General features: G+C 41.4%; 9 protein-coding genes across 17 annotated transcripts in view; 6 read left to right on the forward strand and 3 right to left on the reverse strand.

Moving 5' to 3' along the window:
• Positions 1-916, forward strand: part of LOC115726820 (ankyrin-1-like) — a 1,117-nt gene extending 201 nt beyond the window's left edge. The window contains exons 1-3 of the mRNA XM_048281609.1: positions 1-198; positions 281-702; positions 784-916. The exon at positions 1-198 is cut by the window's left edge and continues 201 nt beyond it. Coding sequence (XP_048137566.1) covers positions 1-198; positions 281-702; positions 784-826 — 663 coding nt within the window. The 3' untranslated portion in view covers positions 827-916. The remainder of the gene's footprint in view (positions 199-280; positions 703-783) is intronic.
• Positions 917-7,126: 6,210 nt separating this feature from the next.
• LOC115726812 (probable ribonuclease P/MRP protein subunit POP5) lies at positions 7,127-21,680 on the reverse strand. 7 transcript variants are annotated; one of them, XM_030656861.2, is made up of 13 exons: positions 21,441-21,680; positions 20,613-20,714; positions 20,104-20,206; positions 19,710-19,759; positions 18,825-19,080; positions 18,622-18,683; positions 18,486-18,539; positions 17,899-18,016; positions 17,495-17,541; positions 17,289-17,315; positions 16,975-17,050; positions 16,742-16,881; positions 16,191-16,656 (listed from the first exon to the last, which is right to left on the reverse strand). In XM_030656861.2, the coding sequence occupies exons 2-13, from the start codon at positions 20,658-20,660 to the stop codon at positions 16,552-16,554; spliced, it is 1,086 nt and encodes a 361-aa protein (XP_030512721.2). In that variant the 5' UTR covers positions 20,661-20,714; positions 21,441-21,680; the 3' UTR covers positions 16,191-16,551. The 7 variants fall into 7 exon arrangements, 6 of the variants coding, with proteins under 6 accessions (XP_048137563.1, XP_048137564.1, XP_048137562.1 ...); XM_048281604.1 differs by having other exon boundaries at positions 19,930-20,206; positions 20,613-20,697; positions 21,441-21,673; XM_030656858.2 differs by having other exon boundaries at positions 19,930-20,206; positions 21,441-21,670.
• Positions 10,718-13,685, forward strand: LOC115726814. Its single transcript, XM_030656867.2, has 2 exons — positions 10,718-10,813; positions 11,644-13,685. The coding sequence occupies exon 2, from the start codon at positions 11,716-11,718 to the stop codon at positions 12,151-12,153; it is 438 nt and encodes a 145-aa protein (XP_030512727.1). The 5' UTR covers positions 10,718-10,813; positions 11,644-11,715; the 3' UTR covers positions 12,154-13,685.
• On the forward strand, positions 14,754-16,163 carry LOC115726813 (pathogenesis-related thaumatin-like protein 3.5). 2 transcript variants are annotated; one of them, XM_048281608.1, is made up of 3 exons: positions 14,754-15,423; positions 15,502-15,769; positions 15,872-16,163. In XM_048281608.1, the coding sequence occupies exons 1-3, from the start codon at positions 14,934-14,936 to the stop codon at positions 16,041-16,043; spliced, it is 930 nt and encodes a 309-aa protein (XP_048137565.1). In that variant the 5' UTR covers positions 14,754-14,933; the 3' UTR covers positions 16,044-16,163. The 2 variants fall into 2 exon arrangements, with proteins under 2 accessions (XP_048137565.1, XP_030512726.1); XM_030656866.2 differs by having other exon boundaries at positions 14,758-15,423; positions 15,850-16,037.
• Positions 21,681-23,219: 1,539 nt separating the features above from the next.
• On the forward strand, positions 23,220-26,785 carry LOC115726830 (chloroplastic import inner membrane translocase subunit HP30-2-like). Its single transcript, XM_030656896.2, has 6 exons — positions 23,220-23,698; positions 24,216-24,331; positions 25,245-25,371; positions 25,656-25,804; positions 25,943-26,005; positions 26,086-26,785. Exons 1-6 carry the CDS (start codon positions 23,270-23,272, stop codon positions 26,117-26,119), a joined length of 918 nt encoding a protein of 305 aa, XP_030512756.1. The 5' UTR covers positions 23,220-23,269; the 3' UTR covers positions 26,120-26,785.
• A 2,740-nt stretch (positions 26,786-29,525) lies between these two features.
• LOC115726829 (protein RESPONSE TO LOW SULFUR 3-like) lies at positions 29,526-30,222 on the reverse strand. The gene has a single exon (XM_030656894.2). The coding sequence runs from the start codon at positions 30,154-30,156 to the stop codon at positions 29,827-29,829; it is 330 nt and encodes a 109-aa protein (XP_030512754.1). The 5' UTR covers positions 30,157-30,222; the 3' UTR covers positions 29,526-29,826.
• Positions 30,223-33,069: 2,847 nt separating this feature from the next.
• Positions 33,070-38,821, reverse strand: LOC115726832 (ABC transporter B family member 19-like). Its single transcript, XM_048281977.1, has 10 exons — positions 38,209-38,821; positions 37,996-38,050; positions 37,281-37,456; positions 36,992-37,192; positions 36,640-36,899; positions 36,124-36,437; positions 35,799-36,022; positions 35,356-35,701; positions 34,818-35,288; positions 33,070-34,657 (listed from the first exon to the last, which is right to left on the reverse strand). Exons 1-10 carry the CDS (start codon positions 38,491-38,493, stop codon positions 33,183-33,185), a joined length of 3,807 nt encoding a protein of 1,268 aa, XP_048137934.1. The 5' UTR covers positions 38,494-38,821; the 3' UTR covers positions 33,070-33,182.
• Positions 38,822-52,795: 13,974 nt separating this feature from the next.
• LOC125315873 (rust resistance kinase Lr10-like) lies at positions 52,796-59,814 on the forward strand. 2 transcript variants are annotated; one of them, XM_048281968.1, is made up of 3 exons: positions 52,796-52,826; positions 52,901-54,081; positions 59,702-59,814. In XM_048281968.1, the coding sequence occupies exons 1-2, from the start codon at positions 52,805-52,807 to the stop codon at positions 54,073-54,075; spliced, it is 1,197 nt and encodes a 398-aa protein (XP_048137925.1). In that variant the 5' UTR covers positions 52,796-52,804; the 3' UTR covers positions 54,076-54,081; positions 59,702-59,814. The 2 variants fall into 2 exon arrangements, with proteins under 2 accessions (XP_048137925.1, XP_048137924.1); XM_048281967.1 differs by lacking the exon at positions 59,702-59,814 and having other exon boundaries at positions 52,901-54,309.
• Positions 58,571-59,605, forward strand: LOC125315843 (rust resistance kinase Lr10-like). Its single transcript, XM_048281834.1, has 2 exons — positions 58,571-58,838; positions 58,956-59,605. Exons 1-2 carry the CDS (start codon positions 58,571-58,573, stop codon positions 59,603-59,605), a joined length of 918 nt encoding a protein of 305 aa, XP_048137791.1.
• Positions 59,815-61,501: the final 1,687 nt, after the last annotated feature.

Below are 61,501 nucleotides of genomic sequence, written 5' to 3' on the forward strand. Positions count from 1 at the left end.
GACCCAGGCCAGCGACAGCACGATCCCGCAGAATCGGACAAGATTATGGATCCCCGGCTATTCTCGATCGCAAAGGAAGGGGACATTGATAAGTTCATCAAAGCCCTGGAGGATCATTGTGCCAAGGAAAGAGTGTCATTGCCCGTCCTTCTCGGGCTACGCAGCCCCTCCAAGAATACACTGCTTCACGCTGCGGCAAGTATGCTAAAAAGGGTGTGACCATGCATTTCAAAGTTCTATATCTTTGGCAGTCAAATTAATCTGACATGAATGGAAAACTGAGAGTGATGATATTGTCAGAGCAGTCATCGAGTTTGTCCCTCGGCACTTGATCTCCTGTCAGAACTCCAGAGGAGAGACGCCGCTGCACATTGCGGTCAGAGCCGGGAAAACCGGTGCGGTGGAGCTTCTACTTCCCCGGGGGAACCCAACATGCACTGACCACAGCGGCAACTCCCCTCTGCACGATGCCGTGAGGAATCGCCGTTATGACGTGATCCATCAGCTCCTGAGTGAAGACCCCAATCCGCTGTATCGTCACGATAAGGGAAGCAAGTCCCCATGGTGCCTAGCGGTCGAAACCGGGGACTTGGAGGTTCTCAGGATCTTGTTGGAAGGGCCAAACGAGGACGAAGACCAGAGGAGATCAGAGAGTGGAAGTGTCTTCGGCATGTCGCCGGTTCATTATGTACCAGAAAATGGATAAACCGTACCCTACTGTCGTGCTCTCTCGCTTGCTCTTTCGTTCATCCCCATATGACTAAATTCTTGCCTTGGATTTAGATATGCTGACCATGATGTGGGCAAAGAAGCCGTGGCTATTTGAATTGAAAGATGCAGGAGGCGGCACTCCCCTCCACTACGCAGCGTTCACGAATTATTTCGATGGAGTCACGTTCTTGAAAGAGAAATTGCCAACAAGCGCCATGGAGCAAGACCGCAAGGACGGCTATCTTCCTATCCACGTCGCTTGCATGATGAATCGTGTCAAGATCGTCGACGAGCTACTTGGGCAATGGCTGGACCCCGCAAAGTTTCTAACTAAGCTGGGACAATAGGGGTGAGCGGTTCCGGGTTCCTTATAGGTTCCATCTGGAACCTGGAACTTACTGCCCTGAACAGGTTCCTCATTTTTTGGAACCTGGAACCTGGAACCTGGAACCTACTCGTCATACCTTGGAACCTAGAACCTACCCCGTCACGGGTTCTAGGGTTGGTTCCAGGATACCCGAGAACCTATCAATTTCTTTTATTTTTTCATTTTTAGTTAAGCAAAATGAGAGTGAACGCTACAACATTTAAGAGAAAGTAGAAGTGAGTGATTTTAGGTTACATACAGGCTACATTTAGAACATGAAACTAATCCACCGCAACACGTTTATCATTTTTTGGAGCCTGAAACCTAAAAAATTGTTTGGCTCCAAATTATACACTCATCATCGGATACCATAGAACATTGTATGATCATGCAAAAATATATACCAAGAAAAATATAAAAATTTATTTCGGAATCTATGGTCCAGGTTCCGGGTAGTGGAACATGGAACCTATCTGTTGGAATAGGTTCCTTAATTTTTGGAACTTGGAACCTACCTTGTATATCTTGGAACCTGGAACCGGAGCGAATCCTACGGGTTTCGGTTCCGGGTTCTCGGTTCTACCCTGGAACCATGCTCACCCCTATGGGACAAAACATTCTTCACGTCTCGGCGCAGTGCGGATGCCTTGGAACCGTCGGATACATATTGAATAGACCCGATTCTGATCACGGGCTTTTTATCAAAATAGGATTAAAAAAATAAATTTATTAAAATAGGTTTTAATTTTTTTTTTACCACTTTGAGTGTGGCTCAACGCCTAAGCCTTTGTTTTGTTTTTTTTTGTATTTTGTATTTTTTTACGTTTTTATAACATTCATTTTATTTATAATTTTTTTTCTTTTGAAGCTTATTTTTATAACATAATTATCAATAATTAATTAAGATATATAATTAATAAATAATTTTATATTTATATAATTAATTAAAAATATTCATAAAATAAAAGTGGTAAGATATATAAAAAAATATGAGATTGTCATAATAGATAACAATCGTTTACCTCAAACTACCGAGGGAGAGCACGTACTAAATGAGGAGTTCAAACTGTCGAGAGAAAGCACCGAATAAGGAGGCCGACTTTGCTTTTATCTCAAATTCTACAATATAAAAAATTCAGAAATTAATTTAAACATTACGAAAATATTAACAATAAAATAAAAACATAGTACTAACAACCTACAATAGCATCAATTTACATAAAAATGTAATACTTAATTGAAAAATTATTTATTACCCATAAAGGCGCCCGAGGTGAGGGGGATCTCCTTTAATGAGCAATTGAGGCTGATGAAAAAAAAGTATCGAGTTGGAAAAATGAATGACAGCAACGAAAGGGCTCTACTTTTAAGGCGAAGGAAAGTGCGAGGGAGAGTGCATGGCGAGGAAGAGGGTTTTTGAGTGAGGCGAGGGAGAGCCTTTGGGGAGGAGCTTCTGAGGCAAGGGAGAGTGCGAGGCGAGGGAGAGAGTTTCTGCCGAAAAGCTTCTGAGGCGAAGAGTGTGGGAGACAGAGCTGAAGAGCTTCTTAGGGGTGAGCATGGGCCGGGTCCAAATCTAGACCCCGAAACGGACCTCGTTATAATCGGTTCCCAGTTTTTAGAACCGACCATGTTTGTCTTAGAACTTGTTTTAGAACCGATCCTATTTTTCGGTCCAAGTCCAGGTCTATCCGAAAACTTGTTTTTATTTTTTTTAATCAAAATAATATGAGTATCGATGAAATAAACAATAAAAATTACAATTCACCAAAAGCAACAGTCCAAAATATAATAGATAATACGACAAGATGGGAAGAAACAGAGGATCGAGAGGAGGTGAGGGACGTGAGGCAACCAAAGGACAAACGATGATGGACTAGACACTAAGGTTTTTTTTAAAAAAAAAAAAACTAAAAACCAGTTCTAAAATCGGTCCAAGTGGGTCTTCACCTAGAACAGGAAATCGCACCAATTTCAACCGGTTCTCAAAAATTAGAACCGATTCCCGGACCGGTTTAAGCAGGAACCGATTCCCGGACCGGTTTAAGCGAGAACCGATTCCCGTTCCAGTTTTTCGGGTGGGCCGATCCGGGTTTCGGGTAAACCCGGTCTAGTTGCACACCCCTAGAGCTTCTGACTGGGGTAAAAATGAGGGAAGCAGAGCCTTATGCTCTGTAGCGCCTGTGAAGGCACTGCAGCACCTTTAATCGGGTGTTGTAGCACCTTTGCAGCGCCTTTAATTGGGCGCTGTAGCGCCCGTGGGCGAGCGAGGGGACCCCCTCGCTCGGCAGGTTTACTGCCGAGTTGGCCCCGCTCAACACTCTAACTACCGAGCCACACCCAAAGTAATAAATTTTTTTTAACCTATTTTGGTAAGTTTATTTTTTTTTTGTCCTATTTTGGAAAAAAGCCCTCCGATCACCTTATAAATGCAAGAGATGTAGAAGGGAGTACGCCTCTGCACTTGGCCGCGTTGCGTTGCCAACCTACCGTCGTGGATCTTGCAAGAGACGGAAGAGTTGATCTTGGGCTGCTTGATGATGATAACATGACGGCTCTCGACCTGGTAGAGCTGGACATGAAAAATTGAAAACATTTGATAATTTACTCTGCAAGGTACAGCCTTTTACACTTTTCTCACTGGTGATCATGCATCGCAAATTGTTATACCAATCAGAGACGGAAATAGATTATATAATTAGTGGCCAAAATCATAATGTTTTGATTTCTTCTTCTATTATTTGACTCATTGCTGGCAGGAGTTAATGTGGTTGATTTTGTTTTATGTTGGAACACCGAGAAGTAGAGAATTAGCTATCTGTGAGTCAACCGGTCGGAGCTCACGGAAACGATTGGAACCACCGAAACTGGACGTGTTCAAGGACCATGTGAGTACTCTCCCGGTCGTGGCAGCGCTCATTGCTTCCGTCACTTTTGCTGCGGGAGGATATAATGGTTCTGGCCCAGATGCCAGAAGCTCCATATTGCTCCACAAAGCCATGTGCACCGTCTTTGTGATTGGCAACTCCATAGCTACGTATAGCTCGATCACGGCGATCGCGATGCTCTTCTGGACACTATATAATGACCCTCACGTGACGGTGTTTGCCATTTACGGAGCAACGATCCTATCGTGGGTAGCTCTTGTCGCAATGCCTTTCGTATTCATGGCAGGCGTCTCCATGACCGTAACCAAATTCAGATGGCTTTCGAGTTTTGTCCTGGTCTCTGGATCCTTCGTCCTCTGCATTTCCCTGAGTCTCGTCGTGGTGTCTTCTTTCCGGGCTGCGCGGGGACTTCCTCCCTTTAATTTGTACCGGGTAGCAATTGCTCCTGGGCCTTCAGGGATAGCGAGGAGGCGGAGGGCAAGGATTGGGACTGTGGGACGTTAAGCTACCTCCCTCCGGGGCACTCGTGACGATAAACCTCCGCCCCCCTCTTGAATAGATCATTTAGCGTACAGCTTCCGGAAAGATGGCGTCTGATCCGTCCTCGAATCTATTATCTTCTCATTAATTATGTACGGATGTGTGTACTTTTAGTACCTTTTTCTATTTGTTTCGTGGAAAAGGAATGCTGTGAAAGTTATTTTTCTAAAAATGATTACTTGTATCAATTAAAATAATTAGCCAATGTGAAATATTGTCATTATCAAAATTAATTTATATTTAGATGTGCATGGATGATGAAAATTTTATTCATTTATTCATTTTCAAGCGATGTAGGCGATTGTTTTTAAGAGAATATTTTTCAAGTCTTTCATATTTTGCCGGACAAATGCACTCGGTTATATTAGTTGCTGCTGTTTCGATTTGGCTAGGCTACATGTTTGAGGTCAGAATTAGTGGTCTGCAATTTAGTGATCCAAAACCCTTTGGCTGCGTTTGGTTGTCCGTATAAAACTCGGGATATGATATGTTTTATCCTATCCCATGTTTGGTAGGTGTCCCGGATAGTATAATGTTGGATATAGAGGGGATATAACCCGGATAAAAAAATTCGAGGGGAGGGGGTAGGATAAGGTCGGATTGGATTTCTCTTATCCGTCATATAAAAGTTAACTTTTAAAATGATGACAACTTTCTTGTCTCATTTGTTTCTATTTTCATTTTATTATTTTTTTTTTGCAAAGAGGTTTGAAAATCTAATAAAATGTATATATTTTCAAGTTTTTTTTGTGTATGAGAACGTTATTTTTATAGTAATAAGATCGGAATATTTCATGAGCATCACGTAGGGGCATATATGTCATTTACATTGATATACGGTTTCTACCAAATGTAGGATATGATAGGATATGAAAATATCCGACTTTAAATCCGCAGTTTACCAAACAATGGATAGGATATGGCCAAATCCCTAGATTTCTTATCTCATCCTATCCAATCTTATCTTAACCAGAAATCCCGACGACCAAACGCAGCCTTTGTGATTAGCTACCGCAATGATATCTATAGATAATAGCAAAGGTTGGCAGAGTGGAGTTTTGAAATTGAGTCACACCATCAAAAAGTTGCATTCCCTTTCACTTTCCTTAACATTAGTTAGACACATAAGCTTAAATCAATTAGAAAAGAAAATGATTCATCTCATCCAATCTAATATAATGTGTCTAGGAGAATATATCGGTATCAATTTGCCTTACATATTAATTTGGATGTTATATGATATTCGTCAATAAATCTACACTCACCAATTAAAATTTTTATTTGTTTCTCTTTTACATTATTGACTTATAATGTTTCTAGTTATAATAAAATAAGGATTGTGTAGGGTAACATCTACTTATTTGTCAGATTATCAACTTACCTATTTTGGCGACCCTCTCGAGGGAGGACCCTTGAGGGTTCATCTCGTTAAGGTATTTTCCCATGAGTGTGAACATTAGCCAAATCAAGAAAACAACCTTAAAGATTGTTAAGAGGATTTGAAGGGCTCGACTCCTCAAGAGCAATGGCTCTCCCAAAGCCCCATACCTTATGGCAATGGTCAGGGATATTTCGTTTTCAAAATTTTATATTTTCATTAGTTTGGAATCGTCGCTAATCTTTTTTGGGAGTTGGTTAGAAACCCGATTAAGATGAGGAGCAATCAAAGTTCCAAGTATAGGGACTTGAATTGGTTGTTTTTTTCCTACAAGTGTTCCCACATTTTTTTTGTTTTGGGTCGAGTGTTCACACATGTTTGGTTAGTTGGTTTTTATCCTAAAGTTCGGTGGAGCCATCTCTAAGTGGTCATACATTTCTTTTTGTAATCCATTTTCATGCAATTCTACAGTGAACCCTTTTTTATCTAGAAAAAGAAATTAACAAACAATCACGTTAAAATCACAATGCGATAAGTAAAACATGCAAAGCAGTGAAAGCACGAATTATTCTAAGTGCAATGAGAGAACCCGCAGCTCTATCAGGTATGATGGAAAGGAAAAACCCGATACAAGGTCGGGCAAAAAAAAAAAAGTACTACATGGCCTTGTTGACGAGTCTCGAGACATGAGCCCACGGTAGCTTATCACTAGAGACTTGCAATCTTAGGCAAGGAAAGGGAACCCGCTATTCAAGGCTACAAGAAATCCTAAGTTTTCAATTATCCAAAATCGGGCGTCATCACATCCAATTAGTGGATAAAGTGCGTCATTAATCCTTTTCAAGTAGTCTCAAGGTCACTCATGGTTCAAATTCCCTTATTCATTTAAGGTTGTGAAACTTGAACTAAGCTAACGACTACGTTGATTTTATTTGGTTTTGTGTGGTATTTCTAACTAGAAATGTTTTTTAGTTAAGGCTATTTAGAAAATATCCTTATGAATATTTTGATTCTAACAAAATTGTATCATATTTTATAGAATCTGGTAAGTACTCTAAGTGTTTTATCATATTGGCCAATAAATCTAAACTCACCACTTAATGATTTCCCCATGAACTGTAAGGGCGTATGAAAATGACGTTGACCCTTGATGTCTCGTATAGCTTTATAGTTCGGATGTAAGCACAGTAAAAAAAAAACATCTCAAGGACACCAGCATTATAACATGCCACAATCTCGAGATGCATTGAATCATTGTAAATGTACTAAATGAGAATATTCGCATAAAGCAAATCCGATCTGACTATCATCAGCTCATATCTGATTGTGAATGACTTGACTCATGAGAATACCCCAAAAATGTCCCACAGAGTAGACTCAAGTCAAGACCGGTGCATACTGCCTGCAAAGCACATCACCAGTACCAACAATCCTTTTGTATCCACGTTCGAACAACACTCTTTCGAGTTCACTCGTGTAGCAAATGCTTTATGTTCCACACTGCATCTTGAACCTCAGTGGAATCTGGCTGTGGGATCCGCTGCTTTCAGCAATGGCAATTTTATCCACGGACAAGATGAGGCAAGGCATTTATTTCATGTCAGTATTAGCCATAAAGTTCACCTGGGGTGCCTGATGTACGGTATGTGAACTTATGCGAGAAGAGGTCTGAGGGGGCTTGGGAAAGAAAAGGACAGTTATGATCATTAAGCTCAACATCGAAAAGGGTTTATCACTTGCCCTCCTTCAAATTAAACCTGCAAAGATACTAACGTCAAGATCGAATTAGACACAGAGCCTAGAAGATATAGTCAAATCAACAGGCAAATGATGCACAGAAAACTCTGAATAATTTATGAGATAATACATTACCCATACGGATACATTGCCCTTGGATCAGCAGATTGTGTAAGAAGTGGGAAAATCAAATTGAACTGCTTTTCAAAGCTCAGTCACCATAGTTTAATTTTGGAATGTCAAAAGCTCGTGCTGTCCAGCAAAAATTCATCACATTCATAGATACTCCAAAGAAACAAGGACAGAATTCTTGCCAACAATCCAATAGATACACCAATTAAAGATTCAGCTCAGGGGCTTAAATTACATGCTACTGCATTGACACTTAAATGATCGTAGAAAAGGAGAAAAACAAAAACAAAAATGGCACGAGATCATACCAGTCAAAGGTATGTATAGTGTACAGATGCAGCGCTCCTAGTGCTCCAAAATTTTAATCTTTTCTTGGCAGTTGTGCATCTGCTGAATCACCTCAGGTGAGAGACGAGAACCAGAGACAAGCTTGTACTGCTCAAATTTCAACTCATCACACTTCAAGGCAGCTTTTTTACAGGCCTTGATACTTCCTGGCACCAATAGAGATCGCACTCAATTAGCTTCAAGGAAAAGATCCTGCTCTTTCCAGCGAATTATGCATGCCATGATCAGAAGAAAAGAAACGCCAGCTAATAACCTCACATGAAATTTCCCAATCTGCAAGCAAATCATGCTGGTATCACAATAACAGCACTGGAAATTCAGGGCCATCGTGCTTTCAAAGTTTAAGCTTCTGTTAATGCAACTCGTGTAAAAAAACACAGTTTACTAATCCAGGTACTCTACAAAGATAATAGTGAGAAAATTTTGCGCCTCCTATATTTGTCTAAGCTCAACCACAACAAAAGTTGATCCCGCTAACCTTACCTATTTACAATCACTAGTAGCAGAATGCAGCAAAAATTTCGTGATTCGATTCGACAAGTAAAGGACGAATTTTGTGCTATGCAAGATCCTGCTTGACCCACTTGTTTGACTCACCGCTCAAGTCAAGTAAATTAAACAGCACCGGGCAATTTCCCACGGTTGTGACCAAGGTGATTGCAGCCCAAACTTTCTGGTGCTCCTCCCTAGAAGCTCTGATAATGCAAAGCTTCGTGATGGGATTCACATACTTGACTGCGCGAAGATCACATGGTCGACAATGAATGAGTCACAGTGCTTCGTGGCAAATAACAGAGAATTAACCTCCAAACACCCAATAATTCAGGATCGGACGGATCCATTGGAAACGATGAGTACCTTGAAAGGATCCAAGAGACGAAGCGAGACCGCACTCCCCGAAGTTCACGAGAATGCTGTCTCTTATCGCTTTGGATACATTAAATTGAGTCAGTATGATGGGGTCATCAACCCCAAGCTCTCGATTCGGATCCAAGAAAACCTCCATTACCATGTACCGGTTTTTGAATCCCACCATGATCTGCGGTCCACTACGACGATGGCCTGCGCTGTTTCAGAACCAACACAGAAGAGATGACCTAGATAAAGGTAGGAAATCACTTGGGAAGATCAAGGCGAAAACGTCGGAGAAGAAGGAGGGGTTTTAGGCTTTTAGCTGCCGGCGCTCCACGGTTCCTTCCATACAAACAGGGTGACCGGTTCCTGGGAGGGCCGGTTCTCAACTTAGAACCGGAAATCGGACCGGACTGGGCCCGTTTCCGGCTGGTGGAACAGGTACCCACTCCAACCCGGGACCGGTTCCCATATTGGACCGGGACCGGCAGCCCTAATTTCCAGAGTAGAGTTGCAAAATGCACAGATCACAGCATGAAAAGTGCACTTTCCCTCTTTTTGCCTGCTATCAACCAGCAAAACCTCAAAGTTCAGACTTATCCAGATCCGGAACACCACAATCGGCCTCACGTCTCACCAAAACATAAGGGAAAAATGAACAAAATAAAAATCAAGAAATTTACCTCGTTTTTGTGTGCAAAGAGCAGGGGCTTCCTTGCGTGACGACGGCAACCAGCGAGGGAGACGATTGCCGGGACCGAGCGTCGACCGCGAGAGAGGGAGGTGAGACTGAGCGGCGAGCGAGCGCGAGAGGGAAGACTGAGCGTGCGGCCAGCGGCGATAGCGAGAGAGAGCGTAGCGAGTCGAGCACTTGCTGAGCTGAGATTGATGAAGACGATGAGGGAAATCAGAAGGGAAATATCAGCCTAGAAGAGAGAGACATCGCCACCGGTTCTCCTGGTCCGGTTCCGCTCATGAAATCGGAACCGGATTGGTCTCGGCAGAAATCGGCTGGAACCGGGCGACCGGTTCGATTGAGACCCGTCCGATTTTTGGGTTGGATGGGGATGCATAGGGCGATTGGGCCTGTACAAAAAAATGCCCAATTAGGTCAACCTATTTGGGCCTGATGGGCCTGACTTTCCCGAGCGGCTCTCGAAGGCCCACCGATCATCTGGGTGCCATTCAATAGGCCCAGTTGACCGAGCGCACTTTTTTCTCCGTCCATGACGCGGAAGGAGACACGTGGAGAGCGAGGATAGGCCGAGATCCTTCAAAAGTCTACCCCACCTCCCTTCATTTTCTCCCAATCAGGAAGCAAAACAAAAAGAAAGAAAAAAAAAACAAACACGTTTGAATAAAGATGAGAGAGAGAGAGAGAGAGAGAGAAAGACGTTAGACACGTGACAGTGAACGCTGGTTGATATCTCCGCTTTATAATATTATCCACTTTTTTTTTTCCTTACTTCTTTTTATTTTTGTTTTATTCGGAAATTAAATTAGCCCCCTCGAAAGGTATTCGATCTGACAAATTTACCCTTCATTTCGCACGAATTTCACCCGCATTTCATTTCTATCTACTTCTCTCCTACTCATTTGTTGCATATTATTATCTCTCTTTCCCACTTCCTCGTCAACGTCACGAGAAGAAAGAGAGGGACAAGCCCCGTGCGCACCACCCCACCCCCCTTCTCCTCTCCCCGCGTCTCTCTCCCCTCCCCATTCTCTATAAATGCTACGCTCACTCCCCCTCCCTCGTGGCTTTGCTTTCAGGATAGAGAGAGAAAGAGGTTAGAGAGAGAGAGTGAGTGTGGAGAGACGGGGAGAGGAAGGGCCGGAGGCGTTCCGTGGCTCGACGAGCTGGTGAGTGGCTTTGTTCTGGGTTCGATCAGCTTTTTTCATGTGATTTATGGGCTTTTTGCTGGTCATGGTGATGTCGTTCGGCTGTAGAATTTGTTGGTTCTTCTTCTTGCCTTGTTGGTCTGAAGAGGGTCTTCATTTTTGTCGTGTATGTTGTCCGTGCGATGCCTTTTGGGCATCGTTTGCCGGGGAATGATTCTGATCTGCCAGTTGCATGCTCGCGTGGTGTAGATCTGGTGGAGAAATAGCTAGTGTTCCTAATTCTGGGTTGGTGATAGAGGAGGATTATATGCTTTATGAGACCGGGTCTGCGAGAATTAACCATTGAATTGGAGCTGCGATTGTGGTTTGAGGACGACTGACCCATCTTCTTTTTACCCTCTCTGAGTCTCTCTCCATGGAGAAATTAAGATTTTGACCGAATGTCAGTGTGGTCAGCTTACAGCGACTCTCTCTCTCTCTCTCTCTCTCTCTCTCTCAAAATCAATGGTCTCCAGTATGAACATACAGAGCAGCTGGGACCTGTATTTGACTTTTTTGGCCTTTGAATAATTCTGTTTTTCTCCGGCTATTGCTCATAATCTGCGATCCTTTGAGCTTGCCCTGCTTATTCTCCCACCCTCTCTGTCTCTTTTCCGTTACCTCCTTTATTGCCCATATTATATTTTGATAGATGAACAAAGCACTGAGATGCCTTGAGGTTGTGGAAGGCGATGATGATGCAAGTGGTGAAAGATAAAACGATAATACCTGAAGAATTTGACAGCTTTCTACACCATTTACCCTTTTGTAGAAAGTTTGATCATTTTTTCGTGATTTGTTGGGCTCTGCAGAACATTCCTGGGGAAGGTGGTAGCGTTTGGAATATAGTCTTGGAGTTGAGAAGTTACTAGTCGAAGGAAGCAATGGAGGTATGTGGCAAATCCGTCGTAGCAGGGGCTGGAAATATTATTTATCTGTCAACTATTTTAGGCCGAGATGGGCCTATTCCAGTCCACAAATGCGATCGGAAATGCCAAAACGAACATGTGTGTGGAAACATGTACCTTTGTAAACTGACAGGACTGACCCACATCTGTGACAAGAATTGTAACCAGAGGATTTTGTATGATAACCATAGTTCACTTTGCCTAGCAAGCGGCAAGATTTTCCCTCTTACACCAACTGAGGAACAGGCTGTGAGAGGCGTCCGTAGGAAGCTCGATGCTGAAAGTTCTTCCTCTGAAAGCTGTGCTTTTAAGCGCAGGCGTGATGCACAGTTTCATCCTTCTCCATTTGAGAGATCCTTCTCTGCTGTCAGTCCTATCTGCAGCCAAGTCGGAGAGGGGATGGACATGAGCTAGATTATTAATAATTGTCCTTTATGCTATGTTCCTTCTGGAACATTTTCTCCTTTACTTGAACTTATGTCAAAGAACTTCATGCGGATACTTAAAAATGGCAGGCTTGATATATCCTGCCTTTTGTAGGAGGACCTTATTTCTATTATTGTTTAATGCAATCTTGCCTAACAATTTCTAGATAAATTCTCTCTCGAGTCTGACGTTGATCCCAATATTGTAGTTGAACTCTGTAACTTATTGTACTACAGTTTCTGAACTGTACCTATCACATGGTGCTTCTGGTCAATGCGGCCATTGTTGTAGCATCTTTAATAGTTATCTGTTCTTTTCCTTCACTCCCTCCTCTTCTTTTCTTGATGGCATTTCCCTTTCTTTTCCAGATTGAGTGGGGACAGGGAGGAAGGTTATCTGTAATGTAAAAGGTGTAGAAGAGATTATTGACTGATGCCTCTTAGCTCTTCTTTTAATATTGTCTGTCAGATATGTGTGATGGTTATGATCCATTGGTTTGTCAAATTTGACCACTGTTGACCCATGCAGGGATGCTTTTCCGAGTTCCCAGATCGAGGACAATATAGAATTGGTGTATGGCTGAAACTTGGCTTCATTACTTAATGCATATTATGTGTACTTACGAGTGTGGAGAGAGAGAGAGAGAGAGAGAGAGAGGGCGAGCAATAATTTATCTCTTAAGTCTTTTCCTTTTTGTTGCATTATGTTTATCCTTGGCTGTTTTTTCTTGGGTGTTGATGTTCTACATGGTAATTTTGCAGGGTTGAAGCATGTGCACTTTCAGGAGAGTCTTACTTATCTGTTGAATATTGATGAATGATCTATTTTCATCCAAAATTTTCTGAAGTTGAAAGATCTGGAGCTTTTAGTTTATTTGTGTTCTTTTCTCGTGTGTAGGAAAATTGGTTCCCCAGTGGCAGTCATGCAGAATTATCACTCAGGAAGATGATGAGAACAGTGCTGATCGTGGTGTCCTGATAGCCAAATACCAGGTGGACTTGGTGGAGATGAACGGAAATATGCATGATCTATCTCTTGGTGGCTTCAAAAGCTTTGAATCATGTGTAGCAACTGAGAATTGCTGGGAATTGTTCTCGAGCTTGTCTTCTTCGGCACAAAGAATTCCAAATGTTTGAGGAGGGAAAACTTCATGGTTCCTACTTGGCTCCTTTTGGATGTATCTGTTTGCATCGCAAAAACATTATCTCTGGTGGACTATTGGCAGTTTGGTGAAGGTCGGTGCCCCATCTTGGGAAGCCAGAGAAGTGTCTGTCCCAAGAAGGCCAGTGGAGAGTTTGGTTACTTTCTAACAGCAAAGCTACTGGAAGCCAAGCATCTGTATATGCACATAAAGAATCACTTTTGCCTCCATTTGTGTTTGAGAACCTGCTGAATTTTTGCGGGTTCCTTGCTCTGCTGACTTGTAGTAAATCTGCAACAGCTTGGTTTGCGCTGGGGTATTGCTCAACTAAGCTTCTGCAGATCCTGGGAAATGAAATGGGAAAGTCAACCTAGTGCAATCTGTTCTATGTCATCCCCCCCTAGCAAAATCTTGCCTCACTTTTATGTTCAATCTGTATTTATTCTTAAAACTATCTGGTCTGATGTATACACGCCCAAGATGGGATTGCTCTCTGCAGTTTTTCTGGCTTTTCAATTTATGGAATACGAAGAGCTTTATCCTGTCTCTGGTGCTATGTGATGTCAGGTGGCTCAGGCATCTTGTTTTGAAAGATCGGTTGAACAGGTGCATTGTTGTGGGTGGTTAGCGTTTTAATCGTTAGGGATGACTAAATTTTCTGGCAGTGATGTCTGGTCTGTGACAGGAAAACTAGTCACTGTATAACTGCAGCTAGGCTCAGATAGAAGTAGTTCTTTTTCTGATGTGTGCTAATCGAATGATAGTTGGTTTGTCCTTCTTTTTATTTTTTATTTTTGTGGGGGGGGGGTCAAAGAATGGTAATTAGTTGAACAGCCCAGTGAGATGGGATTTTTGTAATCCCAGAATCTGTAACATTTTGGGAACTTCTGTGATACTGCCTTTGATTTAGACAGTTTCTGGGTTTGCAACTTAACATTCAGGGTCATTTATAGTGTTCTAGCATCCTGTAAAATCCGATCGAGTGGCTAATGCTTTTGATTGCTTATCAGCCGTTGAGTGCTTATCAGGCCGGACTCAAAGCCCATGGACTGTAAAGGTTATTTTTAAGACTGCAAGGCGTTGTTGGCTCAGCTCAAAGGAGTCTCAGTTTCTTAAGATCCAAGTTTACAAACTCTTATTCAGCTCAAATACATCTTTCCTAAAGGCAAAATTCACTTTAGTATAGAACAATGTTTTCTGCTGAGAAAGAATATGGAATCGTCTTTTTTTAAACGAAATCTTACTTACAGTAGCATCTAATCAAGCCATTTGATTCGTTACTAAGATTTGAAGATGATTCCAAAGGAGGGAGAGAATGTTTCATAACATACAATCCCCCATCCATCCTATACAAACAAGGGAATTGCTTCTTCATGGGGCCTATCAGGCTAAAAAGGAAAACGCTATACCCTAGGCTAAAAAGGAAAATGCTAAACCCCAAAGGATCACATTGCGGCTGAGAAATCCATCCAAGCAACGTAAAACTATGCACACAATTTTCCTCACTACTTCCAAGAATCTTACGAATTGCCATATGTAGGGGGCTTACTATAGCCTCATCAACCTATCTGTCAAACCCACCCTTTCAAGAAAAATCTCCTTGAAAGTTAAGAACTTTGCAAGTACAATGCAAACAAAGTCATCCGACCTCTTGAAAGGTCTCTTCCTTGTCTTCTTCTGTTTCCTCTTTTCTTGCTCCCACTCTTGCACGTTCACCGTGACAAACAACTGCCCCCATCCCATATGGCCTGGGACTCTCGCCGGATCCGGGACGCCGCAGCTTCCGACGACTGGGTTCAGGCTAGACCCCGGCCAGAGCATCCAGATCCCGTCTGTTCCAGGATGGTCCGGGAGGTTATGGGCGAGGACTGGTTGTACGTTCGACGAGTTGGGCACGGGGACATGCCAAACCGGAGATTGCGGGGGACGATTGCAGTGTGACGGTAGCGGCGCAGCCCCTCCAGCTTCTCTATTCGAGATCACCCTTGGTTTAGGCAATGACAAGGACTACTACGACGTAAGCATAGTCGACGGCTATAATTTGCCCCTTGTTGCGGTGCCACAAGGAGTATATGGCTCATGTAATGCCACAGGTTGCGTTTCAGATATAAACATGGGTAAGTTAATCTATGATGGTGCGTTTCGTTTGGCTAGAACTACGAGTTTTTGGTCTAAAAGTTTGGCATTGTTAACAGGTTGTCCGAAGGAGCTCCAAGTAGTCGGCGGTGAGGGAGGGGACGGAGGAGTTATCGCATGCAAGAGTGCATGCGGGGCATTTGGGCTAGATGAGTATTGCTGCAGCGGGGAATTCGCTAACCCGACGACCTGCCGCCCCTCCTTCTATTCCACCATCTTCAAGAGAGCTTGCCCGAGGGCTTATAGCTACGCTTTCGACGACGGCACGAGTACCTTCACCTGCAAGGCTTATAACTACGCGATCATTTTCTGCCCCAATTCCAATGGGTATGGTTCTCTGTAAAACCTCTTCTCTCATTTCGCAATTTCGCCTTCAAAGTCTTTACTCAAGTTCTGCCTGACAACAGATCCTCGACGTGGACGCTGCAGGGCAAAGAGACCTGATAGCACATCGACGCCCCGAGCAGTACAAAGCACTATAAGTGGCAAGACTGGGGCAATGACTGCCAGCTCTAGCATCCTCCTGCCACTTGCAATATCGATTTTCTTCCCAATCCTCGTTCTACTTCATCTGAATCTACCTGATCAGAGTATAGTCTAGATAACCATAGCATACCCGCTGAGAACTTCTATAGTGCCTGAGCAGCGACAGTACCCGGACGGTGAATCATTTAGAAAAATAAATTGGGACTGCAGAAGAAAGTCTTTACTGCAGGGACCAGTATAGTCTATTCTATAGGCAGAAAAGAAGAAAAGGAGGATTCCGTAGTCCATTATTTATAAAGCATATTGCCATATGCCCCCGCGCCAGTTCTTCACTATTACAGCTTCTAATTGGAACACAGAAGTTTAGACGAGCTATGTAAAGCTTCTTGTGGAGTATTTGGCATTTATATTGCAAAAACAAGTCTACGTGTTTTAAATGACAAGCTACGTAAAGCTTCTAACATTTCTGGTACAAAGGCTCTTGCTGTTCTGCAATGCAACCTGTTTTACATAATTCAATCAATGCCTCCTAGTTTGGGTCACTATGATAAACTACGTGTCCAAGATTTTCAGTTGTTAATTAATCTATCAAGGCGCACAAATGTTTCAACTCTATGCGGGTTTCATTTCTTGGCCGTGCCTTTCTTGGAAACTTGACTCTTCTTCCGAGCTTTCTTGGCAGGCTGTGGCTTGCTCCCCGTAGTTTTACCTTTCTTCCGAGGCAATCCCTATCACCAGACTTCTTATTAGAAACACAAGACCATAACAAATCTTTAAAGAGAGTTCAGTTTGAATGCAGAAAATTCATACTGCTGATGCTTTCTCAGATTTCCTTTTGGTCTTCCCAACAGTCTCTCCTTCTGCGACATCTTTCTGATCAATTTGATGGGCAGTGGCTTTTGTTATCTTGTCAGGCTCCTCATCCGAATCAAATGAGAAACCATCAAGTGTTCCTATTCACGTTACAGACTACATGTTAATCATACGTTAAGTGAACATCACACAAAGAACATAGCATTTTGCACTATAAGATGGAGAAACCTCACCTTCAACCATGGTTTCAGCTTCGCTGATGTTGGACTGTGCACTCAGCTGAACAAAGTCATTCATAATTGCTTCTATCTGTTGAAAAAGCAGGGTCTCAGCAAGGTATATCTTGTGTTGCACTATAAGGCATCATGCAACATCTACAATATATTATATATGACAAGAAGCATATACTATGGATGAGACAGGAGAAGTTTCTACTAGAGAGAGAGATTTCATGATGCAAACCTGATGTCAAGGGACAAACTAAGCAAGAAAGAAAACATGAGGAAATTCGAAATATTAGACAACCCAAAACAAAGACCAACCATACCTTTGCCTCTGACTGACCAAAGCTAACCTAAAAGAATAAGAAAACATAAAAGATGTCACATCATAGCAACAAAAAGGATTTCAAGAATGCACAATCTGCTCATGAATGCCACCAGCTTTTCACTAGCATGCCGTTTGGGTGTGTGCGTGTGTGTGCGTGTGTGTGCCAGTGTGTGTGGAGGGACAGACAGAGATTTTAAGACTTACAACACAAAATGTCCTGCAAGGAACTATGGTTGTCTTGTATATGGTTCCTGACATAAGCCCATCATCTCTAAGTCAAAATATACCATTAAGATGCTCAAGACACACGATTGTGATACAGGACCACTCAAGAAAATGGACAAAAACCCAAGATAGACATCAATGCAACCAGAGAATACTTGACCAGGAAACAAGCCGAAGAATATATTTACAATTACTGGGGGAATGCGACTATTCAGAGTATAACTACCTTGGCACACATCTGAGTCAGTAATAGAGAAAACTTCTTATGAAGAGTCAAAGTAATATAAGCTTGCAAGGGAGGCCTAGCAACTCTACAGATGCACCAGATAGGTCATTCAGATATCTAGAAACAGCAGAACTAGGGTCAATGTGTCACTGTGTACCTTTCAAATCTAAGAACATGTCGTGATTTCCAGATGGAGTATCTGAAATTACTACTCGACCCACGGAGCCCATATCACCACTCAAATCTATGGAATCCCCTTCACATTCAACAAGCGCCTGCACCGGTCAAAAAGGCTTTTTCTCAATTTAGTCTGTTCTATTTCCTGTAATATGTATCCTAAAAATAGAACCATTCCAAGTGAGGTCAGAGGAAAGAATGGGACCTCAGGTCATTCTTGGCCAAAAAACGATGGCAGAGGACACAACACAAAGATTTGAGAAGTGGGAGGTGACTTGAACGCATAAGTTGGTTGATTTTACTTAATCAAATAACAAGAAACTAAACCAAAGAAAAGAACAATGGACCAGAAGTGGGTAGATACTGTTCTCATCCCATCCCTCTGTGAAAAACTCCGAATTATAGTTTTCTACCAAATCCAAACTGAGAGATGTTCTTGAAGTGGATTTAATCTCAAAGTGGATTTTACACTGCTTTACATTGTTTTAGTCCAGGACTACCGTACAATATATATTCCCAGACTTAAAGACGAGACAAAGTTGATAAACACAAAATTTTGTCCTCGACCTTGCAACGTTGAACCTTCTCTGAAAGCACCAAAGGCAATCTTGAAGAGGCCACCTGAAAAAAGGTAACTAGCAAGTCAATGAATCAATCCAAGACTATACAGAAAATCAACATACGTGTTAGGAAGCCTTCTCACATGCAGTTCTCTGTGCTTCTCAGATGTTTCTTCCTCTGCAACTTCAACATCTCTTCCATCCCCTGCACAAATTTTAAATTTGCATATATTATCCAAGCCGTATACATGCAAGAGTAAAATAGAAAGAGGGGTAGATTCATAATGCTACCTAAAGCTTTTCATAGATCCCTTCCACGTTTATACATTTTCATGTTACAAGTTACCTGTTTTACTCTCAAAATCCAGTGGGTCCTCCAACTTCAGCTGTTTCCTCAAACCTTTTCCTTTTAAGGCCTTTCTTGATGGAGATTTTGCATTAGCATCAATAAGAGATGCATCTTTTCCCGGTTCTTCCTCTTGGAATCTAGATGCTTTCAGCTCAGGAAGTTCTTCATGATTTGCAATGCCTTCTTTTTTTATGTGATTGGCAGGAGATGACTCCGAATCTGATGACAATGTCCAAATTGAATGATTTGGTGCCTACTCAACCGAAATGTGAGCTTGTAAGCAACACGAAATTAGTTCAAGTAAGAATTTGGTAGAAAAGACTAACTCACTTCAGCCAAAGAATAGAGCATAAATTTGTAATGGTTCGGCACAAACACCTCAGCAAACATGATTGGGCCAAGTTAACTGAATCTGACTAGGACTTACTTCCATCAAGTTCCTTAGTCCCCCCACACACAACAAAAAACCCTTTTCAAAGTACCGGTAGTGTTCTTACCATGTCGGCATAAGTTTTACTTACATTGTTATTTATTGTAAGCATAATGAGTGGGATATAAATTTTCTTTTTTCCCTTTCTAGAGTATATTGTAGTAATATGCAATTTTTTCAGTAAAAAAATTCCATCTAACAAGTTCCATCTCTCATGTGCTAACATTAAATGCCACAGAACTCATAAATACCTTCAGCGCACTCCTGGAAAAGAATTTTCTTTATTATTAATTGTCAGAGATACTATTCTCAACACTCCAAGCTCTACAATTTCTCATTTAACTTGAAAATTTTTCAGCTGAAAAAGATGTATTTATCTCCTAACAATCCTGTTAATTGATACTAAGATCAGAGCAAGTATCACTGAAGATTTATATGTGAATGCTTCTTACCTGCTTTTTAGCTGATACTTTATCCCTAACCTTTCCAAGCCTCCGATCTCCTGTATTGCGAAAAAGAAGTCGTCAGCCATAAAAATTGGATACAAGTACTGTTGACAAAATTTAGATTTCTTTTTAAGGGACAAATAGAACCACAAATTATTGGCTTGCTATCCATAATTCAATAATTTCCATAGCAACCTTTGAATAATCATGTCTTACTCCACAATACCTTCACTTTTCTTCCGATAATTTGATTTCCTACTTTTCGAGAATCCTGGATCCTCTACTCCAAGTATTTGTTTAGGAGACTCCTCTTTTAGAATCTTCTCGGCTGAATGTGCACTAATCTCTTTAACAGCTAAATCTGGAGATTTGCTCTTACTTGAGACTTCAATGAACTTACGTAAAGGCAGTTTATCACTATCTACATTATCCTCCTCTTTTGGACTGTCATTTTGAGAATAATCAGAATCAGAGGACAGTGTGACAGTTGAATTTGTAGGCGCCTGTGAAGCAAAGAACATCCTAATTATAAGCATACAGTTTAGACATAAGACTAATAATATCATTGAGAAAGTTACATGCACAAGAAAGGGTCTAATAATGCCATCTTGCCACACCAAAATGGTAAGAGTCAAATTAAGGAAATCCCTCAAAACATAATACAACTTTGGTCAACATAAATGAAACAAAGTTTCAGACGTGATGTTTTAGGGTGACAGAAGATTGCAAAGGCACAAATCACTTTGACTTAAAGAAAAAGGAGAAGTGAATAAGTGATTCCGTAACAATCTTAATCTCGACTAACGTAAAGTGAATACAACATTTGATCAGGATGAAAATTGAAAATAACATGACAGAGAACCATAAAATTCTTATGAAAATAATATTGCATTAACTCCTACAAGGCACCTTGAAAGCACGGAGCCAGTCGGGCGAATCTTCCCTTGAGCCGCTCATCTGGACATCGAGCTCCTGGAAGCCGATGCTAGGCTCTCTAATCGCACAATCAACCTAATTCAACATTGAAGAAAACTCATTCCCCTCCAAGACAATTACAATACAACAAAAGCAGACTTATCAATCCTTAAAATGACTAGCACGCACGGGCGCTCACACACAACAAACAGACATGTCCACATTCACATGACATCTACTAGTCATGTTGAAAAGACCTAGCGACTCTCAGAGACATATATACAAACAGCTGATGCAGGAGATGAGCTGACACACTTCTGCATGGAAATTCAATAAAAGGAGGGGATCTTCCAAACATGGAACCAAAATAGCTAACATTATCTAATTCCAAAAGATCAATGAGGCTAGGTCCCAAGAATACAGCCTATACTCAATGAAAACGCTACGAGCATCCCCTACTTCTCAAAGTATGCACATGGAAACCATTAATTTAAAAATGCACCCGCAACGGGATGAATATGCATGCACAAACTTTAAAGCGACAGATGCCCTAATCCAGACTTCAGAAAATAAAGGACGCCGCGCAATTTCGCTAAAATCTCGGAAGGCGTTCGTGCGATTAGCTGTTTCGGTCGACAATCAACCGATTCAATCCCACAAAATCAGCTTGAAACTAGCTAGAGAGAGCGAGAAGATATGTCCCCCAAGTTCTTATCAAGCGCCGCGAGAAGAACAAGCTCGACTTAGCAAGAAACGATATCCACCAGAAACGCAGTTCAGAAGCCCTAAATAATCCCATTACACCAAGTGGAATTCGCTTACCGAGAGCAATTCAAGGAAGCCAAGGGAACAGAGAAGCGAGTCAGACGAGGAAGGTGGAGCCGAAGTGCGGGAAGGAGGAGCGAGTGGATGTGACGAGGGTGGAGATTCCAGCGAGAGAGGGAGAGCGCGGGAGTCTGGAGGAGGAGAAAGACGGAATCAGCTTTTGGCTTGGGGCTTGTTTGGTTGGGGGAACTACTGCGTCCTCCTTTTATTCGGGATATAATCCTCTCCACCGAACCAAACACGCTCCTAAGCAAGAAGAGAGGAGGAAATAGAGAAAGCGCCCGAGACCATTTTAGGCCCATTTCCTCTGCTCCGCCAAAATTCAAAATACTAAATTTTGGGAAAATCTTTAACAAAACTTTATATGTTAACCCACGATATGAAAATTTCAAGGGTTTCAGGTTCAGAAAGAGTCAAACTGATTTTCGCGACAAAAAATTTAGAGGAAACAAAACATCATAAGTGAAAAATTTATCCAGACAATAGGCATTATTAAATCTAATCGAAAGATGTGACAAATGGCGCCTCCATGTCGCGTGTCGCTGCAAAAGATATCGAAAGTAGAGTTGTTTGTCATAAAAACATTGTATTGTAACCAAACGAATAGTTTGGTTTCAAAATGTCATGTGAATTGTGATATAATTACTTACGAAATTAGTCTGTTGATGTAGAATGGAAATGTGACGAGAAAAAATGAAGAGAGAGAGAGAGAAAGAAAGAGGTGGGCCGGCCAATGGCCATCGATAACCCTTGCAGAACTTGATTACGCTCAAACAACCCACACTAGGCTCGTGGGGCCGTGATCTCGACAAGGCTTGCCACCCCTCACCAACACATGATGGGTCGGCGATGAGGGGAGCGACCCTCACGATCACAGCCCTTGCCTCCCTTCTAGTTGCTGCCAACATTTACCGGCACGTCGGTTTTTTTTATTCGTATTTTACCCGAAAAATTCGTAGTTTAGGGTCTAGAGACTCAACAAGGAAATAAAAAACCATTTGGAGACTAGACTAAATATAACGTGGGCAATGAGGCACTCGTTAATCTGATTTAATTAAGAATTAATTTTATTCTTGTTGCACTTATTAATGCAGATAATACGAGAGAGGCCATGCATTTACAAATTTTCATTTAGACGTTTAAGGGCATTAACAAAAACCATAATAGAAATTCCATGAAATATTTATAAAATGTTGGAAAAATTTCAAAAAAGGTCTCGAAATCTTTTCGTTTTCTCAAATAAGGACTCCAAATGAACATTGTTTCAAATAAGGGCCCGAAATAATATAGCATGTTTCAAATAAAGGCTTGAAGTGATCATAATGTTTCAAAAAAGGATTTGGCCTAAAGGACATTTTCATCTTTTTTCATTTTAATTTTTTTTTTCAATTTTTCCTTTTTCTTTTTTCAAAAGTAAAAAAAAAGGAGCAGGAAGATACCGGCGGGAGGGGGTTGTATGTGTCTCTTTCTTCTTCTTTTTCCAAATTTTTTTTGCTTATTTTTAAGGAAATAGAAAAAAAATATTCTAATAAAATAGAAAAAAAATCAAATAAGCAAAAGGACAAAAATACTCTTGACTTCAGCTCCTTTTTTGAGATTTTATGGCCACTTCAGGTCCTTATTTGAAATAATATTTACTTTAGATTCTTATTTAAAAAATAAAGACAGTGTAAGTTTTTATTTGAAATAAGGTTAACTTAAAATTTTTATTTGAGAAAATGAAAGGATTTCGAATCTTTATTTGACATTTTTCCCAAAATGTTTGGGTAGAGAATCACGCGTATCGAGTGGGTACGAAGGCCGGCAGTTGGAGCGGAAATTACAAAATGCACCGAGCTTCTCCTTGTCGCTGCCTATCCACAATTCGACAACCCCCGCTAAAATCCCCTGCAGCCTCGTCCGCTTTCCTCCGCCAACACCGACGCCAGACATCACCCTCGTCCGTCGCCAAAAGCCTTCGAGAAATGGAGGAGCAAGGCAGGCACGGGGTCATCGTCTCCAAGCTCTTGCCCCCTAACAACCCCATCGAGCAGCTCCAGTCTCGCTACAAGGAGATCGAGGCCGGCTTCAAGGACTGGCTCTCCAAGCAGTCCCTCCCCGTCGAGGCCGCCGTCGTCACCGCCACCAGCTCCGCCCAGGGCGCCGCCATCGGCGCCATCATGGGCACCCTCACCAACGACGTCTCCACCTCCCTCGGCCCTCCCCCCGGTGCCAACCTCAACCCCCAAGCCATGGCCTCGCTCAAGCAAGCTCAGGTCAGTTAGGTTTTTTTTTCTTTTTTTCAATTTCCCTCTTGATTTCTCGTCCCTTCTCTGATTAGGTTGTGTCAATTCCTCGAGCCATGGTTTTGGTTGCTCGTCCCAAGTTCTCTAGTGTGGCTTTGATTTGTAGCTCGGGGAAGTCTGTGTTGTAGCTTGTTGTGTGATTGAATTTTGGAATTTTGCTTAAGATTTAAGAGCCTTATGTTTGTAATTTTGATGGTATAATGAGTTCTGTGGCGATTGATGACACTGGTGAGAAAATGAGAGGCTATGCTTGCCATATGTCATGCAGGAGAAAGTGCGGTCTATACTGAACTAAATTACAAAATCGAAGGTTGATAATGCGGTTTTCGCCCTTTATCGAATGTTGACTGCTGTGAGTTTTGTCGTCAGATTCAATGTTGCCAGTGAACGAAGGGTCTATTGAGTCGGTTGAACTTTTGAATTGCTCTATTTTGTCTGGAAGGACAGAGAACATTGGGACGTAACAAATGGGTTTTCTTTTCTACAGGCTCTATCTGGGGGTCCCTTGATACAAGCTCGCAATTTCGCTGTCATGACGGGTGTCAATGCTGGCATTTCTTGTGTCATGAAGAGGTTGAGGGGGAAGGAAGATGTTCAGTCCAGGTGATTTTTTATTTGCATTCTCTCCAATCATTTCCATTTCACGATACAAAAAAAGCTAAACGATGAATCGCCCATAAAAAAAGAAAAAAACAATTGGGGAACCTAGAGTGGTGAGTTATAAAAGGCGGAGACACTAATTTGGCTTGCAAACCTATTTGATGAAGTATTACTAAGCTGGACCTTGATTCAATTTAATAATTAAGCTTGTTGAACTCGTGAACAATCAAGTCAAACTTGAGTAGTGAAGATATGGAAGTTGAATCAGAGTAGCTCGGCTAGTTTGCACTCACATCACGGATATTTTTTTAGTACTGTTGCAAACATTGTATCTTCTTAGTGCAGGACAGGCAAATTGTGATGGTTACATTCAATTCCACTCCTTTATGTTGTAATTGGAGCTGTTCAAACTCTACTTAGGTTGGATTATGGTGTTTAATGGTGTTGGGAGTCAAAAATCATAGTAGCATCAAATGGGTGCCTAACTACAGAATCTATACATGCTGTAGGAAAATCATTAATTTCAGTGGGGTCAACTTCCCCCTTCGCACACATACAGGCTCGGTCCTTCTCTTGCAAGTTAGCTAGTTCTAATGTCTAATAGTGGATTATTTGTCCTGGTACTTGGTTACTTAAAATTTTCTCCTCTATGAATTTAGTGTAGTATAAAGTATTTGAAGAATGCAGCTGCAACTTAAGGTGCTTTTGGGTTCTCTTTAAATGATTTGTGCTTATCATAGAACTCGAAGAAGTATACCCTAAAAGCTGGTTTTGTGTTGCCTTAAGAGATTCGAAAGTATTATTCTGGATTACAGCTTTTGTCTTACGTTGGACGTCATTGACCATAAATACCTGGAATTCGTGTGTTTGTGATTTTCTCTTTGCTCTTACTCGAACTGTTATATTGTCACTACAGTGTGGTAGCAGCTTTTGGTTCTGGAGCCATGTTCTCTTTGGTCAGTGGCATGGGTGGCCCAAATCAGGCGGCAAATGCAGTTACTTCAGGGCTTTTCTTTGCACTTGTCCAGGGTGGACTTTTCAAGGTGAAGATCCAATATTTAGAACCTGAGTCTGAATATTATGGCAGCGTCGTTACTCTATGTATGCATTATGACAATTCGTTGCAGCTTTACAAGCTTAATGTCAGTCAATATGGATATCCTGAGGGTGTCCCTTTGTACGGATACGTCAGCGTATGTATTATTTGGAATAGCCTCATGAAGTTTTGTGTTTTGGCCGTGTGATGATGAGTAATTAGTCATTTTGACGGATCTAAAAACATTTGGAGGTGTGAGTTTGACAGACCAAATTTCTGTGGCTTGTGCAGCTAGGGCAGAAATTCTCTCAGCCTCCTGTCGAAGATGTCTACTACTCTCGAACAAGAGGCATGCTGACGAGCCTTGGTCTTCAGAATTATGAGAAAAACTTTAAGAAAGGCCTTCTAACAGATACGACATTGCCTCTACTCACTGATAGGCAAGTTGTTTCTTATTTTCTCTTATTTCTTTTGCTGCATTCAATTCAGGATCATATTGTGGTGCATATTAGATTGAATGCTTTTATTTTGATGTTGGCGGTATTTGGCATTTTATCGATCTTTATTGTATATTGCAGTGCTCTAAGAGATGTCAACATTCCTCCAGGACCAAGGCTTCTCATTCTCGATCACATTCAGAGGTCTGAATCAACATAAATGCATAGTATGACCGACTATTTTATTTATCAACCAATTGATTTGGATGTATTTTGTGGTTCAGAGATCCTCAGCTGAAAGGTGCAAGGAAGCTGTAGATCACATTTACCACCAAACTGGTTGGCATTTTGAAAGATTCTAAAGTAAGAGGGACTTAATTCATTTTTATTCTGCACCGTCTGCTTTCGTCAGTGGTGTTGTATAATCAAGTCGTGGTTGAGGGCTATGAACTTTAATGGTGGTACCTTTAGTGGGGAAGGAACCTTCATCTGGGTGATCTGAACGGGGTCTAGAACTTCTCGAATCCTTTTTGATAATCTTGTTGGACGGTACTTCAGCGAGAGTATAAACAAGGTGAACATTGAGAAATGGAAACCCATGCTGGCATCGGAGGCTTCTTGGTTGAAAGCTGTGTCTCATTAGAAGTGGAAGAGTGATACCTAGAGCTAGTTCTCTTGAGATTACTTTCTGCCTCAAAGAGTTGTTAGACATCAGGGCGTCAAGCATTAGGCTTCTATCTAATCGCAAGCTTCTTCGGCAGAGGCTAAAGCTTTACATCTTCTCGTTTACACACTCGAAATTGCTGGAGAATAGTTTCTTCCCATATCTCTCTGGATTAAGCTCTTTTCTTGTTTTGGCCATCATATTGGAAACTTTTGGTGAGCTCATTTCTACGTAATACATACGACTATGGTAGAAAGTAGTCATGTAGGCTGTCTGTTTCCATAGGCTTTGAAGCATCTTTAATATGAACTTATCTTTCATTTATTATCTGAAGTGCCATGGTTTCGCCCACTGTAATGCCAAAAACCATGTTTTACTGTTTGCTGCCATGGCTACCATGAAAGCTTGTAGTTTGGACCAAGCTGACGGGGAAAAGAAAATTCCAGCCATCTTTTTGTCAACAATCAATGTCGAAATGTTTTGCTTTTTGCTCGAGAGGCATCGAAATGGCATTCTTAGGGAGCCGCGTTTCCTTAAAGCCTTGGGAAATTCCCCTGCGCCTATTGAAAATTCTAACGCGATGCTATAGTAATCTCATATTTTTTGTGTCGTAAAGAAGAAAAAAAAACTTATTTAGGATGCCAATATACAAAAATGTTGAATTAAGTAAATTCACAATCCCGAAATTTCACTTTGATTGAAGGTTCATACTATAATTCGAGGACTACAACATGAATTTCGTTGCGCGATTAGAGCTTATTCTACTTTTGGTGTTTTCTTGAAGGGCTTTAAGCCACATTCCAGTTTTCCTCAAATTAGAAATAATACTCCTAATTTATCAAAATTACTGAAATATCTAGGTCATTTTGAGTGTTGGTTATTTATTTGTTTTCGGAATTTTTTGTGTTAAGAGTAAAAATGTGACACTTTTAACATGAAAAATAAAACTCAAAATCCAAAAGGGAAGAGTCGAAGTCAAAGCAAATAACTACCCCTTTACCTCTGGAAGCCAATGTCATAACTTCAGAATCGAACTCCTCCTACTAAGCTACGCTAAAAGCAGGCAGCCAATGAGATCTTTGGATGTGATGCGTACAAAATTGCGACGTGCGAACTAATGAGAAATTGAGAATTCAACATGCTTGCCGCCTTACAATTTTGTCTCAGAAGACCAAAAATATTCAACAAGGTTGGTGAGAGCTCTCTCTCTTCCCTTAACTTACCTTTTTTTTTTTTCTTTCTCATTCTTTGGTTTGCCATTTGGGCACCAAAGAGTTATAGGGGCGATCAACTTAACCGATCTTTCCGGATGTTACATCCACATCCATTTCGAAATGTTTGATTTGAACAACAATGATTCAACACTGCTCGTGGTGGACGGTCCAAAGATCCGAGGGCGTAGGAGGTCTAGAATTCATTCGCTCCCAGCTGAATACATGCATTATTTCGGAAAGCGATATCAGCATCGTGAGCTCAAGTTTATGGAATTCTAGCTCCTACCATTAGGCATCGGCCATCGAGGTTATGTTATCAAATTGACCTGTCTTTCCTTTCAAAAACCTAACTTTATTGTATGCAAGATGAGAGGACGTCGACAATCGCCTGGGTTGCGAGGCTACCCAATAAACGGCAGTTCGCACCATTTGCTTTTCGAAGAGGGGGCTCGGACCGTCCATATCTCTTACTTATCTCCATCTTTCTGATTAGGAAATTGTTGGTCCTCCCAAATGGAAAGGTCCAATCTTTCTTTCTTTTTGCACCCGATTGTGAAAGGTGCATCACCAACGTGATGAAGCAAACTGCCATTGACAAAATGCGCATTGCTTTGATTTCGCTGTTATGGGACCTTAATGCGTGTAGGTCCGTCTAATGAATCAATTTTCTATTGATGGTTACCTCGTGAGCAACAGCTTATCTCCTAGGTGTTTGGCCGGAAACAGACTTACCACCTTTACTTTTTGGATCTGCTTTGCCTTATTTATTTTTTTTTTTTGGTCTTTTCCCATTTCTATTTGTTCTTTGTTACGGCCGGCGAGGGTCATGACCCTTGCCTAGCCCTCTCCGGTAACTTTCATTCCTCTTATTAACCGACCGGATTGGAGGCTAAAATGGCAAGAAAAGTGGGGATTCGCGAGAAATTACTTTAATCAGGGCTTTGTTGTTAAAGGCCGGTGGCATCGAGCAAGAATCGAATCCGGTTCTCGACGCTTTATTTTTCGCCGTTCATATGCTTTTCCATATACTGTAGCATGAATAATAATAGAGGCAACAAAATAGGAACAATCGCGCTCATTAAAGAAAAAGTCCTCCTCCTCACATTACATTCTTGGTATAGCAGGACTTTTTTTTTTTCCCCTCTCCTGTCTTCTTCTTTTTATGATAATTTTTTTGGCCCGGGACCAAATTGTTTATCCTCGAATTCTGATTAGGAACCAACGTTGGTGTCGTTTTTCCCATGGACAAGAGCAAGTGCGGGAAAGCGACAAGTCGCCCAGCTTTTTCCTTTGCGGTTTTGTGGTAAATACGTGGGTCATGAGGAAATGATTCTCGTTCGGGGTAATAATCGACGTGGCGATGTTGCGTGCCCGCTTTTACGTTCCCCGCTTACGGGATTTTAGGACCTAATAAGATGCGTGTAAATCTCGCCAATAAAATCTCTTAGCTCATAGACTCGCCTCCTCCTGTTTCATTTTTTGGAGAGAAGAAAGGGAGAGGAAGATCGTCGTTTGATCGTGAGAGGTCGGCATGATTTACGTCTAGGCCGATCGGATCGATAGGGATCACGGACGGAGCAAGAAGCTGCCACGGAACGAAGAGGAGGTCCACATGATCTATGGTATCCGATCGGTCGATGCGGACCGAGATCTGCCGGGAGTCGCCGAGGAAGAGGGGGCCCACATGGTTTCACCACGATAAATTCTTACTATTAACCGCGCTCAAGAAAAAGCGATTTCTTCTCTAGTTATTCTCACGTACCGACGCAAAAAGAAAAAAAATGCGGAACTGGGAAACTTACCCAAAGTTGAAAAGAAGAAGAAGAAGAAGAAGAAGAAGAAGAAAGAAGAGAGAACTTGCACCGCATTCAATCATCACTAGGTTAAATCTTTTGTACAAAATCTTCACAAAATGACCCAACAAGAAGATGAAGATTCCATGGAGAAGAGCGAAATCCCATCAAACTACGAGCAGAAACTAAGATCTCCTCCTCTTCCTCCTTGTCTAACGATCCCGAACCTGACCGGAAAAAGCAAGAAGCCACTCCGGCCACCGGGGAACTGGAAAGCTGGGGAAAAAAAAACAACTGGACAAAAAAAAATGGACAGAAGAAATATGTTCACTATATTCATATATATATTTTTTTTCAAGCGCAGGCCTGATCTTCGCCGGCGGGGGGAGAGATGGCGGCGGCCTGGAGGAGCCGGCGGGCCTGCGACAGCTGCTCCATCAGGAGCACCACCCGGGCCCGGTACTCGCGCGCCTGCACCACGGCCTCGGCCTCCAGCTCCCCGAGCTGCGAGCAGAGCCGCTCCTCCCCCTCCTCCGCCACCCTCAGCCGCTCCGCAGTCCTCCGCAGCTCGTCCCGCGCCTTCTCCTCCCTCTCCCGGCTCTCCCTCAGCTCCCGCTCCAGCTCCTCGTTCCTCATCATCAGCACCTTCTCCGGCGCGGCGGCGGCGGCGGCGCCTGGAGCCATGGGCGACCTGAGATTGTTGGACCTCGGCGTGAGTGAGTGATAGAGAGAGAGAGAGAGAGTTTGGTGATTGGGGGCAACGAGAAGGCTCCGAGAACGGCGGTTTATATAAAAAGAGTCTCGGAATGTCCGGAGTGCGTGGGCATGTCCACGTTCAATGAATCTAACGGCGTTGAATTTTTCTCGATTACCGTTTTCCTTTTTACGGCAGGTTTTTCTGATAAACCTGAATAAACTTAATAATTTCAATTCATTTTTTTGACATTTTTAATTCTGGACAAGATGGGAAGCATCACGAAGGCGGCTTAAGCCGTTTTTGTCGCTGCGCTTTGGATTTCTAGGCTCCTCCGTTCACCTGGTCATGTCATCCATAACGAAATTACAACGATCAAAGACGGACATGGGGAGACAGAGAGAGATTGACTCGCGAGGAGACTAGCTTCGAAACGCCATGCTGAGTTTGCGACGTCGGATTTATGTCGTCGTTCGACTTAAAGCTAATGCGACGGCATTTGCTCAGGCGATCAGGAGGGATTGCTTGGAATCCAAGCGACCCCGCCACCTCTTTGCAAGTGAAGGTTTCGCCGCACTTACGAGCTGAGAGACGTATGGCAAAGTTTTGTAAAGATATTCCTCTTTTCTTCGGGGTTAGATGAATAGGAGAAAATTATTAAATTTTTTTTAAATTTATTGTAATTATACCAATTGAGTTACAAATTTTTTTGATAATTTGTCCATATAATCAATCAATTTTTATTAAAAATCGCTAACAACACTGATGTGAACGATTTTTACAACTTTTCACTTATTATTTTATTATTACTATTATTAATAATTATTTTTACAATTGTGGCTCGACGAGGGCGAGGATCTTTGTGCCCTCATCCAAGCAAGGATCCGGCCAACAGGCGATGGTCGCGGCCCTCTTCTGGATCTCGGCGAAAGCCCGACGCCCGAGCCTGTGGGCAATGGGAGTGCGGAGGCCCTCACCGAAAGCCCGCTTGCGGAAGGCGAGGGTCGGCTGTAATCACAATCGAGAAAAGAAAGAAAGGAAATAAAAAAGAAAAACGAAAACAAGGGCAAAGGAGAATGGACGATTGGCTAAATCAGATCGGGAGTCCGCACAGGCATCCCGCAAAATCGATCGCTCACTTTTCCAACCCCGACGACCTTCGGCTTTTTCATTTTTAACCCACGCGATTGTCCGCTCCTCCCAGCAAATTCCAACGGAATCTAGCAACGAACAATTTTCAGACAGTGGGCGGGACCCATCCACTGGCGGATCGAATAATGGTGTCGGGTTCTGTTAGTGGGCGCGGGCTCGGACCTCAAAGTGGTCCAATCCAACTGTTGCGTGGCTGGCTGGGTTCCTTTCCATCTTCTATTTCTCTCTCTTGACATGAAAGTATGCGATGGCCCTCCCGATTTCCGACTTCAAGCAAATGTCCCCTCCGAGATGTTTTGGACCGTCGGTGGGATTAGAGATGAGGGAGACATGCGAGGCCGATGGGTCGAATCGGTTGTCGAGTAGTTTTAAGGTCCCGCGACTTTCTTATGCGAAAGAAATCACTAGCACCAATATGTTGAATCTATCTATCTCGGTATCCGTACCTCCTTTCTTATCTTGCGGGCCTGAGAAAGTCATTGGATGGCAAGTAGTGTCGTCACACAGCTGCCCGCCTAAAAGAACCACTCGCTCTGTAGTGTTGTCACACAAGATAAGCATGATAGTCGCATGAATATCTTTCGGATTTTTTCAATATTTGGTTCACAGAAAAATAAGCAAGTCGAGGAAAATATTTTTCACCCATGAAAAAAAAATTAAAAAATATGATTTTTTTTTTAATCTTTTCGACAGTAGGAAAATATTTTCCCTAATCTTCCATTCCTTCATTCTTTCACATTCATTTTCTTTTTAATTATTTAAAAAAATTATAATTTCTAATTTTTTTTTTTTTTCCTTTTTTTTTTTGTTTCCTCTTCTGTTAGTTGCTGGCCACAAAAGACGATGAGCTGCGAGCAAGGTCGAGCTCGCGTCGACCGAGCCTTGTTGGATCTAGCGAGGCCAAGCATGCTAGAGAACGGTGATGCCCGAGGGCTCGCTTGAGGCCCAAGGCTGCATCTCGCCTAGGTAGATCGCCAACCGTATAAAAAGGGAAACATAAAAAATAAAATATGAAATATAATTAGAAATTCGATTTGAAAAATAAAAGATAAAATAAAAATAAAAAATATTGAAATTAGTGCAAGGGGGAAAATCAAATCGAATTCTTTAATTCATTTTTAAGTTTTAGCCAAATACTAAAAAATATCATCATTTTTTTTTTGAAAAGGACTTGTTGGAAAATATTTTGCGGAAATGCAATGTTTTTCGTGAAATAAATGGAGCCTTGTCATGAATTGTAAGTCGTTAGAAACTTACTTTTTCTCTATGGAAATTCATCTAATGCAATAAAAATTGTAGCTTTTGATATATATATATATATATATATATATATATATATATATACACACGTGTAAATGATTCCATTAATTGGTTTAGCCACTTTCTAGACTAAATCGAACCCGGTCCAGTTCATGCGGAACGATTGAGTTATAAGAACGTTTTGCATGAGGTAATGAAACGCTTTGAAGAAAGCTTCGCGAATTAGCGGAGAACTTCGACGTAATGACGTCCGGATTGTACTTCCCATAACCTCGGACGACGCGAATAGATTCGACTGGCTTTACCGGCCCTGTCTGGATGATCATACTCTATTGCCCAGCTCTTGATCCATACTTATCAGGAATTTTTCAGAAATAGACAGCAGGTGTTAATTTCATTCGCTATGAATGAAAATCTCCAATGTGGCACTCGACGAAATACATCCGGAGTCGGGCGTGCACCTTCTAGGTGTTATTAGAGCTAAGTTTCCTAGAATGGAAAACATAGAAGGAAAACCATTCCTAGTTCTACAATGATCCTGAAATTCTCGATTTGATTCGATTCGATTCGATTCTCAGGATAGAGTTACTGCCTAGGTACCCGATCATTCTTTGAAGCTCCAGAGCTGATACAGTCTGGAATACACTCCGCTTTTTGATTTGACCAGGGTCGAATGGGGGCCTATCTCCACGATCTCCCCGTTGTCCATGACTATGATGCTGTCCGATTTCACTATGGTGGAGAGCCTGTGCGCCACCGTGATCACGGTGGTCCGGGACAAGAGGCCGCCGCTGCCAGACTCATTTGCAGCCTCCAGGGCACTCACGATGCTCCTTTCCGATTCGGCATCTAGGGCGCTCGTCGCTTCGTCCAGGAGCAACATCGCCGGCTTCTTCAGCAGAGTTCTCGCTATGGCTATTCTCTGCTTCTGTCCCCCAGAAAGCTGGCAGCCCTTCTCCCCAACTAGAGAGTCGTAGCCGTCCGGCAAGCCGCTTATGAACTCGTGTATGTTGGCTTGCCTCGCCACCTCGATTATTTCGGCTTCCGTCGCCTCGCTGTTTCCATAACAGATGTTGTCTCTAATGGAGGAACTAAATAGGATTGGCTCTTGCTGCACATACCCTATTTGTGTCCTCAGCCATCTCAAGTTGTATTCTTTAATGTCCTTCCCATCAATTAGCACCTTCCCTTCCATGGGATCATAGAACCTCAGCAGAAGGGCCAGGATAGAGGACTTCCCGGTTCCGCTCGGCCCGACCAGAGCCACCTTCGTCCCGGCTTCGATTTTCAGCGTGAAATTCCTCAAGACAGTAACTTCTGGTCGAGACGGGTAGTTGAACTTGACGTTCTGGAATTGGGCAGTTCCTTCGATCCTCCCTGGATGTGTATCTTCCGGTACGTCCGGTTCGATCTTGGTTTTCCGGTCGAGGGTCTGGAAGGCAGGAGCGAGTATGTTCATGGCCGATAACACGGTGGGGATAAGGGTCCACAACTCGGTAATCGAAGGTACTGTGAGCGAGAAAATCTGGTACGATCTTATGCCGTCTTCAAACGTGGCTTGGCGTTTATCAACCAAGACTGTGGTGTACCACAGGGCGACTGCATGTGCAATGTTCCATAAGCAAAGAGAGAATCCTTGGATTATGCCATATTTGATGCTTGTTCTCCTGCTCTCTTTCTTCGGGATTTCCAGCGCTAACTCGGCTTTCCTCAGAATCTCCTCTTCATAGCAGAAAGATGCCACGGTTCTTATGTTTGTCGCCGACTCGGAAGTTAGGGAAATGACGTCGCGATGCGCTTCTGCAGAATCGCCGGAAAACCCTTTGGCCGACTTGGCTTGAATGAGACCGCCGATGAAGTGGCAGGGCATCACAGCCCAAGCTACTAGAGCCATTCTCCAATTTACAATCAAGCTAACCACCGTTGCGATCAGTATAGAAGAGATGCATTGCACAATCACAGACATGCGATCGGAAATGATCACTTTCACCATGGATGTATCGTTGATGATTCGCGAAGTGACCGTCCCAATACTGTTCTCGGGTTTCTCAAACCAAGTGAATTCGTTGCGCAGTACACCTGCGAGATTTTAGAACAGTCAATGCAAATTGTACTCTATATCGATTCATAACTTGGGCAGAATTTAAAAATTTGAGACGAGTAGTTTCTGCATCAAACTGGAAAGGACCCTGCTCTTAAGGATAGAGAAGTGTGTTAAGGAAAAAGGAGGGACAGCTACCTGAAAAGAGAGCTTTTCTGAGGTTTGTCATGGCCTTCTCACCGACCATACCGAAGTAGTAATGCTGCAAGATGTGAGAGACTAATGATACCAACCCGATTGCGGAGAACGCGATCGAGTACCGTCCAACTTTCCACTTGGCGTCTTTATGGTAATATGCGACACCTATTGTTATGATGAAGAACCCGAAAACAGGCTTCGAGATTCCAGAGAAACCTGCTGCAATAGAGCCGATGGCCGTCTTGACGAGTTCCGCCCTCCTTAACCCAAACCAGATTCTAAAGAAGCGGACATGTTCTGATCTTTTCTTGTGCTCCTCTTGCTCAGGATCTTCTCCAAGGCCTTCTTCTGTCTGTGAACCCATTTCGTTGAAAACTCTGCTTTGAGGTGAGCCACGGGGTTGGTCAATTTCAGGATCTTTCGAAGATACATCAGTTCTGTCATTCAACAAAAAACACGGGCCGGTGAGGACATGTTTTTTTCCATCAACATAATTGTCATACACAAATAGTAGGAAATAATTATTATGAGGCGGCCGACCTTTCATCACGAAGAACACTGATGTTCTGCATGTTGAATAAGCTGTTGTAAAATTTGCTGGTGTCCAACAAGGTGCTATGCGTTCCTGTCTCTTTAACCTGTCCGTTCTCTACTACGGCAATCTCATCCGAGTTGACAATGGTCGACAATCTGTGTGCAATCAGGATCACTGTTCTTCCCTGCATGGCCTTCTCCAATGCCTCTTGAACCAGCATCTCTGATTCTGAATCAAGAGCACTTGTAGCCTCGTCGAGCAGAAGTATCGGAGGATCCTTGAGAACGGCTCTGGCTATGGCAATTCTTTGTTTTTGCCCTCCTGATAGCTGGAAGCCCCTTTGCCCCACCTACACCATTATGGCCCCAGAATTTAACTCAGGATCCTTTGTTTTTTCACAGTGAGAGCTTCAGAAGTTTCAAGAGAGACAGAGATTGCATTCTTACCTCTGTCAAGTACTTATCTGGAAGTTGTGAAATGAAATTATGTGCATTTGCCATGATTGCTGCATTCTCTATTTGTTGGTCATCTGCATCCAGGTTTCCTACTTTAAGATTGTCCTTGATAGTGCCAGCAAACAGTGATGGTTCTTGGGAAACTGCTCCAATATTTTGGCGTAGGAACTTCAAGTCAAGATCCTTGATGTTTTGGTTATCTATGAGAATGACCCCTGAAAACATGCAATATTACCCGACCATCAGCAACCTTTGTGCGCAAAGAGTCATAGAACCTGAAACCATGAAATAACTAGTGCCAGTAAAGGTTTCAGACCTTTTGATGGTTCATAGAATCTTGCAACCAGGGATATGATTGTGCTTTTCCCACACCCGCTGCTGCCAACTAATGCCACCGTCCGTCCTGCTGGAATCGACAGCGTAAAACCTCGAAGAATCACTTTATCTTCTCGGGACGGGTAAGCGAAGTGAATGCTCCTTATGTCGATGTTTCCCTCGATTTCCTTCAATTTGATCCCCCCGGAAGCATTGCTAATAATCGGTTTCCTCTGGATCACCTTGAAAACTTCATTTCCTGCTGCTTTTGCTTGGTTAAATACTTGCATGTCTGATGCAGCATAAGTGATTGAGCTGGAATGCAAAAGAAGCCACAGTCCATAATCAGAGTTAGATCTTCTTCACTTCATGATCTGAAGATTCTTAAAGGCATCTGATATCTTCTTATAAGTGCTAAAAATAGTATGCACCAATATTTGGATTGCTTCTCTGATACGCCGTAAGACAAAACAATCTCATCCAAAATCTCTACAAGAATGGTAAACTTTTTTCTTACATAGCTCCAAAGAGGATGCTCATGACTGCTGCTATGACGTTCCCTCCACTCGATCTTCCAGCAGTAATCACGAATGCTCCGATCCATATGATTAGTGCCCAAGAGCAGTTGGTCACAGTTTGAAACATTCCTGTACCAACTCCCTTTATTAGTGCCTCTCCTCTGCTCATAACAGACTGATTGTCCATGCATTCTGAGAATGACTTAATTGCGCGATCCTCTCCGACAAATGCAAAGACTGTCTTTATATGAGATATGGTCTGTACATTGTCAAGCCTTAACCCATGAGTTTTCTGACGATTTGCCTGATCTTAGATTATTGACAAACAAAAAAGGTTGAAGGTTTTTTCACCTGTTCCACAACGGTAGTAGCTTCGGATAGGCAAACCATTTTAGCAGCTGAGATGGCATTCATTTTCTTGGTGTAGGTGGCTCCAATCAGTAGAATCAGGGGAACTACAAACAAGGTGACCAGTGAAACTTCCCAACTGCAAATGAAGGCAATCAAGGCTCCAGAAAAGAAAGTGGCGGAGCACGAAAGGAAGTGCCCCAGCTGCTTGCAACAAGTTAATGTTAGCATGCTCGGCAAATTTCATCGCAGTAAAGCTCAAAAGCAGTCAACTTGAGGGAGAGATTGCTACCTTCTCTCCTATAGCATCCTGTATTACACTCATGTGAGTACTTATCCCGGCAATGACTTTTCCACTGGATAGTTCAGTATCGAAAGCTCCAATTTCCTGGCTGAGGACCGATCTCAGGAATGCTAATCTGATTCGTGCTGTTTGTCTTTCACTTGCATACATCCAGCATCCAATCTCTGCAGAAAATTGGAAGCAATGTGAATGCCACGTTACCGCGTGCTTTCTCTACTTTAAGTTTTCTCTCTTGTAGTGCATCCATTGCTTCTTACTTACTTTGGTGCTAAAAGTTCAATATGATAAATGATTATATGATACTTCCGATCCCATTAAACGGGATGCGACATTTGAGGATGAAGGCATCATCCCTTAGAAATCCACAGTTCATAAAATGTGGTGCTTCTCTTTCACCAGCCGTCGTATTGTTAGTCCTTTTGATCTGGCGGGTTATGGACACTTGCTTGCGGAGACAATGCCGAGGTCATAAACTACTGATTTATTTTTTTGTCTTGCTGATCTAGAGATTGACACAGCTTCATCAAAGCCAAGAAAAAGGATATGAAAAAATCTCATGGGCTTTTCTGGAGCTCAGTAACAGTGCCTTTCAAATGGTTATTAGGTGTGAAGCGAGTGTGCATGTCAACAACAAACTGCAGCTCTGGGACTAAATAAAAACATATGCATCTCCATCATCTCAAAAAAACCTAAAGAAGCCAACCTAGAATTCCAGCAGGGAAAGTTGCCAAGGCCATGTACCACACATATGGAATAACCTGAAAAAGTAAGAAAAAAACATGTATGAAAAGCTCCAATGACATTCTGTTTGTGAATAATCCATAGTTAGTAAGTCGGTACTTAAAGGTGCACTAGGAAAAACTATAGCCATCAGTTGACAGTAAGCTAGGAATTGAAGCGAAGTGCCATCATCTACCTCTTTCAGAGCTTTAACCATGCCCTGTTTGTCGTTGATATGACTCCCGAAAGCATTTAGTGCTTTGCCAAGCAACAAATATCCAATAGGTTGAGCCATCCCATGGACAACGGATCCTACAGTCCCTAGAGCCATTAAAGTCCAGTCGAGAAAGTCTGCGTACTTCAAAAGCTTATAAAATGGCAAGCCTTTCGGATCACTCTTCTTCTTTACTTCCTCCAGCACTTCTGTTTCCTTCCCTTCCACCGGCACGGGCTGTTCGGGCAGGGTAGATGTCCGCATCATTTTTCCTTTTCCACTGTGCAGAGAGGACTGTGTGATGCGTTGAGAATGGACGCAGTCTCTAGAAGATTATATATAATTTATGAAAACTATGTTGTGCCAGGAATATATGGAGCATATACTTTGAGCTTTGGTAAAAATAATGGCGGGGAAGTGTCATCCTTCTCAGTATTTCCGTTGACGTTTACGAGCCTCCTGCCACAGAGACAACATACAGAAGCAGACATTGTCCGAGCACGCAATTCTTAGTTTTATTCCACTAGGCTAAATCAAATTTTGTTGTAGGAATACTTCATAACCACCAAAAAGTGCCGGTTTAAAAAAATCGGTGCCGGAACAACCGATGCTAGAAAGGTCAGTCGCTGTTCATTGAGATTCTTCGGGACATAAATTTCCCTCAAAGCATCGTACATGTCCAGCTAGCTTACTGTTGGAGTTAAATTCATGTCAGTTGTGAAAGAGGCTGGTTATAAGTGTAAGGAAAAGCTTCATCCTTTAAGCTAGTTTTTGAAAGGAGAGGGGCTCAAGACTACCTAGCTAAGTCTGTCCGTCTTGCGATATTCTAAATGCGTGAGGGGTCTGTTTTTTCTGTTACTTGAGGATTCACCAACCTACGGGCATCTTGGTTTTAAGCTCTTCTTAAAGCTGTTCACATTTACTGCAGGAGGACTCATTTTGCTCGGCCTTTGTCACTTCTCTAACTCATTCCTCATCTAATCTTTTTAGCTATCCTAGTCTTTGATTCAACCCTTTAACTTGGTGATCTAAGGAGTAGAAAACCCATTTCCCTCAGCCTCTCTCATCCCTCTCTCTCTCTCTCTCTCTTGTGGCGAGAAAAGAGTTAACGATGCTCTCACTGTGATAGTGGCAACTATATTGAGTTGATTTAAGTAAAGTTGACACTTTGTGCTTGTGCTGTGCACAAGGACATCTTTTATCAATATGTAGTCTTTGCGCGAGTGTGAAAATGGGTTCTCGGGATTGATCTTGCAGTCCATTCATCCCCCAAAAGAATGTGATATTCCTCCTTCCTAATCTGAGGAGATGTTGTGATCGGACAACGTCCCTGTCCGGCAGTTAAGCTAATAGCATCATAAGATTGGCAGTTTCTATTGTTCCGTTTTGTGGTGGATGACGATGCCTTCTGATTTTGACGCATTCAAGTCAAGGGATAAGAATTGTTCTGCTTCAGCAAAATGCAAACAAATATAAAGTATGAAGCAGTCGAGACGGGGTCAATGAAATAGCTCACAGAATTGATATTAGTTCTTCTCTGATATGGCAATAGAGCCCACATATCTCTACCAATCGCATCATTACAGTAACTCTCGTTGTCTTAACATGGATGCATGGGGCATTTCTCGCTTCTCTGCGTGGTCATTTTGGAAGTTCAAAGGCTCTTCGGTCAGCTGATGCGATTTCTCGGAAACTAAGGGTCGAGGTGATTCGCAACGAATATTGAACGGGACATCTGCACGTCGTTGTCGGATGTTCGGTTCGTTACTCAATATGCATTTGAGTTCATGAAACAGATCGTTTTCTTCCATGAATCGCATCCGGGCCTTTGTAGTCATCGATATATAAGTCGGAGAAAAACGCCTAGGCGGGGGGAAAACGACGAAGTGGATAATGTAACTTTCACTGAACACAGCTTTCATGTCCATCGTCAAAAGCGAATGCAACTTCGATATTTACCAGGAAGTTTTTACCAATCACTGATTTTTCTTACTTGGGTCGGAAGAATTAACTGATTTTTCTCCTTGCTAGCAACTCTTTCGATTCGATCGTGATGAAAACGCTTGGTTCGGTCCAGTTTTTGTGGCATACAGACTCAAAAACGAATCCAGACATCTCTCCTTCGTCTCCAACTTAGACTGCCACAAGTCTCTTTTGCGCAAAGAGAGGAAAAAGAAACAAGGGAGAGAACTCCTAGAATATTTTTGAAGGTTTGCACGTATCGACAAAAGTGCAATTGTGTTAAATTTTCTCAATTAATCTTTTACCAGCTTTATTGTTAAATTTTGTATCACTTTATTCTAAAAAAATTACCAAAATTGTGCCAATTCAGTCTTAAACTTTTTGACGGTTTGCCAATATATAGTCATTCCAACCAAACCAATGTAGTCATTCGGATCAATTTTTACCTAAAAATGCGATGTAGCAATCCGTCCGGCGCTAACTTGGACAATTGTTTAGAATTTTTCTTTTTTCCCTTTTCTAATTTCTCTTTCCTTGCTGCCGGTGGGTGGAGAGGGCTGGAATTTGATCCCCCTTGTCAGATCTGGGCAACAATCGCGTTGCTAGGCGAGGTTCATTGGGCCTTGGCCAACCGCAATAAGGAACAAAAAAGAAAAGATGAAAAATAAATGAAACAATACATAACTCAAAAAATCATTTTTTTAGTCAAATAACATTTCATTCACTTTTTCGATCGAAATATAAAAGAGAAATATCTAAGCTCAAATAGCACAATTTCAAACCCAGAGAAATACCAGATAACTTCAAAACAAAATAAATTCCCGATAACAAGAGAAATGAACAGAACAACATTATAGATCACACACTCAAAGAATATGCCTATAAATTTTTCACACCAAAACCGGCGGCCGATCACCGATTTCGTCTTTAGTAATAAACACACAATAAGAACTCCATTTGATGCTACCGCTTTGCCTTTTGGCGATGCGCACCTATATTTGACATCCCCAATATTGTCACCGAACGGAGTAAAAATATTGAACGAGCATAAATCTGACACATGTGAGAGTGATTTCTTCATCTTCTTCGAAATCGGACTTATTTATCAATGGAACGCTAGCAAAGAGAAATCTTGAAAACATACATGCAAAAAATCTCAAATTTAGATTAGATCGGGATAGAAATCTCTCGAAATCGGGAAAAAGAAACTTTCAGATCTAGACTAAATTGGAATAGAAAAGTTTCAAAATGGAAGAAAAACAAGAAAAAGTAGAGAAGCAAAATAACTCAAGGAAAAGGGAGGGAGGAGAGAGAGAGAGAGAGAGAGAGAGAGAGAGAGAGAGAGAGAGAGAGAGAGAGAGAGAGAGAGAGGGGTCTTTCTCTCCCTTGGATTTGCCGAGGGCGGCTGGAAACATAGAATGGAGAAGAGGGAGGAAAGTTTTTTAGGAAATGGCCTGATTCTTTGTCTACAAAAAAAAAAAAAAAAATCATTTTTAAAAATTATAAAATTATCCACTTAAGGGAGCACCACCAACGTCGACATCGGGGATTGGATCAAATTTCTAATATTTCAAAAATGAACTCATGTATTTCTTTTCACTCTCGTTTTGAGATTCGAATTCGGATCTTCTAATCTATAATTGCTAGTCCAAACCCCTAGCCGCTAGGCCGGATCGGGCCTTGTGGTCGCCACGCCACAAAAACGCTCACTTCCATACAATTAGTTTTGTAGTCCGAGATTTTTCCTTATCTCATCATTAATTCAAGAAACAGAGCCACTACAACTATTCCTCTCATCTCTATCTATCTTTCTTTTACATCTCAACACTAAACACTAATACTTGCATGATTGCTTCGTTCTCTCTGCGATTGCATGCAAAGATCAACTCATCCTCCTCCTCCTCCTCCTTCATTGGTCTTTTAGCATTAGTGCGCCACCTCTTGCGGCGAGGTCAGCATAAGCTACCCGTTTCGATTGGAGGGCGACTTGAATGACTGCGACAATCGTAACTATGAGCTAGCGTGCATAAATAACCGCACTGTCTTGGATTTGCACTCGAGCACGTATTATTGACGGTACATAGATGATAACGACTACATGATTAGGCTGGCAGATGTCGAGCTGAGAAAGGGCGACTGCTTGTCTCTTCCTCTTTGCTTTTTGTCGTGCAGCTGCTTCAGCTACGACCCAGATCGGCGTAGATGTGGGAAATAATACACGATGAAGTCAGGTCCGAAGATATCCAAGGCCGTTGCAATGGTGGACTGCGTGACCTCTGTCGATTCTTGATTTTACATTGAAAGCTTCATAGTGCCTTGATGGGGTTCAATTTTCTAATTTCTATAGTTCGAGAAGGTGAGCATACGCCATGGTAGATGCGAATGTCACGTATGTGGAAACTACATGCACTATAGATCTTTAAAAAAAAAAAAAAAGAATTGTGAGCATGTTTTTGTGTTTTTTTTTTTTCGGTGGAAGAGGATATGTTTGTTCAAAACCTGTGAAATAACATGCAGAACCCATTTTATTTGAAAATGCCCATCAAGATAAAGTAGTTAGGTAAATGCTGTCGTGGTATTTCTATGTGTGTAATAATAAATGATGATTTATTTAATTCGAATTCTGCGGACAAATCCTAGTTGAAACGATATATTAATTACTTGATTATGGTCTAGCTAATTGTCTTTTAAAACTTTTTCAGCTTTCACTTGACACATATTCAGAGTCCGTTTGATTTAGCATTCTGAAAGCCTCTTGTGGCTGGAGATGGTCGGCTGGCGACCCTAGCTGGATTTTGTAAAATAATAAAAAAAATAAAAAAAAAAAAAATAAAATTATAAATTATAAATTAGAAAAAAACATTTTAAAAAAATTTTAAAATTAAAAAAAATCAGAAAACCTAATTAGGCAAATCCATTTATGACTCATTTAAAATCCATTAAGTTGTTAAGTAACCCATTGATAATACATTGACGTTCGTTTTTAAATTTAATATAATCTATTTATGACCCACACCATCAAATATGGGCACCAGACTCATTTTGCCACGTCAAGGTTTGGGTATTTTTACTAGTTTAAATTCATTTGAACTGCAAATGAATATTGCCGTATTCAGTTTTCAGGATCACAGTAACTGCTCCAAACGCCATGTACAATCATTTTGAAACTCTTTATAACAAATGGAAAGAGGAGAGGGCAAACAAAACGGCACTTTGAGAATGTAATTGGAATTTTCAAAATTTAAATAAATTTAATTTGCGGGTTTTAAGATTGACTTTTTTTGGAGCCCAACAAAAACATGTCATTTTCATGCAAGTATTGGACCAATATTCACATAACTTCATTTGGATCCGATTTGAGCTTTCATGGCTTCCGATGGCATGTCACAAAAGTTTTCACAAGATTTTTTGGGTGCAACATCAGCGGATCCATACAATCCGAAAATTCCCACCGCTAATTCAACTTGCATCTATCGTACGAACTTTCCACACTTGAATTGGGAAAAAAAAACATGCTATTTGACAACAGATTCAACAAAAACGTATGACTTGCCCGAATGTAGATGAAAGTAAGTACATTATGTTCAAAAAGCCCAACGAAAGTATCTGAAAATGTGAAATTATGCTAGGTCAATTCTATTTTCAATGTCGAAAGTGCTCGCTGAGTTCAAGAAATCTATTATTTTATCTGATTTAATTTCTGGGATGATGACCCCCATACCTAAACTTTTTGCATATTTTCCAATCAAATGCCTGAACTTTTTTTTTTCAAATCAAGTAACGGAACTCTTCCAAATCAACTCAATCTTGTTCTTTCATTAAAAGAATAAGGGTTAATACCAAAAAAAAATTCAAACTACTACATTTGTGATAAATTTACTCCAATTTTTTTTTTACCACAAAAACCTCAAACTGGTACACCTGTGATAAATTTACCTCAAACTATTTTTTTACCAACAAAAATCTCAAACCGGTATACCTATGACAAATTCACTCCAAACTGGTATAATTATGATAAATTTACCCTTCGATAGTTTTCTCTAAATTTTACTATCAAATTGTTATGTTAGATGACATGTGGTAATTAAAGGGTGTACTAGTTTGAGGGGTTTTTATCATCTATTTGTCATAGATGTATCGGTATGGGGTTTTCGTGATATTAATCCTATTTAACAGAAACTAATGAATGATGAATTTGCCACGTGTGTACCGATTTGGGTTTTTCGGTTGTAATTTTTTCTTTTAATTTGAGATAAGTTTATCATACGTATACTAGTTTGGATTTTTTGCGGTAAAATAGTATTTTAGGATAAACCTATTATATGTGTATCAATTTGTGGTTTAATATGGTCAAAGAAATAGTTTGGGATAAATTTATTACATGTGAATCAATTTAAGATTTTTTATGGTCAAAAAAATAGTTTGTGGTAAGTTTGTCTCATGTATGCCAGTTTGGAGTTTTTTGTGGTATTAACCCACAGAATAAATGGTGTTGGGATGATGTAGTCATTTTTCCTCCTTAAATTGCCACTAGTTGTACACTTAGGATGCCATTTTGCCTTCTTAAGATACACCACATTAACAAATATACATTCCACACCTTGAAATGCTTCCATGTCATCTTTCTTCATCATGCATGGAGGTGGAAAAATGAATCAAGAACCATATTCTAACCCATATTTAAGAGTGTGCGTCATAAATGGATTGCTTAACAAATTGTGGGTCATAAGTGAATCACTTAACAACTTAATGGGCCTTAAATGATTTTTAAATGAGTCATAAATGGGTTAACTAATTATCTTAAGTGAGTCATAAAAATATTTTCTATTTATTTTTTATTTTTTTCGACAAGTACGATGAGTGCTGTAAAACCCTTGCCGGATCTAGGCGAGGGTTAGGCAGCCCTCACATGACCGGCAAGAGGTGACCCGCCACTCTCGCTGAAATTTTAAAAAAAGGAAAAGAAAAAAGAGAAGGAAAAGGAAAATAAAAAAGAAAAATAAAATAAAAAATAAAAGCAAAAGGAAGAGGAAAATATGAAAATAAAAAAAGAAAAGAAAAAATAAGTTTTTAATTTTTGATTTTTTAATTATAAAAATAGTTCACAATATTTTAGTAATATAATTTTTTTAATAATTCATAAATTTTATAAAATTGAATTAAATATAGTAGTGTTTTAGTAATATGGATTGGGTATAAGTCGTTAGATTTGTACTACACAAAATAGGTCACAACGGGACAATATTGATTGGACCATATTCGATCAACCTAAACCCAACCCCGACCCACCCTTTTGACATCTCTAAATGCGCATTAGACCACTGAGTTGGCATAGTTTTTGCAAACTCGGCACCATTTTTGCCGAGTCAAGATTGACGATAATAATTATGCATCATTGTTGCTGAACAAGGCAATCGCTTCATCAAAAAGTACATGACATATCAATTTAGTTTACAAAAGTACTAAATTAGTCCAATTTTGACGAGTTCGTATGCCAGCACAAACTTCATTGATTTGCTAGTATTATCTATTTTGTTAGATTGATTTACTAATTTTATAATCATGTGCGCTGATATTTCATATTGCGGAAAATTTCGATAACAGAAAAAAAGAAGGGAAAGTAGTCTTCCAATTCTGATTCGAAATGCGAATCTCTCCCTCTCTCTAGTCGCTTCATCACATATGATCCACGTCCATCTTCAGTATTAAAAATAATAAAAAGAAGAAAAATGCGACCTCACCACGTATTGTACTGGTACGTAAGAGAAGGCATAGATCATGTTATGTATGAAAGTTAAAGGGAATGACGACTCACTAGTAATTCGATATTGTGACATTCGAGTTAGAACATGAGAGCTTGTACCAGATAAGTTCACTAAACATGACATGCATTGCACGAGTAGCAAATGGAAGCTTTTATCATAGCCAATGTCAAATTGGTCATGCTCTAGTCTTGTGTAAATAATCCTTAGGCCTAAGGCACATTGTTGACTTGTTTGTTGGATGGCTATGGTTTACAGGTGCGCATATTAACGGTTCGTTGATCCGTCACTGTACTTGATGATCATAGTTTGCTCACATGCGAAGTCACACGTGTGTGTAATATGGAATCTATCGCCTTGTTATATTGCAAGGTACAATAATGATATCCTATACGATCTAATCATGATAGTGCATTGAAATCCTCGGCCGGGGTTGTAACCGAGAATGAAATGTTCATGTCTAATATAAATACATGTCAACTAGACTTTTGGGGTTCTAGATCAGTCAAAAGCCCAAGAACAGAAAGTTCATAAATTTATCGAAATTGCATTGCTCTTGCGATCTATCTGAAATTATGTTTACAGAAAAACCAATATCAAAACAATCCCCCACATGCAAAAGGGGCATTTAGCACCCCAGTGAAACCAGCTCAAACAGAAAACAATGTGATCGACATCATTCAATGTCCAAGAAGCTTGACTGTAACACAAAATGCAAGAGAAGCTGCTCGAAACGTTGATGACCCAAAAGAGCTCGTGTACTAAAAACAACATATTCAAACTTCCCTTGACGAAGCAACAACTTGGAACCCGGTTTCGGATTTAAGGAAACAAAACTAAAAGAATCTTCATCCTCCTTTTGGATAGCACAGGGTCTTCAGAAACGAAGTTCTTGCTATGAGCAGTAGATTGTAAAGAGAGAGAGAGATTTGAATCAGGAAAACGAGGTTTGTTTCCTTGGTTTATCAGATCATATTCAATTAATAATCACTGTTTGATTATGCTGGAAGTTGACTCAAACTAGGACTCTGAGTCCTTTGAAACTTAAGTTTGGGTGTTTGTTTTAACTAGTTTGAGGGCTGGCTTATTTGAAATTTAAAATTATAATGGAATATTGTAATTCATAAAAATTTATGAAATTATTCAAAGTGATATTTCTTTCGTGATTGCAATAAAAGATGAAGTGCCTTGAGTCCTATAATTCCATCTCTCAGTCACACATCTTACACGACAAACTTTAGGTTCCTGTATGTGGGCGACGTGGTGGATGTGCAGGTGGGCGGCGCCTTCTGCAAGCACAACTGGGAAAAGACAACATATCCTCTTTCATATGAAGAGGAGGACACTCCTTTATATAGAAGAGGGCCTCGAATTGCAACCGTTGATCTATATTTGATGTAATGGCTCAGATAGCATCTTCCCATTTACCTAACCACCGACAATAAATAGGAAGGTTCCAGAATACAGGACAGTCACCGGCTGGCCCGTCCCAAGGAATATTCTAGAAAATGGTGAAAAATCCTAGGCAAACCCTAGAGATCCAAGACACATCAAGTCTGAAGGTTCTTCTCGGGCATGAGATCACGTGTGATTCTCCCCCACCCATTTGAGTGCCGTCCTTAGTGTTCTCCGCTCGGGGTGTTTAGAAGTAGTTCTTGGAGAAATTAGAAGTCCAATTAAACTCTTACTCTTAACCATAAGGTGGCAGGGCATTACAAAAAGATATTCTGGCCGTCCTCTGTGCTCTCCGCTCGGGGTGTTTAGAAGTAGTTCTTGGAGAAATTAGAAGTCCAATTAAACTCTTACTCTTAACCATAAGGTGGCAGGGCATTACCAAAAAATATTCCGGACAATGTTTGGAGAAATTAGAAGTCCCGAATTAATTTCTAACACCTCATTCTAACGAATACGACAATAAATATATATTTGGAAATGGCAAACATGCAAAGCCTTCGGTGGTGAGGAGGTCTTCGGACTAGGTAATTTCGTTGTTCTCCTCCACCCAGTTTTGGTGATAGCTAACACAAAGTAACCTCTCATATTCATGCTCACTCATGGTGCTTATTCTAATCTCTCATTCGGCAAATTGTTGACGGAAATGGCTAGTTGGATGAAGAATGTGGACACAAGTGCAGAGTGTTCCAGTCGAATTTACTTTCCTTTATGGGTTTATGACCAATTTAGTGAAGGATTGGACATTCCAATGAAAGAAGTTAGTGAGGAGCGTAGGAGAAAAGTAAAGAAGATCATGATAGTTGCTTTTTGGTGCATTAAATTGAATCCTAGCGATCGCCCTTCAATGCGTAAAATCTTGGAAATGCTTGACGGAGAAGCAGATGATCTACAAATACCTCCCAAGCCACTCTTTTATCCACCAGAAGTGTCGGCAAGGGATGATGGAACTTGGACAGAATGCAAATATACTATAACCACTTCATCAATTAGTGTAACAACCTAGAAGATTCTCATCTTGAGTATAGCATTTGTTGAATTATTCCTTGAGTTCAAGCCTTATCATGAAATCCTTTCATCGAAAAATTTTGATTTATTCAAAATTTGGCGTATCCCATCCAAATTAAATATGTTTCTTATCTTGAGCGATTTCGTAACTATCCAAGAAGATCAAGAATTATGACCAAAAAAAAAAAAAAAAGGAACATCAAGAATATAACTTCACAGTGGAGGGATTTCTTTCAACCGTTCAAGGAAGACCCACTATTAATTATTATATGATTATTGTGGGGGGTAAAAAGGACTTTTGAGGGAGGAAAGAATATATAGTAAACCTTAGGGTTTCTTCCTTTGACTTTTTTGTCCTTCCATAATTTAAAGAAAAAGGCAGTCACTGGGTTTGGATAGTGAATAAGAGACCCACGCACTGTAGACTTCGAAGAAGGACGATCCGCGAAGACGAAAGAAAGGTGAACTCACAGTGATGTTCTCTTGATCGCGAGGAGGAGCCTTGAACGCGATTGATTTGTGCAGTGAGTTTATTATATACAATTGAGCTATTTTATCTATAAATACTTTGGGTTTGGGTATAATATAGATGTGAGAAATACGAGCATATTGAGCGTTGTAATTTTGACTCTCCGATTATAGTGGATTGTCCTTACTGGCTCTTCCTGTGGATATAGGTACCGATATTCGGGTTAAAAGGTTTAAGACTGAATTGATAAACTTAAAATGTTTATGACTAAATTGATAAAAGTGTAAAATGTTTAGGACTTTTTTGACAATTTTCCCGAGCAGGAATCCCTAGTTCAATCCGACTATCATGTGCTCAACCCTTCGAGCCTCCATCCTGTCCTTGGTCCTCAGTGTACCAAGCGTAGGCACTAGGGTCATGATTTTAGGCATGGGATTTCGAGGCCGACGTTGTGGTCTTGAGTCGAGGCCTTAGGATCTCGGGCGTTGTGGACTCGAGTTAACCCTCCTCTCCTCTCACAGTTGTTGATAGCAAAAGGTAAATAATTTAAGAATTTAGGGATCACATTAAATTAATTAAAAATTTAAGGATAATATTATACATGGAGCCAGAGTTAGGGATCGTTATTTATGTTGTTAGTACACTTTGATTTATGAATTGAGCACAAAAAGTAAGTGTGTTCAGAAGGACCTGGAAAAGATGGACGCGCTTGTTGCTCGGGCATCCTTTGATTTTCCAGTATGGCTCGCCAACGAGCTGCGCGTCTCCGCACGTTGATCGACTTTGACGAGTCTTACCCACAAGTCAAGCACTCCGCAATAATTCTTCTTTTCTTTTTTTTTTGGTCAAAACAATAGTTCACAAGGGGCTATATGATCTTCAAAAACCTACACGCTTTCTAATCCAATCCAATTATTCCGATAAAAAAAAAATCCAATTCAATTCGTGACTTGCAAGTGCACGCAGCCCACATTGCAATGCCAAAGCAACTTGTCTTTGTTCTTAGTTACTTTTATACTCGGATAGTATCGATCTCATGTGGCTATATTACCGACGTAAGCTACCCTTCTTCGCTAAAAGGTGATATGAGGAACTTACGAGCTAGGCCGTGAAAATAATCGCATTGTTTTAGATTTATTCTCGAGCAAGTACTAGGTGCAGTTATTTGACTAGAAAAACCACACAATCCGGCTTGTTGACATTGGGCTGTAAACGGGTAACTGGTCATCTCTTCCTCTCCGCCCTTTGATTGTGGGAATAATCGCACTGTTTCCTTCATGATTATTTTATCGATTAAATATATCTCGTTTTCTCGATAATACTCTAAGGAGTCCTCCAATCACGTCTTAATCACATGACATTTTACTAGTACGTAAGAAAAATGCATGAATCATGTTACATCCGAATATATAATTTCAAAATTAGGGAAGTTGAGGTTTGTATTAAAAAGGAATAAACATGGGAAAAATAACTATTTTTTTTATAAGATTTTTTTTACCACCTTCAGAATGAAAAGGCAAAATATGTTAAAAACCAAATGCATAACGCGAGTCTTCATGTAGAAGAAAAGTCAAGGGGATCAGGACGGGCCAAGGTCGATTGAACTTTTTGACTCATCAGCGACCATTCCCACTGCTTTCCGTGTCTGATGCGTCCCATTTTCTCCTTCTCTCATCACTATTTAAAGAAAGAAAGAGAGCATCTTCATCAGTCTCATTCCACCTCCCAGCACCAAACCCTAGATTTGCTCTTAACTAGTTCGTGCTTTCTGCTATTGCATAAGCTATGCACAAAGACCAACTCCTCCTCCTCCTCCTCCTCCTTATTCTACATCCGTGTTTTAGTATCCCCCTCGAAATTAATCGATGTACCACCTCTTGTGGCGAGGTCGCAAACATAAATTACCCATTTCGACTGAGGAGCGACCCAAAGGGGTGTGGCGACCGTAACTTTGAGCTGGCCTGCATAAATAACCGCACCGTCCTGGATTGGAACTCGAGCCAGTACTATGTACACTCCATCAACTATATCAACCGCATGATTAGGGTCACCGATGTCGGGCTGTGGAAGGGCAATTGCTCGTCTCTTCCTCTTCGCTCTCTCTCCAACGCCAACCTCGACTTCATCCCGGATGGGTACTATCGCATGATATACCCAATCGCAGTGATCGTGGGCTGCATGAACGCCGTCAATTCTCCACTTTACATCGACACTTCGTCGTGCCTTGATGGGCTTCCATTTTCGAATTTCTCTAGCACGGGAAGGCGATTATATGCCATGGTCGATCCGAACGTCTCGTCTGTGGAAACTGCATGCACTATAGAGTTTATGGCACCGATAGGTTGGTGGCCGGTTGATGGCAATGATCTTCTTTCCTGTGAGCAAATTCACGAACTTATGGTTGATAGGTTCGAGCTTTCATGGTATCCTGGCAGGAAGAAAGGTAAGGACTTTTGAGTGTGTTCAGTTTTCTCAAAGCGACCAAAACAACAATAATAATAGCGAGGATATAGTTGGTCAAAACATGTGAAATTTCATCTTCGTGAAATTGAGCTTGCGCCATCAGCATATCCTTCCAGAGCTCGATTTGAAAAGAGAAATAATTATGTGACACTGACAGTCCTTTAATCTATTGCAGGCAAAGAAAAAAAAAAATGTGGAGCCCACTTCTTTAATGATTTGTGGCCCATAATATGCTATTACTTTCGTAACCACCCAAAAAACATTATGCTAACAAAACCCATTTGAAAATGCTGTTAAGATAGTGTCTAATTAAGTATTTGTTCCTTTTCGACCAAAAAAAAAATGGTTGTTCTTTTAGGCTGCGTTTGTTTTGTGGAAAAAGTTTTCTTAGAAAATAATTTTCCCAATTTCTGATGTTTGGGGGGCAGAAACTACATGGTCAAAGAAAATGTTTTCCAGTCAATGAAAAAGTTCTTTCTAAACCCATGGAAAATGATTTTCATATGTGAAAGGAAGGAAATCATTTTCCAATTTCTTCCTATCAAACTTGTGCCTGCCCTCTCCCCTGTCTCATCCATTTCCCTCTTCACGCGGCCTTCTGCTTTCTGAGCCCCTCCTTTTTCCTCATCTTCTTCACCCAACCAACGGAGCCGCTGCTGCCAATCGCCGCCATGTCTCCCTCATCGCCTCCTTCATCTACCTCCTCGGCGAGTCACGGAGAGATCAAGACCTCACGAGTTGCAGCGAACTCATCAGATCTGGAGCTCGTGGCCTCGCGAGTCGGCGTCGAGCGAAGCCTCGTCTCGCCGGATCTGGCGAGGCCGGCGATGCGAGATTTGGCCTCGCCCAAGGCTGGTGAGCTCAGGCCGAGCCTCGCCGGATCTGGCGATTCGAAGCCTTGCTCGAGGCCGGCGAGGCTTGGCCTGAGCTTGCTGCCCCGGGCGCGCCGGAGCGAGGATCAGCTTGATTGTGGCCAGTCGTCGGCCGTCGCCGTGGCCGGCAACTGGTTGGTGAAGAAATTACAGCGGAAGGAAGAAGCCGACGATCTTACAGAAGAAAGAAGAAAAAAAGGGAAATTTTTTTAAAAGAAGTTACTAAAAAGTAAAATAATTAAAAAATACTAATTATTTGATAATTTTTTTTCTAGAAAAATTATTGTCATGCCAAATGGTAGAAATCATTTTTCAGAGAATTTTCAGACTTTAACCAAACAACAGAAAATTTTGTCATTTTCTTGAAAAATGACTTTTTTACAAATATTTTTAAAAATTTCACGAATCAAACGGAGCTTTAATTGTTTTCAGCTTTTTTCTTTTTTTTTTGGGGGGGTTGGGGGGATCGAACCGATATGCTCATTGCTTGATTATGGTCTAAACAAGTGTCTCTTAAATTTTTCTCAGATAACATTTGTTACATATTCAACTTCAAGTGCGGATTATGGATTAACGATTACCTCAATACGATGATCTGGCTCTTTGTCATCGGTAATATTATCACAGTCTTATTATTGTGGAATCGACTTTATATTTCTGAATGCAAACATTTAACACACCCACAGTGTTTCCGTGCATGGTTGTGAAATTCATCTTGGGAGTCCCATGCGTGTTGACGTTGCTAGTACGCAAATGGAGGAGAAGACACTTAGCAATGGATCAAAACGTTGAGGAATTCTTGCAGTCCAATAATAACTTCTTGCCGATAAGGTACTCTTACTCGGACATTAGGAAAATCACGGGCGGCCTCAAGGACAAGCTAGGCGAGGGAGGGTACGGTTCCGTGTTCAAAGGAAAGCTCCGGAGCGGCCGCGAGGTGGCCGTCAAGATTCTAAAGAAGGGGAAAACAAACGGGCGGGATTTCATCGGCGAAGTGGCTACCATCGGAAGAATTTACCATGTTAATGTGGTCGGACTCATTGGTTATTGTTTCGAGGGCTCCAAACAAGTTCTTGTCTACGATTTCATGCACAATGGGTCTTTGGACAAGCATATTTTCTCACGAGCGGAAGGGATTTCTCTTGGTTGCAAGGAAGTGTACGAGATTGCTCTCGGAGTAGTTAGAGGGATTGAATATCTTCATCGAGGATGCGACGTACAAATTCTACACTTTGATATCAAGCCTCACAACATTCTTCTCGATAGGGATCTCACCCCAAAAGTTTCCGACTTTGGGCTCGCAAGATTGTATCCCACGGACCACAATACCGTGACTTTGACTACCGCGAGAGGAACCTTGGGATACATGGCTCCGGAGCTGGTCTACAAGAACCTTGGGGGCGTCTCTTATAAAGCCGATGTCTATAGTTTTGGCAAGTTGTTGATAGAAATGGCCAGTGGCAGGAAGAATTGGGACGCGGTTGTAGAGTGCTCCAGTCAGACTTACTTCCCTTTATGGGTTCATGACCAACTTAGCGAAGGATTGGACATCCCGTTGGAGCAAGCTAGAGAGGAGGATAGGAGAACAGTAAAGAAGATGATGATAGTTGCTCTTTGGTGCATACAATGGAGTCCTAGAGACCGCCCTTCGATGCGCAAAGTCTTGGAAATGCTGGAAAGAGAAGCAGATGATCTACAATTACCTCCCAAGCCACTCTTTTATCCAACAGAAGAGTCAACAAGAGATGATGGAACTTGGACTGGGGAAGGCAATGATATGGCATCCACTCCATCAACTAGTGCAATGACTTACGAAGATTCTCATCTCGAGGATACAAGTACTGTCATTACACAAGTATAGGCACATTTCAGAACCTATTGATCCCGTGACATGTGACAAATAGGAAAGGATCGTATTGATGATGCTTTATGTGTACCTCCCCTTTCATGGTCATCATCAGATGGCACATGTTTATAGTTATGTTTATGCATCTTAATTATGAGTGTATTCTATCCATGGTCCTACAGTTGTATTCTACCCATGGTCCTTCAAGCACGAAAGTATTTGGAATGCTGAAGAAGTATTTGAAATTTACCCCTCATGTCCATGGTGAGTTCAGATTCCCATCTTACGTTATGTTTTCAAATTGTGTTTCTCAATTATGAAAAGTCATGCGTGAAAATTACAACTTTTCAATAGTAATCTCTTTTCAACAAAAAAAAAAAAATTTGTAATCTCTCTCTCTGTATAAATATGTATAGATTTTTCTTATCATTTAATCTGTCCCTCCGATTAAACGAACGTAGACTTTATGAATCATTCTACACACGAGACTTTATGAATATTTTGTGGGGGATAAGCATTTTGATTTCTCCCCCTTTGCCTGCAACGAGAGCTTACAAAAGAAAAACTCATACCAATCGAATTGAATATCCTATCATTTAAAGATGAATCAACATGACCTTTTCGACTCTCATTTCAACCGTCAAATTACAATCTCCTAATCTGCCCCACCCCATAGCCACCGGGGCGGGGCAAGTTTGGCTTTGAGCTCGCTGCGCCTGTGCCGGGGTCGATTGAAAAGAGTAAAGATCCAAACTCCTAATCTAGTTTCGTTCCAGTACGACGGCCTCAATATCCCGGTCATCGGGCCACGAGATTCGACGATGTTGGCCGATGCGAGACTGGAGGTGGATTTCGGAGTCCGCACGAAGAGGAGCTATCTCAAGGCGGCCAAGTTCCTAAGGTACTTCGGCTGTTGCGACTCTCTAACACTAGTCTGTCACAAAACCGAGGTAAGTAATTCTTTCGAAAGGGTAATTTCGTATCAATTATTTGCATGCTAGTGTGAACTGATCCTGCTATCTTTTTTTTTTTTCCCTTTTTTTGTATCCATAGGCATTGGTTCTTCCGGAGGAAATCAGAAGTGAAATGCTTCCTCCATTGCGCAATGTCAAGCATCTGAGACTTCAAATCCTCTTCGACACTCCTGAAGTTAGTACTACTTCTCAACTGACAGAAAGCTTGAGGTGGATGTGTCCTCGTTTAGAGACGCTGGTCATTAGTCCCGAACCCCGCCAAGAAAGCTTGAGGTGGATGTGTCCTCGTTTACAGAAAGCTTGAGGTTGATGTGCTGCGCGTTGACCGACCTTGACTTTTCAGCCGACCAATCCCAACCCCTTCCTTCTCTCACGCGTCCCATTTTGTGGTCGCTACATCCCAAATCACTCTCATCCACACAAAGAGTTTGTACTCTGAGATTTTTTTTTCTTCTCTAGTTTTTACCTATCTTTCTATTTACATCTCAGCACTAAACACTTGATTTTCTTACTTCGTTCGTGTTCACTTCTTTCCCATTGCATGACCAATGCCCAAGGATCAACTGCTCCTCCTTCTCTTTCTTCTTCTACATCAGTCTTTTAGGATTGCCACAAACAATAATCAGTGAACCAGCTCTTGCGGTGAGGTCACGGACATAAGCTTCCCATTTCGACTAAAGGGCGACCTGAAGATCTGTGGGGACCCCAAATTTGAGCTATCGCGCTTAAATAACTAGACTATTTTGAATTTGTATTCGGGCAAATATTACGCATGACACATCAACCATACCAACTACACCATCAGGGTTGCCGATGTAGGGATGAGAAAGGCCAATTGTTCGTCTCTTCCTCGACGCTCCTTGTCGTGCGGCAACTTCAGCTACCATGATCCATATAGTGTTTGTGACTACCAATCATACATGTTCTATGGTCGAGAGCCATCCAGGACCGTCTTGATCGTGAACTGCACGAAGGCGGTTGCTTCTCGGCTTTACATTGACGCTTCATCATGCCTTGATGGGGTCAAATTTTCCTAGTACAAGAAGGCGAATATACGCCATGATCGATGTGAATGTCTCGAACGTGGAAACTGCATGCACTATAGAGCTTATGCCAATGATACCTTGGTGGGTCGATGGCAATAATCCTCGGTCCTACGCCCAAATTCACGAACAGATGGTTTATGGATTTGAACTTTCATGGCTTCCAATTGCGGGTAAGATGTATTGCAAACGTCATTATTATTGGGAAATCAGCAGAAAGCACCAAATTCAGTGCCGAAGCAAGAAAGGTAAGAACTTCTCAGCTTGTTCAGTTTTCTCCAACAAAAAAAAAAAAAAATAGAACAAAAAATTATTGTGAGGACATATCTGATCAAAATCTGATAAATTTGATCTAAACGTGAGATATATTAGAAAGCTAACGACGTTTGCATATATAATACTTCTCTGTTTCTGCAATATATTGTAATGCTATCCACTTAAATATTCAGTCCAAAGAGGTTCCATCTGCAATATATTGCCCAATGTTTTAGGATTAAACCATTGTGTATAATTCTTTTTTTTTTGTCAAATTTGTGTGAAAATTGTAAATGTAATCATTTCGGTCAATTTTCATCGGATGTTCTTGACGATTTAGTTATCGTCGGTCGTCCTACATGGCAAACCGCCACGTTAGTGGTTTTTGATGATAATGGTTGGGAGGAATACATTGAAATTTTTCTGAGAAATTTAGGACTAAATTAGCAAAATTGAAAATTTTATAACTGTATGATTTTTTAGTGGTTGGGCAATTTTCCCATTATATGTTTCCTTAACGAGTGCCTCATTTCATGTTCAACAAAGTCAATCGGTCTTATTGATTTCGAATTCCGCTGATCAATCTCGGTGGGTTAAACGGATATCATTGCTTGATTATGCTCTAAATAAGTGTTGTATGTTTCCTTTGCTGGGGATTCAATCTCTTTTGCAGGAAAAGTTATCATGGGTTGCCTCTTCATTATCGGTTGGTTGATGGAGATGATTTCGCTCTATGGCATCGGTAGCGTTACTAAATGCACACATTTAACACACCCAAAAACTGGGGGAAAATTGTCAAAAAAAAGTCTTAAACCTATTGCACTTTTGCCAATTCAGTCATAATTTTTTTTTTGTGTCAATTCAGCTCTAAACTTTTTGTATTTTTACCAATTCAGTCCATCCAACAAATATTGGCCGATCGGTCTTGACCTAGAGGGCGGCCGATACCGATGATGCAATTTTTAATAATATTTTAATAATTATTTCAATTTTTTGTTTGTTTTCTTTTTTTTTCCTCTTTTCTTTCTTTTTCTTTTTTTTTTCATTAGGGTCTTCTTCTTCCTTCAGCCATGGAGTCGGCAATTAGCTAGAGAAGAGCGGCGGCAAGCCATCGGCGACACCGCTGCTAGACGAGGCCGCACTCGCCCACCGGCGACGCTATGGCTAGGCGAGCTCGGCCTCGCCCGGATCCGGCAACGTTTGGATTAGCCATGGTAACCCCCAAGGAATTACAGAGAGAGAGAGAGAGAGAGAGAGAGAGAGAGAGAGAGAGAGAGAGAGAGAGAGAGAGAGAGAGAGAGAGAGAGAGAGAGCAGGGTGGCTTGCTTGGGATCGAGATGAGAGATTCGAAGGTTCGAGTCGGAGGAAGGAATAGGAATAACAACGCCATGGATGGGCGATGGCGAGGGCGGGCACGGCCGGATCCGGGCGAGGCCAAGCTTGCCCAGCCATGGCGTCGCGGCGACGGCAACGACAACGCCATGGCTGGACGAGCTTGGCTTCGCCCGGATCCGGTGAGGCCCGGCCTCGTCCGGCGGCTGCGGCGCTGGCGCTTGTGGTCCCTCAGCTATGTCTTCCACTCAAGATCCCAACAGGTTGCTTCATCCTCATCACCACTGCACAAACCAGATTTCCCCTTCTTTAGCCTATCTTACAAGACGGGGAGCCTCAAGACGCTGCTGCTTCTAGCGGCGAGGAGTCACGATTGGAATCATCAATGAAGAAAAGCATCATGGGTTTTCTCAACATCTCCCAGAGTGATTACTACATCGGCGACTCCATGACCCGAGGAAAGGAGAAGACTCAAAAAGAAAAAATAAATAAATAAATAAAGAAAAGAGAAAAAATTAAAAATTATTAAAAATCTCCACGTCATCGACATGCCAACGCTAGCGTGCCAAAGTTTGTTGGACGGATTGAATTGGTAAAAATACAAAAGGTTTAGAATTGAATTGGCACAAAAAAAAGGGTTTAGGACTAAATTGGCACAAAATTAAAAAGTTGAGGACTGAATTGGCAAAATTAAAAGGTTTAAGACTGAATTAATAAAAGTGCAATATGTTTTGGACTTTTTTTGACAATTTTTCCCAAAAACTGGTTATCAAATTAATAACGCACCCACAATTTTCTTGCGCTTTCCCCAAAATTACAGTGCCATTCATTGTTGTGAAGTTCACCGTGGGAGGCCCACGTGTGATGATGTTGCTAATAAGCAAATGGAGGAGAAGGCACTTAGCAATGGATCAAAATGTTGAAGATTTTTTGCAGTCAAACAATAACTTCTTGCCAATACGGTACTCTTACTCGGACATCAAGAAAATCACGGGCAGTCTCAAGGACAAGCTAGGCAAGGGAGGGTACGGTTCCATTTTCAAAAGAAGACTCCGGAGCAGCCACGAGGTGGCTGTGAAGATTCTGAAGAAGGGGAAAGCGAACTGGCAGGACTTCATCAGTGAAGTGGCTACCATCGGAAAAATTTACTGTGTTAATGTGGTTGGACTCATTGGTTTTTGCTTTGAGGGCTCGAAACAAGCTCTTGTTTACGATTTCATGCGCAATGGGTCTTTGGCAAAGCACATTTTTTCATGAGGAGGACAAGGGACTTCTCTTGATTGCAATGAAGTGTACAAAATTGCTCTTGGAGTGGCCAGAGGGATTGAGTATCTTCATCGAGGATGCGACATTCAAATTTCACACTTTGATATCAAGCATAAGAACATTCTTCTCGATAAGGATTTTAACCCAAAAATTTCTGACTTTGGGCTTGCCAAATTGTATCCCACGGACTACAACACCATATCCATGACTGTTGTAAGAGGAACGTTAGGATGCATGGCTCCAGAGCTGGTCTATAGGAACCTCGGGGGCGTCTCTTACAAAGCTGATGTCTACAGTTTCGGTAAATTGCTGATGGACATGGCTAGTGGAAGCAAGAATATGGATGCAGATGTAGAGCATTCAAGCCAGACGTGCTTTCCTATATGGGTTCATGACCAACTCTGCGAAGGATTGAACGTTCCCATAAAAAATGTCAGCAAGGAGGATAGGAGTATTACAAAGAAAATAATGATTGTTGCTCTTTGGTGCATTCAATTGCATCCGGGCAACCGCCCTTCGATGCGCAAAGCCTTGGAAATGTTGGAAGGAGAAGTAGATGACCTACGAATACCTCCGAAGCCACTCTTTCGTCCAGCAGAATTGTCAACAAGGATGATGGAACTTGGACTAACAATGGCGAAGCGACTGGATGCACTTCATCAACTGGTGCATTAACTTACGATGATTCTCCTCTTGAGTCAACTACGAGTGGTAATAGACATATATCAAAACCCTTTGATCCTGTGATTGTGGCAAAAAGAAATGTATCATATTGATGATGTTTTAAGTGTACCTCCCTTTTCATTACCACGGATTGCATATGTTTATAACTCAGATTATCATCGGCATATTAAAGATGTCATTAATCACACTTTGGACTTTCGGAGCGAGTTTGGGTTTCGTAGTCTTTGCTTCAAAACTAATCAGCACACAACCCGCGCTTCGCGTAGCTTCATGGCACTCCAACCGCCACATTCGCATGGCTTCGTTGCGCTCCAAATGTGGCTTCGAATAATGTCAAAAAATGATGGATGGGGAGATGATAAGATCTTCAAAGAGATGATAAACTTCTGTTTAGGCTCCGTTGGTAATGAAATAATTTGTCATTGGCTAATTATTTTAAGTGATGCACATGATCATTTTCAGGAAAATGTTTCCCAAATCACTTGTTTCTCGCGAAACAAACTGAGACTTAAAGGATGGGAAACCCGAAGAACACTTATAACAAGTTCCTTAATTTGCGATACAGAGCAAAATAACAAAAAGTTAGGGGAACAAATCCGAAATAACGGAAAGATCGCGTTACTTTTTGCTTCCTGCTAATCTCTCTCCTTTAGCTTCCGACCAAAATAAAAAATCTCTTCCTTTGGCGATGGAGATCGTTTCTAGACTCAAACACAGTAAAGGATAATTCGAAAATTAAGCTAAAAAAATGAAAATAATACATTCCGATTCTCGTTTATCCTTCTCTCTCGTGATCTTAGTCAGATCTCTCCTCTTTTCCAGATTCCATCTCCACTCTCAGATCAAAGTTACCATTGGACACTCGCCCAAAAGAAGAAGACGAAGAAGAGGATGAGCGGTGGAGGGGAATCGGTGGCCACGCTGTGCAACACGTGCATGGTGGGGACGCCGGTGACAGGTGTAGCCGCAAGTGCATTTAGGAGTGAGTGATTCTAGGCTCCTTCCAGTATCTTACCCATCAGAACTGATTTCCCAAATTTTGTACCCCGGAACCTAAAACCTACCTTGTGTCTACTGGCTCCCTGGGTATTTAGAAAATATTTAGTGAATGAATGGGAAGAAATGAAATCAGATTTAGAGGCGTGATAACACTCTTTTTAATGAATTATTTGTCTCACAATGTTGCTAATGGGTACTAGCAAAAATCGTCCGAGGACACAACATAATTTCGGAATGAGAATATCAGATAGTTATTCTAATATTTTTCTACGAACTCTTAAAGTGAAATAATGGAAAAGACAGCCGTATCTCTTTGAAAAAAAAAATAGAAGTTGAAGTAAATCATTATTGAAAAGAATCATTTAATATATAATAGCAAGAGGAACACAACTTTTCGCGTCTGAAAAGAATACAACTCTTTGCGTTTGAAAACTATAAATTCAAGCACAACTCTTCATGTTTGAGGACTAGTGATTTGGATGCACCTTTTCATGTCTGAAAAAGTTGTAACCTTTCAAAGGTCGTAAGAAATTAAAATTAAAATCCGAAATTTAAAATAATAGAAAAATAATTGCGACTCTTTTGTGAACGGTCGCATTGTTTCGCTAGGACAACATTCTTCTCGACAGAGATTTCACCTCAAAAGTTTGCGACTTTGTGCTCGCAAGACTGCATCCCTCGGATTGCAACACCGTGTCTATTACTACAAGAGGAACCTTAAGATATATGGCTTTGGAGTTCGTCTTTAAGAATTTTGGGGGCGTCTCTTACAAAGCCGATGTCTAAAGTTTTGGAAAATTGCTGATGGAAATGACCAGGAGGAGGAAGAATGTGGACGCGTTTTCAAAGTACTTCAATCGGATTTACTTTCCTTTGTGGGTTCATGAC

Source organism: Rhodamnia argentea, chromosome 7 (assembly GCF_020921035.1).
Source record: "Rhodamnia argentea isolate NSW1041297 chromosome 7, ASM2092103v1, whole genome shotgun sequence".
In the NCBI taxonomy this organism is placed as follows: Eukaryota; Viridiplantae; Streptophyta; class Magnoliopsida; order Myrtales; family Myrtaceae; genus Rhodamnia; species Rhodamnia argentea.

What these genes read in the sequence shown, in the direction of transcription:
- LOC115726813 (XM_048281608.1), top strand. Translation starts at nt 14,934, where the DNA reads ATGCAAACAAAGTCATCCGACCTCTTGAAAGGTCTCTTCCTTGTCTTC. An exon ending in CGTTTCAGATATAAACATGG is followed by an intron (nt 15,424 to 15,501) that starts GTAAGTTAATCT and finishes CATTGTTAACAG; the next exon opens with GTTGTCCGAAGGAGCTCCAA. An exon ending in TTCTGCCCCAATTCCAATGG is followed by an intron (nt 15,770 to 15,871) that starts GTATGGTTCTCT and finishes TGGACGCTGCAG; the next exon opens with GGCAAAGAGACCTGATAGCA.
- LOC115726812 (XM_048281604.1), bottom strand. Translation starts at nt 20,660, where the DNA reads ATGAGCGGCTCAAGGGAAGATTCGCCCGACTGGCTCCGTGCTTTCAAG. An exon ending in ACTGGCTCCGTGCTTTCAAG is followed by an intron (nt 20,207 to 20,612) that starts GTGCCTTGTAGG and finishes TTTGCTTCACAG; the next exon opens with GCGCCTACAAATTCAACTGT. An exon ending in AGAAGCACAGAGAACTGCAT is followed by an intron (nt 18,540 to 18,621) that starts GTGAGAAGGCTT and finishes ACCTTTTTTCAG; the next exon opens with GTGGCCTCTTCAAGATTGCC.
- LOC115726832 (XM_048281977.1), bottom strand. Translation starts at nt 38,493, where the DNA reads ATGATGCGGACATCTACCCTGCCCGAACAGCCCGTGCCGGTGGAAGGG. An exon ending in TGTTCTTCGTGATGAAAGGT is followed by an intron (nt 35,289 to 35,355) that starts CGGCCGCCTCAT and finishes GAAAAAAACATG; the next exon opens with TCCTCACCGGCCCGTGTTTT. An exon ending in CAGAAAAGCTCTCTTTTCAG is followed by an intron (nt 34,658 to 34,817) that starts GTAGCTGTCCCT and finishes AAAATCTCGCAG; the next exon opens with GTGTACTGCGCAACGAATTC.
- LOC125315843 (XM_048281834.1), top strand. Translation starts at nt 58,571, where the DNA reads ATGGATCAAAATGTTGAAGATTTTTTGCAGTCAAACAATAACTTCTTG. An exon ending in TAATGTGGTTGGACTCATTG is followed by an intron (nt 58,839 to 58,955) that starts GTTTTTGCTTTG and finishes ATTGCAATGAAG; the next exon opens with TGTACAAAATTGCTCTTGGA.
- LOC115726830 (XM_030656896.2), top strand. Translation starts at nt 23,270, where the DNA reads ATGCACCGAGCTTCTCCTTGTCGCTGCCTATCCACAATTCGACAACCC. An exon ending in AAGGAAGATGTTCAGTCCAG is followed by an intron (nt 24,332 to 25,244) that starts GTGATTTTTTAT and finishes TTGTCACTACAG; the next exon opens with TGTGGTAGCAGCTTTTGGTT. An exon ending in ATTCTCGATCACATTCAGAG is followed by an intron (nt 26,006 to 26,085) that starts GTCTGAATCAAC and finishes TTTGTGGTTCAG; the next exon opens with AGATCCTCAGCTGAAAGGTG.
- LOC125315873 (XM_048281968.1), top strand. Translation starts at nt 52,805, where the DNA reads ATGATCTGGCTCTTTGTCATCG. An exon ending in GATCTGGCTCTTTGTCATCG is followed by an intron (nt 52,827 to 52,900) that starts GTAATATTATCA and finishes ACACACCCACAG; the next exon opens with TGTTTCCGTGCATGGTTGTG.
- LOC115726829 (XM_030656894.2), bottom strand. Translation starts at nt 30,156, where the DNA reads ATGGCTCCAGGCGCCGCCGCCGCCGCCGCGCCGGAGAAGGTGCTGATG.
- LOC115726814 (XM_030656867.2), top strand. Translation starts at nt 11,716, where the DNA reads ATGGAGGTATGTGGCAAATCCGTCGTAGCAGGGGCTGGAAATATTATT.